This window comes from Hoplias malabaricus, chromosome X2 (genome assembly GCF_029633855.1).
Source record: "Hoplias malabaricus isolate fHopMal1 chromosome X2, fHopMal1.hap1, whole genome shotgun sequence".
NCBI lineage: Eukaryota > Metazoa > Chordata > Actinopteri > Characiformes > Erythrinidae > Hoplias > Hoplias malabaricus.
The window spans coordinates 41463201-41535289 of NC_089819.1; the positions used below are offsets into that span (position 1 = coordinate 41463201).

The following is a 72089-nucleotide window of genomic DNA, read 5'->3' on the forward strand; positions in this document are numbered from 1 at the left end:
TTAGAGATGGGTTTAATACAGCACCAAAAACGATTCCTTTATAGTTACGGTGACAAGCTTGTTACTGTCGAAGAACCCGTTTTGGTGCCGTATTGAACCCTTCTCTAAAAGGTGCTATACAGAACCATCTATAGCACATTCTCTATCAATCTGAAAAAACTTTCATAATGCACTGAACACTTTAATTATGCAAACGATTATTCAAATGTTCAGGGTTCTATAACGAACCATTTTCTTAACTAAAAAAACCCTTGTAGAACCATAATTTTTAAGTGTGTATATCTATCCCACAGCCATGCATTGTTTACCTGCATAATAGCTATATTGTCTCCAGTTATCCAGCTATATCTATCCCAGCTACCCCTGATACATCAAACCTCTACTACACTTACAACATATACATCTAATGCAACTAAACACATTTATCCCTAGTCTCTTTGTCTACTGTCCCATTCTCATCTTACCTGTCTACCTAACCTACATCTAATCCAGCCATCTATTCTCATCTACATCTACACCTAAGTCTACATTACATTACCAAAGTCACCAGCAACATGTCTATATCTGCCCACTCCATGAATATATACCCCACACAAGGTTATCTTCTAAGACCTCACCTGAGAATACACTTCAGTCTTTGCTTTAGGGAGAATTAAAGCCACAGTTCAGTAAAATATATAGTTAACCATGAATAACAGGGAGTTTGTTCCTCCTTTGCTGCATCTCTCTCTCTCTCTCTCTCTCTCTCTCTCTCTCTCTCTCTCTCTCTCTCTCTCTCTCTCTCTCTCCCTTGCTCCCCTGTAATGGAATGAGTGAGTGAGTGATTTAAGTGAGTGACTGAGTGACTAAGTGATAGAAGGGGGAGAGGGTGAGTCACTGGGACTCCTGCAGACCCAAAACGCGCTCGACTCAGACGGGACGATGACATCACACCCCGAGCCTCCACACGACCAGGGAACCTGTCGCTACGGTTATAACATCAGCCCCCCACACACACACACACACAAACACACACACACACGTACTACACATCATATTACAGACCAAGACTCCACCTACCTGTTACACCTCACACACACACACACACACCTCTCTCTCACACACACACACACACACACTCACTCACTGCAGCAGAACCCAACCTCCCACCCTCTCTCTCTCTTTCTTGGCGTATCTCTCTTTCTTTCTCTGTGAGAGCACGTGCAGTGAACAGTGACCTGCATCATGACGCATAGAACACATACACCACGATATAATGCATACCACAGCACGCACATACACACACACACACACACACACACACACTGACCTGCTTGCAGTGGCGATGGAGCTCCAGAGTCTCGTGCTGCTTTGGTCAGAGAGATTCCCCTTATAGTGAAGCAGAGACAGAGAGAGAGAGAGAGAGAGAGAGAGAGAGAGAGAGAGAGGAGGGGTAGTGTGTGTATAGGAGAGAGAGGAGCAAAGGGGGTGTGTGTATGAAGCAGAGAGAGAACGAGAGAGCGGGTCTAGAGAAGGGAGAGAAACACAAGGAATGATAAATGTTGGAGAGTGGAGAAAGAGAGAATGATAAGACTGTGTGCAGGGGAAAGAGAACAAAATAAGGACGGGAAAAGATACAGAGAGTTAGATTAATAGAGGGGGGAAGGGAGAAAATAAGGAAAACAGAAAAAGGAAGTAAAGTGGCAATAAATATGGAGAGAGAGAGAGATGGGCAGGCAGATTCATGCAGAAACAGGTGAGAGAGAGAAAGAGAGAGGGAAACAGAAATTAACAAATGTGTGTGTTAAAGAGGGATGGGATAAAGACCAGAGAGAAAGAAGGGAAGAAAGAGACGGAGAAAGGGAAGGTGATTTGTGGAAGCAAGAGCAAAAGAAGAAGAGATAAAGAAGTAGAGAGAGAGAGAGAGAGAGAGAGAGAGTATGCTGCTTTAGCAGGGATTCTCCTGCACTCCTCCACTCATCTGTTTATTCTCTTTACCCATCAATGTGTTGAATGAGCTATATCGCCTCCTGCAGGCGTCAGCGCGTCACTGCAACGTCACTCTACTGGCCACGCCTCTCCCATGTGACGTCACAACAGAAGAAACTGTGCGGAGGCATGAATGACTGAGAACACTACAGTCCTCGCTCAAGAGACAATTAAAGTGACAGTTCAGTAAAAAATGTTAATCATGAATAAGTAGGGAGTTTGTTCCTCATTTGCTGCAGAAACAAGCATAGTGATTATTGGAGTACAGAACAAGTAAAACAAACAACAATTAACAGGGAAAATACAGGAGGGAAAAAATGCACTAGACACTTTCCCAATTTAAGGAACACTATGTAGTGTTTCTACCTTAAAATTACAGCTTTTAAATAATTAATTATAATGTTCCATAGGGATCTGTAATAGGGAGAATAGAGTCTCTGTGGCTGCTACGCTGGGTCCACTGATGTTTTACTGGACTAAGAAACCAGACTAAGAAACCTCTGAATCATGGGGCAGAGGGCTCTCATAGGAAATGCATAACACTTTATGGCACACATTTCATGGGTGTTTACTTCGCTACAAGAAGTTATATTTTTTATGGCATTATGGCAGAGGGAGCAAGGAGGAGAAAGAGAGAGAGTGCTGTACAAAAGTAAATACTGGAGTGACTTTGCACAGTAGACAGGGCTGAAACAGACATGAGGGCACTTTTTGAAGAAGTAACTTGCATTGTAATTTCCTCATGTGTTGCGGTGTTAGTGATAAGTTGTGTTGACTAAAGTTTTCAAATCCAAGGCCAGGGCTTGTGGCTGCTAAATTTAGCTGGATTAGTACACCTTTAAGTGTTGGACATTGATTCTGATAAGTGCTTCTCTGTCAGTTTCCGTGTGGTTGAAATGGCTACAGTACCATCAAAGTTACACTTTATGGTTGTAATACAGTTCAGTGTATATTATGAGCAATATATGGGCTTTAGCATGCATTCAAAATTATTCTATTCTATTCCTGAGGCAGTGAGAGCGGTTTGTGACCAATTTGAATAACCCTCTGCTCAGAAGCTCTGTGTGTTTGTGTGTGTGCGTGTGTGTGTGTGTGTGTGTGTGTGTGTGTGTGCGTGTGAGGGAGAGAGTTTGTTAGCAGAAGCCCTGAGAGCCCATGGTGTGAATGTGAGTGAATAAGAGAGAGGAGGGATGTGTGTGTGAGACTCGATTTCACGACAGTACTTTAAACGTGAATTACACTCAGCAGCTGGTATGGGAGCTCAGGAGACAAAAAAAAAAAGCAAATTCTAACATTGTATTCCATAGTATTCTAGGGTTTAGATAAAGAGAAGGAATAAAAATGCAATAGATGGAAAAACTATGTTATACCTAAGGCTATAGGGAATAACAATAAACATTTGTTTTACAGATGCATACTTTTTAATTGTTATGTGGTGTTGTGTTGTCTGGGGATGTTGTGTGTTTTTATTTTGTATTAAATGTTTAGTGCACCTGGCTGCCAAACAAATTTCCCCTTGGGGACAATAAAGGAACTGAACCGGAATAAGGAAAAATGGGAAATAAAAAAAGTTAGGTTGCTGTGGTAGTGTTGATTAAAACAGAATTTAAAAACAGATGGTTGTGACAGGAAGCGGAGCTAATTCTCAAGGAGTTCAAACTGTTACAAGTTCTCAGGTTGAGTGGCAGACAGTTCCAGAAACAAAGTTCTGTGTTCACAAAGTTGTGTGAGACTGAATTTGTTTAATGAGGTTCTGTAGAAGGCAGGATGTAGGTTTTTGGAAGCTGATTTCAGACATACACTCTTAAAAATAAAGGTGCTACAAAGGGTTCTTTGAGTGCGGCCATAGAAGAACCACTTTTGGTTCCTTAAAGAACAATTTTTGCTGATACGTTTAAATGAGTAAAGAAACTTAAGAACTAATTTAGTTTTAATAGTTGAAATTACTTTGTAGCTTTCTTTATCAGAGAGTAAAATGTTGGTTTCATCAACAAATAAAAAAAAAACGAGTTCATTCTCATAGAACCAAACCAGTAAGGGTAGTGCTGGGCGATATGAGCACAAATCAATATCATGATTAATTGTACATTTTATCACGATTATAATTAATGAAATATTATCTTGTTTTTTCTATTGTTTTACCCTCATAGTTCAATGTTGCTTTTTTAATGTTCCTTTCTTGTTTTTTGAGCATTGTTCATATCTGGTGTGTGATTGTGCGTTGGTCATCGAAACAGTTATGAGTTGAAACAGTTTTTTTGTTTTTTTGTCCAAACAACAAACGTGATTTTCTTTGGTATGAACTGCTTGAGTCACTCGGTCATCCTCAGTGTTTAGGTTCTCCTCCATGTTGCTTACGTATGGCAGATAGGCATAGAATCACATCACTACAGTGTAGTAGTGTGGTTTAAAAGAGACAGTACATGAACACACATTGGGGACATAACATTCATTCATTCATTCATTCATTCATTGTCATTGATTCAGGTTTGTGATGGGTCTGTTTTACACATTTATATAATCGATATAGAGAAGATCATGTCAAATGTCGATTTTGATTAATTTTTTAGTATTTGCCCAGCCCTAAGTAAGGATCTCAATATTGACCTTTGAGGAACTCCACATCTAATAGTCTTTAGATTAAAGTTTCAATTTAACCATGTGACACACTACTTTCTGTTTAATAAATAACATCTGAACCAGTCTAAATGTGTGTTATGGATGCCATATTGATGATGTTACTGTAAAATACATTATGGTTAACTGCATGAAATGCTTTGGATAAATCTATGAAGGTTTCTGTGGATTTTATAAAGTGCCTTTGAATTTTTTTTCAACTTGATCATAGATATACCATATCTCTCTGAATCCATATTGATTTTGGTACAACAGATAGTTTTGTGTTGTTTTGTTCATTCATTCATTCATTCAATATCTGTAAGCGCTTATCCAGTTCAGGGTTGCGGTGGGTCCAGAGCCTACCTGGAATCATTGGGCGCAAGGCAGGAATACACCCTGGAGGGGGTGCCAGTCCTTCACAGGCCAACACAGACACACACACATTCACTCACACACTCACACCTACGGAAAATTTTGAGTCACCAATCCACCTACCAACGTGGACGGTGGGAGGAAACCGGAACACCCAGGGGAAACCCACGCAGACACTGGAAGAACACACCAACTCCTCACAGACAGTCACCCGGAACGGGAATTGAACCCACAACCTCCAGGCCTCTGGAGCTGTGTGACTGCGACACTACCTGCTGCGCCCTTGTTGTTTTGTTTGTTTGTTTTATATTTTGTGAGCCATGAGTTGGTTATAGACTCTTTTTTTTTTCAAAAGAGACAAAAATGCATAGAGAGATGCCTGTAATTGGAGAATATGTTTGAATAATCTGATTTGTGAAGTAGGATTTATTAATAAACCTAGGGTTACTAATTTTCTTTTTTAAGGCTTTCTTAAGCCAAGATTCCTGAGTTTGATTGATAGGACTGATATGGTAAAGAGAAAGTTATATATGAGAGACTTACAATGTTACAGCATTGCTGTGAGGATTTAGTAGTATTCAGCCACATAAACATTTATGAGGTTCATTATGGATTGGACTAGTTCTGGATCACAAATAAGAATCCAACTCATCCCAAAGGTACTAGATGGAGCTCCATCACTCCAGAGAACATTGTGCCACTGCTCCTCGGCCCAATACCAGGGAAATTTATACCCCTCTGGTGGACTGTCTGCATTAATCATAGCGACCTTAGGTGCAGCTGCTCCAGAGCATCCAAATTCAGTTCATGTTTTTCTAGCAAGATTATACACACTGTCCATAATGTGTGCATTAAAAAGTAGCTGAACTCAGTATATTCATAATAAGGTGTACTTACAGCCACTAGAGCTTGAAGTGTAGCTATTGTAGAAGCCAGGACCATAGCTAGCTCATAAAGTTCCACACTAGATGTTCAGGACCACAGACAGCTCCTCAGCAACTGGGCTGAACAACATTTAAAACCACTGCACTTCATTAAATCATCACCTGACACACTTTTTATTTGTTCATTGGGTAAACATATAGGTTGTTTCTCAACATTTGTTCTTGTTAAAGTATTCAGATTCTCATTCCTTGCAAAATAATAAGGATGCAGCTTTTCATGACTAGCCAAAATAAACAACCTGAAAATCCCATATTTCACTGTGGATTCACAAATTAGCTCTTGCAAGATGACTTCTGAAGAACATTCTTTTAGAAAACCCAAGTCAATTCTTCTCTGTATTGAGAAACAGCCATACAGTCGTTCATAAAACAACAAAGTGCACCTAGAGTTGTATAGAAAGGTCTGGGCTGGCAAACAGGTTTTTGTAAATGCAACAGGAAGCAAAGTTCTATCCATTGAAGTAAAATCAGTGTGTACCAGTTTTCAGGTTTCACTGTTTACACACTCAAACTGTTTAAGGGTTAGGATTAGCGTAAAAAAGTTTAAGTGTAAGGCTAATAGTACTAATGGTTATTTCAGGGTAAGTCTCTATACAATGAATCTAAGTCATTGTAATATCTCCAAAGTGCACTGATACAAACTCGCCTGTATGTCTGTGTGCATCAGTTTTAGGTTTTAGAGGTAGGATAAGGTTAGGCTGATTAGTTAGTGTTAGAGGTGTTGTAATATCACTTGTGGTTAAAGTTAAGGTAAGTCTCCACAAAATGAGTGTATGTCAGCATAATGTACCCACAGCATGTGAAAACAAACTTTGTGTGTACCAAGTTTCATTCAAATTGTAGGGACAATATTTTCTGTGTTTTTTCCCCCTGTTTTTCCACAAGCTGGTATCATCACAGAACGTATTCATATTTAGGGTGGATATAATATAAGAATAATAATAACAATCATAATAATAACATAATGTGTGTATGTGTGTATGTGTGTGTGTGTGTGTGTGAGAGAGAGAGAGAGAGAGAGAGAGAGAGAGAGAGAGAGAGAGAGAGAGAGGGAGAGAGATATTCCTGTGGGAATAAAACTTCAGTCACAGCTCAAATTCTCTCTATAATTAACTTCAATAAATTAAAGCACACAGCTGTCTGATACAAAACAATTCACAAATACAACTTCATCAACTCACTTTGATTCACAAGGTCATTATTCTGATCTTTAATTAAAGCTGAAGCTGCAATCTAAGTCCTATTTCCATATCAATTATATCAAGGTATCACTGTTTTAAAAGCCTTTATTTGGTTTAAATCTTCCTTCACAAAACATTAAGACTGATTCATTATAAAACTGATGGATAATTAGAAAATCATTTCTAGCAGAGAAATATTATTTCCATGCAGTGCCTTAAGTAATACAGTTCTTTAATAACGTACGCATCTTTTGTTTAATTTGTGTGTATGTGCTGTATCACAATGAAGACCACAGGTTCATGCTCTTTTATTTAATTTGGTTTGTAAGGAACACGACCACTAAGTTTTGAACTTGCTCTTATTTATGCATGGTGGGTGGGCACAGGTAGCTATGAGAAGTAACATTATATGGTAACATTAGTGCCATAACCCACATTTGGGTGCCATTCAAATGATATGTAGCATCTTTACCTGTCCATTTCATCTTGGAACAAGGAGGCCATCATGTTGGGTGATAGTACATATAGCGGGATTAGTTATAATTAATTATTATTAATTAACTACTATGCTTATTGATCCGCTGAAGGGTTCTTGGCTCCTAAATCAAATCTGACCAAAAAGTGAGAATTCCGTACAAGAAACGTACACAAAAATAAATAACCAAGGATTGGTTTTATCAACACTACTTAAATGTAAAAACAAATATTGAATATTGATTGTACAGGGTGGGCCATTTATATGAATACACCTTAATAAAATAGGAATGGTTGGTGATATTAACTTCCTGTTTGTGGCACATTAGTATATGGGAGGGGGGAAAATTTTCAAGATGGGTGGTGACCAATGATGACCAATCCACTTTCCAGGAAACATCTTAATCTAGGAATGCTTGGACCTGACACCCATAATGTGGTGGTGCACCATCTTGCTGGAAAAACTTAGGAAATGTGCCAGCTTCAGTGCATAAAAAAGGAAAAGACATCGTCATGTAGCAATTTCGCATATCCAGTCGCCTTGAGGTTTCCATTGATGAAGAATGGCCCCACTATCTTTGTACCCCATATACCACACCATACCATCAAGATGTGCAGCACCTGAAACTACGGATACTGGAAGCCTGTGCCAGCATTTCTCCTGCGGTGCTGCTATCAGTGTGTGAAGAGTGGGAGAAGAGGGTTGCATTGACAATCCAACACAATGGGCAGCACTTTGAACACATTTTATAAGTGGTCAGAAACTTGTAAATAACTAATGAAAAAGAATAAAGTTAAAACCAAGCACATCATTGTTTTTCTTGTGAAATTCCCAATAAGTTTGATGTGTCACATGACCCTCTTCCCATTGAAAAAACTAAAGTTGGATCCAAAATGGCCGACTTCAAAATGGCCACAATGGTCACCACCCATCTTGAAAAGTTTCCCCCCTCCCATATACTAATGTGCCACAAACAGGAAGTTAATATCACCAACCATTCCCATTTTATTAAGGTGTATCCATAAATGGCCCACCCTGTACATTCATATAATGAAATGGACTACAGCGATACATGAGGGAGGAGGGAGATTAATACATGAGAGAAGTTCTCTATGATAACTACCCTAAGTTCTAAAAGGGGACTGTAGTTCATCCCAGAAACACACTCAACACCAACCTCTGAGTTATGAAATGAACCAGTGACCCTACATTCCCTGGAGATGAGTGGAGACGATGCGAGCATAGGACTTCAAAGGCGGATGGCCAGAAAGCCCCACGTCTTCTTCTTCCCCTGGGCTTCACTTAGAGACACAGCCTCAGCAGACGACCATTCAGAGGGAGTTGGCGTTCTCTATCGCAGGATCTGATTCCTTGGGATGAGCCACGTGCATGCACATCTGTCCTTGGCTGCAGACTGGGCTTGAAGCTCTTGTTCCACAGCTTTCAAGGTTCAGAGGTCTGAGGTTTCTTTCATGCCCAGGGCATGGCGTCAAGTGTCACTGGATTAAACTAGAGCTTCCTATTTTCATTCATTGTCTGTAACCGGTTATCCAGTTCAGGGTGCCGGTGGGTTCGGAGCCTCCCCGGAATCATTGGGCGCAAGGCGGGAACACACCCTGGAGGTGGCGCCAGTCCTTCCCAGTGCGACACACACCCACACATTCACTCACACGCTCACACCTATGGACACTTTTGAGTTGCCAGTCCACCTACCAGTGGGAGGACCTATGGGAGGAAACCGGAGCACCCGGCAAAAAATCCCATGTGGACACGGGAAAAACACACTGAACTCCTCACAGACAGTCACCCGGAATGGGACTTGAACCCACAACCCCAGACCCCTGAGCTGTGTGACTGTTAAACAACCTGCTGCACCATCGTGCCACCCAGCTTCCTTATTTGCTAATATAAAAATAAAATTTCAGCTAGAATTTATATTGCCTTGAGGCAACGGCTCTAAACTTCTTTGAAGTAGATTCACCTTGGTGTGAATCTACTAATTCATATCTCTCACATCATTTCTGCAGTTTTCGTGTACCTTTAGTTTCCATTTCTACTCTCTCTCTATCTTCTCTGTTCTGTTCTTCACAGCACAGCATTGCTTTAAACTCTTTAAGTCGCCATTGCTTCAAACTGCTATTCTGTCCTTTTCCTTTGAAACAAGAAACTCTCTTTGCTCTTTGAACAAAAACTCTCACTAAAATGCTTCAGCACCAACGATTTAACCTGGGACTCAGGACCAATCAGGTCTTCAAGGCGTTAGGGAGGAAAATCTCATGTTCTAATTCTGATTGGACATTCTCAGAGGTCCTTTTAGACTACAATCTCCCTGAAGTGGTGACATCACATATAATGTATGGCATCTGACAAGACAAAGAACCAGCAGAATGGATCCTGTTGAATGAATCCAAGATGTTTGAATCATGCTTTTGCAATTATTACCATCCAGTTGCACTCATACAATCAAACCTTCACATGGGTTTCTACACAGACTTTAAGGCACCAAAAAGTTATCTGGATTCTGACTCCGGGTGAAGGGAGTGATTAAATAGGCCACTGAAAGTGACCAGGCTAAGTTCTAAAGTCCCAAAAGTCAAATTTTGTATGAAAGAAATCAAAGCACATTCATCTCATTTGTAGTGATTTTTTTCTCACCATACCAAAGCAGTTTGTTTTGCTATGTTTTCTTGGGCCCTGATAAATAGCACACAGACACACACACACAAACACACATCCTCAAACATAAACCTAAAGAAAAAAAATAAATGGTGTTCCTTAAACATTCACAATAGGGAATGTTGCCTTTCCTTCTGCTTGCGCTCCAGTCTGTTTGTATGCTAGAAACTGGTCAATATGTTTACAGAATACTGTCAGGAAATGAATAAAAATAAGAAAAAAAAAAAGTAGCTCAGTCAGATATGCTAGGCTTCCTCTCTCTCTCTCTGCTCATAGCAGAGAAATGGCAAAGAGCCCTCCAAACGTTGAAGAAATCATGAAAAATATGAAGGTATTGCTTTACTCTGTTTCTGATTATTTAGGTAGGATCTCACTCTAAATCTGGGATGAATGTAAACAGACAAAAAGACCTACAAAGCTAAATATCTCGAGTTACACACAAGTTTCTGTGGTAATTTAAACAGTGAATAAAAACTTACAGACACGTTAAACTTCAGCCACGAACAAATAATGTTTGTCAAACATATTGTTCCACCTCAAAAGACACAGAGCTTCTGATCTTTAAAGGCCAGTCTCTGTTTTACAAGGGAGTGGTCCATGTTTTGGAGATGCTATAACAAACATGAGACAATGAAAGTTGCAAATAATGCTTCTTCATTATGACAGTAATAAGTACGCCCTCCCTGGTGACGCTCAATTAGTCTGCTTTATGTTGACAGCTAAATGCTTTTTTTAGACAGGAAAATCTATACTTTAGGCTCAAATATGAGGATATGATTAAAATTGTCATTAACAACACAGATGTAATTAATCATGATAATTGAATCTCTTGACCCCCAACTAATTTATTAATCTTTTGTTACCACATCATGCTGATTATGGTGGGTCCAGATCCTGCCCAGAATCAATGGACACATGACAGGAACAAACATTAGTGGGGGAACTATTTCTAGTTAGTAAAATTATTCATTCATTCATTCATTCATTCATTCATTTATATTCTGTAACTGTTTCATCCTGAGCAGGGTCATAGCAGGTTCCAAACCAGAATCATTGTTAGGAAAGACAACCTGGACAGTGTGCAGGTTATTAAAGGACATGCCAACACCCGGAGGACACACCAAACTTTTCAGTCAGTCAGTCACTCGAGGGAGAGATTGAGCCCAGGACCCGAGATCCCGACGCTATGATGCAGCAACACAATCTGCAGTGCCACTTAGTATAATTATCTTTATTGTTTACATTGTTTACTTCATTATAGGAATCCTGCAGTTAGCTGTTGCAGGTAGCACAGGCTTAAGTTACACAAAAATGATCATCATGGGCAGCCTGTATACAGGAAATTTCTGTACTGTGAAATTAATATGACTTTTTGGAGAGAGACGTTTTTATACGAGTAACCAAATGATGAGTTTTTAAAATCAGAAACTGTAATATGATTACATGTATTTTTGCAGTAATGTGTTATTTTCTACTGCAGCTTATAGCATAGACCACACAAAAATGCTGAAAAAGAGAAACATAACAGCTACAATCTAAAGCCCACAGCAGTTGAGATGTGTGAGTGTGTGTTTGTGTGTGTGTGTGTGTGTGTGTGTGTGTGTGTGTGTGTGTCAAACACAGCCAGAAGAGCAATTTTGACTTGAGAGAAAGCGACAACCTTGAAGAATTCAAGGCAAAATGTTAAAGCCGAACAAAAGCCCAGGGCTTAGTTGGGAGAGCAGAAAAACAAAAAAACTTAAAACACACATACACACACATAGATATACACACACATCTATAAACCCATCCTTCCTCTGTTTATTCTAATGTTTCACACATTATACTCACTGAGAGAGTGTAACACAAAAGCAACAGTGCCATCTGATGGAAATCTGTATATTTACTTACTGTAAATACAGTATATTTACAGGATATTGTGGGCATCTAGTGAAAATGTGGGTACAGCAAATGTACAAAGGTTTAGGAAGAAGTTTAAATGAAAATGGTCAGGTGTTATATAAAATATAAGCTTTGATTAAATCTGTATATATTTGTCAGTCCCTGCATGTTGGTTTTCGCTTTATGAAAAATGATGCACCTCTTTCAGAAACTCCACCCGTTCTTAGAGAAACACACCTTATTTACAGAAACTAACATGCCTCCTTCGTTCAAACGCCCCACCTCCTTCGAAAGAAACTTCTTCTCAGTGAAACTCCTCCTCTCTCTCTCTGTAGTGATGGATGGCCGTGGGTTACTGGTTATCACTATTGGATTGCACCGTAGAGAGGGAAAAGAACTCTCACACACACAGTGTGTGTGTGTGTGTGTGAGAGAGAGAGAGAGAGAGAGAGAGAGAGAGAGAGAGAGAGAGAGAGTGCGTGCTCAGGTTCGTATGGAGCCCCATCGCTCATGTGTTAAACAATAACTGTAACCGAAAATGTAAGGTAATAAATCACTCAATTAGGTCCCTCCCGTGGATATTTCAGCAGCCAATCAGATTTCATCATCACTCTCCGGGGTTTATGCATGGAGGAAGAGGTCCAGAGGTTTTTACTCTCGGTTCAGAGCCCAAAGTACTTAGCAGTATAATCCAACCAGTGTTTTGGAGTTGTAGGAACTTGTAGGATAGATCTAGAAGTAAAAACTTTTTGAAGTGGTTCACCTTGTCTTTAGCTTACATATTATTATCAATGCCATGAAGCACACGCTTGTAATTGTTAATTTTATGTATGAAAGTGATTTATTATGTTAAATCAATAACTTACTATACCTGTACACAACAGGACCACAAGTCTGGGACATTTCTGAGAACACAGAGTCACTGGTGTACAGTTTAAACTGAGCATGATAAATTTAGGCTCATGTGAAGCTGCTCCAGAACATCACCTTTAATTTTAGGCATGTTTATACAGATAATACAGCTGACTGTCAGCATCTACACCTTGCAGCTTAAAGTAACTATATAAAGTCATTACAAGGGGTGTCTGCAAACTTTTGAATATATACTGTAGGTATAGTGAAATAAACTGTTCTATGGCTTTGTTCATGTCTTGTATCTTTTACTTCATTCACAGGTAAATTTAATACTACAGACGTATGCATTTGGGTTCTCCTTTGGGTGTGGGTTTCTTCTTTTTCAGAAGTGATGCACAGAAAGATAGATTAACTTTTGCAGAGATTCTTCAGTCTGCTAAACAGGAATGTGTGAGTGAGTTAAGCTTGTCCAATCTCATAACAGAAGTTGAAGTTTTCCACTTCATGGTACCTACTCTGCTTGGCTACTCTGCTTTTTTTTTTTTTTTTCCTATAGGCACATTTGGCACCTGGAACTGGAAACCAGGTACTTTTTTAGTACCTACTCACTCAGAGTTCCAAACAAAACAAGTGGGGTTTAAACTGTGACTTGTTAACCTTGTGGAGTGCTGAATCCCCAGACAGACTTGTCAACCACAAGGAAATGCAGACATCCAACAAAAACTAGACTTTTGTCAAATCTCCAAACTACACAACTGATCACATCTGCTTTTATTCATTTATTCATTATCTGTAACCACTTATCCAATTCAGGGTCGTGGTGGGTCCAGAGCCTACCTGGAATCATTGGGCACAAGGCGGGGAATACACCCTGGAGGGGGCACCAGTCCTTCACAGGGCAACACAGACACACACACACACACATTCACTCACACACTCACACCTACAATGTGTGTTTTTGGACTGTGGGAGGAAACCGGAGCACCCGGAGGAAACCCACGCGGACAACACACCAACTCCTCACAGACAGTCACCCGAAGCGGGAATCGAACCCACAACCTCCAGGCCCCTGGAGCTGTGTGACTGCGACACTACCTGCTGTGCCACCGTGCCGCCCCATCTGCTTTTATCCGACTCATAACAGCAGCTCATAAAATAATTTGGTAGACTTTTAAAGTTATAATAATCCAGGGAGAGCTGGGACTGCAGATCTGTCTGAACTCATGTGAGGCTATTCAGTCCCTAAAATAATATGCAAATACATGTTGAATAAATAAAATGTAACCTTACTGCCACTGTTTTTGTGGTTTCCATGTTTGTTCATGTTAGAGATGGTGTTTTGTGACTTCATTGGCTACATTTTAGGGTAAGCCGTGGTCATGGAAAGTCAAGTAGAGTCAAGTAGTGTAAAACCTTGATTTCAGGGCATCCTGAATGTGTGAAATATGCACATTAGAACTGGAGCTTGAGTGTGTATGTGGGCGACACATACAATACATACATGATGCCGAATTGACAGGATCGTCAATATTAGGTATCATGCTTATCGGCTTTATGTTAAATATGGACAGCTGCAGTCAAGTGAGATATGCCAAGGCCCAGGGAGCTGCTCTGAGAAAGGACGGTGCAGTTTAGGCCAGTTTTCCCTCTTCCTGGACGCAGAGAGCCCTGTGGACCGCTGGGTCCCTGCCGGCTACAGACAGTGGGTACAGGCTGAGGAGCAGCAGGTGGAGAGTGGAACTAACTCTCCTGTGGTCCATGGCACACTCTGCAAATTAATTGCTTCCCTTTTGTGAGCAGCTCTCTTCTCTTCCTCTGCCAAGAATTGCTTCCATGCCAGAAAGAGACAAATAGACATAGGGGTGTCTAGACTCAAAAAAGCATCACCCAAATTTGACATTGTAGGTTAAACCTCACTATGTATTCATATATTTATGCATGGCTATAGATTCAGGTCCCTGGAGTTTTATAGGATCTTGGGAAGAAGACCCACTGCCACTAAAATAAGGCTAATGTACATAGCTTTATGGTGATGGATTATAATACATGACATTATTACACTGGTTTGTACTGAACTTGGGCAGCATGGTTGTGCAGCAGGTAGTGTTGCAGTCACACAGCTCCAGGGACCTGGAGGTTGTGAGTTTGAGTCCTGCTCCGGGTGACTGTCTGTGAAGAGTTTGGTGTGTTCTCACTGTGTCCATGTGGGTTTCCTCCCACATGGAAAAGTGGTTACAGATAATGAATGAATATACTGAACTTGTGATTTATATTTATTTATATATAATGATATAATGAGATATGCTGTACTGGCTGTACATTATTATGTTGTTTAAAAGCCTGAGATGACATGTTTATAAGTAACCTAGACCTGGCCTTTATACACAATCTTGGTTTGTTGATGCGGAGATCATTATAAGTCATTTATAAATAATGCTGATGGCTAATTTTAGCGTTTAGCCAGCTGTTTCATAACAATACAATAACTTAAGCTTGCTAAAAGGCAATTTAAATCTTTTCAGTATTACATTATTACTAATAAACTTTAGCATATCATGCACAAAGATGTTCAGTGGAGAAAGTGGAGGAGCTCACTTCCTGACTCTTGAATATCGAGTATGACTAGCAATTTTATTACTAAATTACTAACTCTACAGACCACATACAGTCTAAAATGTTTTTGCTGTTGAACAATTACTAGTACCAATAGTATGCACCATCAAGCATTACTGTGAATATAATAACTCAGATAACATAATTTAAAATTAATTTACTGTTTAAGAAAGAACAGGCTCACTAGAATGTGTTCAGACTGTATACAGCCTGTAGTTTGTTTCTCTTCTTCAGATTTCTTTTGTTCTACAGAGAGAAGAGGATGTCTGTGTTCCTAGGACATTGCTTGTTGTGTTTGGTTTGTTTAGATGCCTTTGTATTCATACTTAAAATGACCCATAACAGAGTTTGTTTAGAAATTAACCAAGACCCACCTAGATCCACTTGTTCATTCGCACTTACTCTGATGAACAAACCAAGCTGACAGGTCTGAATACAACCTTGCAGTCCATGTCTCTGCTGTTAAAGGACCTCTTACCCTCTGCAGTTTTCCAGCGTATCCATACTGGATTGGACCAAATCAGACCAGACACCCCCCCCCCCCCCCCCCAAAAAAAATAAATAAATAAATAAAATATTTTCGCTCTGATTGGTTGGCTGTGATTGGACTAGAGTTGTTTGAGTCAGCTTTCAGGTCACAGTTAACTGGGCCATGACACTGGCTACACAAGCAGCTGGATTAAACCCAGCCAGCAAAAAGTTTGCTTTTAGCCTGAAACAGAATCAGAGGTCTACCCATGCCAGGAAAACACATACCACCAGGTAAATATGGAGGAAAGTTCTGTACACACAAATGTGTCTGAAATCAAAATAAACATAAAAATACTGTCCCAAAAATTACTTGAGGTTCACTACAGAATATGAGCTTTTTAAACAACTGAAGCAGACATATTATGAAATAAATAAACTTTATGAGTGCATTTGCACATTAATTTGGGGATCTGGAGCTTCAAACATTCAACAAAGTGTGAAACAAGACTTCCTCACTCCTTTAGGATGAAGTATAAAAAGTAGAGGACAAAAAAAAGAGAGAGAGGCAGTAAAAGCTGGAGCCCTGAGTCTAGATTCAGCAGCAGATGAAATATGTTTTAATTTGTGCCTCGCTGGAGGGTGAGGTGGTAACTCAAAGGGGGCCATGCACCAATACAATCTTTCTCTCTCTCTCTCTCTCTCTCTCTCTCTCTCTCTCTCTCTCTGTCTTGTTTCCTCTCCCCCCTCTCTCTCTCTCTCTCTCTCTGTCTTGTTTCCTCTCCCCTCTCTCTCTCTCTCTCTTGTTTTCTCTCCCCTCTCTCTCTCTCTCTCTCTCTCTCTCTCTCTCTCTCTCTCTCTCTCTCAATCTCTCTCTCATTCCCTTTCCCTCCATGACAGACCCTGGCACTCTAGCCATGTTTCCATGGTAACAGCAGCAAGGCTAGAAGAGGCCAAAACTATTGCAGAAGAAAACCTGGAGTCAAACCCTCCATATCCAGCTGTTAAGTGATTGAGGGATCACTTGAAATGGCAAGAAAAAATAAACAAATATATGAACAAATGCACAATCCTGTTCACATTACTTTATTACAGTGTGTACATCTTCATATCTGTAATGACAATGAGACAACACAGCATCATTCTCCCCCCTGAGTAAACAGCCCTGCTCAGAACAAGAGGTTTAATGCACCCGTTCTTTTAAAAAATAATGAACCACAGTTCAACATGTGTCCTCAGCTCTGGTTTTTAGCCAATTCCACTTGGTTCTCTTTCCTCTCCATCCTAGTTTTTGCCATTTTTTACAAGTACACTTATTTCACTGTAGTTTTTGTGTTTGTGTTACTCTGTTTACTGGGTTTACTGCGTATTTAACAGAAAGGACTACAACTGATAGTGATTGTCATGAGCTGTAGCTCTAAAGGACACTGTCACACAAAAGAGCCCGATGAAGAAACTCATGAATACAGCAGAAACATGCAGAATCCTTCTGGAATACTGGCAAACTCTGTGGAATATATTAGAATTCATCAGTATCCAAGAGAACTGTGAGGCATCCTGTGAAATACTGCAGAACTGTGAGGAACTCTGCAGAAACCTCAGCAATCCAGGGGAATACTGCAGAACCCAGCACTAACCAGCAGAACCCTGTGGAATTCAGCTGAAACTGGTGGAACCCTACAGTAAATGAGCTGGCAGGAAAGAATGCATACATGAAAGAGGAGCAGAGTTAGCCATGCAGGTAAAATAAAATAAAAAAATGAATGAGCAGAGGGCACTGGAGATGACACCCAAATTAATTTTAATTCCAGAAACAAATGTTTCAGTTGTGAGTCAACACAGGACAATTTCATTTATTAATATATCACCCATTACATTCACACAGCTATGCTCATTCCCTATGTTCTTCACCCTGGATCATAACAATATTCATACTGCTAGGTTAATTCACACATACTCATCCTGGAACATGACCATGATACCTTTTCTGAGTTTCAAAATCTCCAAAGAACCTTTACTTTCGCTCCGAGGTCCTTTAACTTCCAGTTACAACATTAACATTAACTCCAACATTACTTTTACTTTCATTCTTAGAACCATTCCTTAGCTATAAAAATGTCCTAGTTTTACAAATCAGTATTTATTTATTTATTTATTTTACTCCATATGCGTTACGTTGCTTGGCATAATGCTACTTTGCCATAATGAAAAAATCTAGAGGGTGGTATGGTGCCGCAGCAGGCAGTGTTGCTGTCACACATCTCCCGGGGGTTTGAGCCCCACTCCAGGTGACTCTCTGTGAGTTTGGTGTGTTCTCCCCGTGTCTGGATGGGTTTCCTCCGGGTGGTCCGGTTTTCTCCCACAGTCCAACAACACAAGTTGGTAGGTAAATTGGCAAACATTAAAAATAATATTAATAGTAAGAATAGATCATTTGCTGTATTTTATTTAAAAAATAGTTACATAAATAGATACAAAATGGCTCCAAATCCATACACACACCCACACCCAGACACACACAAATGAGGGACCAGGATGGCACACACTTCTGATGGACCTCTAAAGACACACTCTTCTGTTATAAGCATATTTAGGATATGGGGCTATTGGTGAAACCATTGGGCACTTTTATTCACACATTCCTGATAAAGGTATTTCTTTCTTGTCCAGTAGTGCTACTAATTGGGAATAATCAGAAAATGTGTACGCTATAACACTATAATAAAACACTATAATAGAGTTAAGCATGGGCACAACACAATAATTGGTATAAACATTAAAAAGCAATAGCGAGCTGCCACATTCCTGAGGGGACCTACACCTTGTTGAATCCACTGCAAAATAAAAATAATGAATCAATAAACATTACTTTTGGATACGTTTTATATTTTGTATCAATCTAAATGACTAAAAGTATGACATGTAAGAACCTCCACAGTGCATCACACGCATCTGGTAATGTGGCAGATATACGCCACTGACAACCACATGAATAGGCTTCTTGTAGTTATATATCCAGCACTTTACAAGATATTCTTGCTTCAATGTGGATGTTTTATGTGTCTTATAGGAAACAAATTATTGTACATCAAGCTAAATGACAGTAGCAAGACAACAAGCCTCTCAGTAGGAGATAAAATGCTAGACATATTCTTGTGAAGCCATTTAATAAAAATAATTATACAATTGATTGCAGTTGATTGGGTTGATACAGCAGTTACTTGTAATGTGCAACACAAAGAGTAGAGAGAGCAGTCTTCTCCACTACAGCAGTGTGTAAGGGCTAATCCTCTCCTAGCCACTAACCTAAGGTCAGTGAGGCTTTTAACCTCATTGTGGATAAGATCATTCTCTAAATAACTCAATGTAAATGTAAAATACAGCAGCAGCTTTAAGGCAGAGGTTATATCCCCCACAAAACTGGTTTTAAATTACTGAGCTGGAAGTGGCAGACCAGAATTCACTTCCCTGCCCATTCTCCGCTCATTTGACTTATTAGAGACACACGGATGAAAGGATTTCACTCTTCTGCCTTCAGGAGGGTTTGATTTGGTGTAAAGGATGGAGAGAATTCACCCTCGGCCATGTGGATAATGAGCAAGGGAAGAGTAAGTGTGTGTGAAGGGAAGCAATTTCCACAGAGATTCACTTCCACCACCATTAGTCAGTGGCTTAAAAACGAAGAAGGATCAGCATACCGCTGTACATTGTCCAAATATGTAGGAACACTTCTTCTAATGAAGGATTTCCAGTACTTTAAGCTACACCCATTGTGGACAATTTGTATAATTCCAATAGAAAGGAATGACATGAAATGGAACACTACAAGCTGCTTCTGTAAAGCTGCAGTCACACTAAATGTTAATCAGTGATATTTTTGCAAGTTAAATCCTATTATTTAATGAAATTCACTGCAGTGAGCGCTCTGATGTTGCAGACTTACAGAGTGAAAAATTTCATTAGCAAAACTCAGCATCAAGTTCATGTTTTGTGCAGTCTGACATGCAAATTGGCACCTATAGTTCTGCTGCTATGATCTTGGTGATCTGATAATCTGATTTTAGGTCATAGCAGTACTATAGATATAAAATCGAGGATTATATATATATATATATATATGAAATGTAGTTAGCATCTAACCAGAAGTGCAATATATAACATTATTTACATAATTTACATAAAGTGCAGTTGTGAAATGACATTATGATTATGGATTGTGATTAAAGTGCAGTTGTGATATGACATTGTGATTATGGAAGTTAAAGTAACCATATATACATATTGAAATATAAAACATGTAAACAAAGTAACATTGTGTAGGTGATGCATTAAGTACTGAGGGATACATTAAATAAAACTTTACAGAAGGTGCAATGTAATGATTGTGCAATGTTTGTTTAAAGTGCCTGAATAGTGTTCATCAGGATAACAGCCTCAGGAAAAAAACTGTTACGAAACATGTTAGTGCGGGAACGGAGGCTCCTGTAATGTCTGCCAGATGGTAAAAGGCTGAAAAGTCGATGACTTGGGTGTGTGACGTCCTTGACGATGTTTCTTGCCCTGCCCAGGCAGCGTTTATGGTAGATGTCCTCGATGGTAGGTTATTCGGTGCCTATGATGCGCTGTGCTGTTTTTACCACCCGCTGGAGAGCTTTGCGGTCTGCAGCACAGCAACTGCCGTACCATACAGAGATGCAGTTGGTAAGTATGCTCTCGATGGTACAGCGGTAAAAGTTCACTAGTATCCTGGGAGACAAGTGAGCTTTCTTCAGACTCCGAAGAAAATAGAGGCGCTACTGCTGCTTTTTGATGAGGACGGAGGAGTTCAAGGATCAGGTGAGATCATTGGAAATGTGGAGACCAAGGAACTTGAAACTGGACACCTGATCCACTGCAGATCTGTTGATGTAAATGGGGGTGTGAGCTTGGTTCCTAGTCCGTCTGAAGTCCATGATGATCTCCTTTGTTTTGAGTGTGTTTAGTACCAGGTTATTGTTGTGGCACCACAAGGACAGATGCTGTACTTCATCCCGGTAGGCTGTTTCATTATTATCTGTAATCAAGCCTATCACCGTGGTGTCATCTGCGAATTTGACTATGGTGTTTGAACCATAGGCAGGTACACAGTCATGGGTGAAGAGAGAGTACAGAATCGGGCTCAGAACACAACCTTGTGGAACACCAGTGCTCAAGGTGATGGTTGATGAGTGAAGGTTGCCTAATTTAACAGATTGGGGTCTGTTAGACAGGAAGTCTAAAATCCAGTAGCAGAGTGATGTGCTGATACCCATTTGAGTTCAGTTGAGTTGAGTTGGTTGAGTTTGAGTTGGTTGAGTTTGGATATCAGCATAGACGGAATCACTGTGTTGAATGCAGAACTAAAATCAATGAACAGCATTCTCACATATGAGTTCTGACAGTCCAGGTGGGTTAGTGCAGTGTGTAGTGCTGTTGAGATAGCGTCCTCGGTGGATCTGTTGCTACGATAGGCAAAGTGGTGTGGGTCCAGCATAGCAGGCAGGCAGGAGTTCAAGTGGGAAAAAACTAGTCTTTCAAAGCACTTGGAAATTATTGGGGTGAGTGCAACAGGTCGAAAGTCATTTAACTCTGAAGCAGTAGAGTGCTTAGGCACAGGCACAATGGTGGCAGACTTAAAGATGGATGGTACAGCTGCCTGGGCAAGTGAATTCTCAGTGATTCTGAGTATGATTCTTCTTCATTTGATAGCTCTCCATTGTTTGGTTGCCATTCCACACACAGAGCATCTGAATTTAAACAACCCAGAGAGAACAGCATTTCCCCATGATCGTCGATGGCAAAGCTGCTAAATAAAACAGTTTTTTTCTGTTGCCTTCAGAGCAGTGCAAACTGCAAATGTGTATTGTGGAATTGAGTTCTCTGGAGTAATAATACCTTGGTGTTTCTGATCCAGAACTAATCCTCTAACAATAGTACATGACCTCACTAATACTATCAAATGTTACAGATGATAATTCTTTATAATTCATGGTTGCTGACTGATCCTATTCTGTTTGCTCCACAGATAAGATCTTGAAGAGTTCCCTGTCAGCGAATCATTACGATATATATTTTTGTATGTAGTGCTGCCCTCTTGTGGTTTAGATAATTATTGGCGCCTCCATAAGTTCATATCAATATAAACAGTTACCAACAATGAATGAATGCATGAATGAATAATGTGCCACAAGTATTGTTGCTGCCACAAAGCTCCAGTCACCTGGGATCCTATGTTCAGTCCTTTGCCAAACACCTCACTGCCAAAAATGTCCAAAGGTATTTGTGAGCGATGCCCTGCGATGGATTACTGCCCTGTCCCAATGTGTTCCTGCTTTGCACCCAGTGATTCTGGGCAGGCTCTGTTTCTATTGCAAACCTGAACATGATGAAGCTGGGTCTGAAAGTGAATTAATAATGGGCATATCCCTTTAAAATGAAGGTGGATATTGTTTGATGTATAAAATAGATGAATACCAATTAATTTAGTATTACTGTTATGTTATGGTGCTCTAGTGTCTAATTTCTTATGTTTTGGACTGTTTGGCAGTCACTGTTTGGTCAAATTTATACTTTTGTCTTCATTTTTTATGTGAAAATCTATGAGACATCATCTACAGAACATCTAACATTTAATACCAAATTACTGTTTATTTACTGAAATTATAGCATGTTTTTGATATTTTTCTATTCTAATACCAAAACCATAACAAACAACATGGAACATGTACATTAAAAAATACCATATTTTAGTTGATTCCGACTTATTTTCTCCTTGAAAATCAACACTTTTACACATCACCATAGAGCAGGATATATCAGAGTTTCTCAGGTCTTAGATGAAGCAGTGATGGTCATCTGTAGAGAATATAAATTCAGAGAAGCAACTGGCAGGCTTTAAGGGGAAGGTCAAAAATAGCAGGTCATGTACCAATCAATAACCGTCCAGTTCCACTGGAGTCAATTAACTCTGAAAGATGGGCAACATTAAAGTGAACTGCACAGACACAAGAACATGAACAGCATCAGAAACCGCCAAAATAAAGTATTCAGCAGTTTCACGGTATATAAATAATTAATTTTTAAAAATTATCTAAATTCGTTTTAGTTTGGGTAACATTTCTCATTTAGAGATTGTTGCAAGAATATTATATGCTCATGAAGCAGGTGCACATGAGCCCAGTGTCACTATGTCCAGTGCCAAGAGTCCAACAAGAGTATAAAGGCCCCAGCATTTTACTGTGTACAGTGGAACTGTATTTTCTGAACTGATAGAGCTCCTGCTAATACTGCAGGCAGCAGGGTTGTGCTACAGGGAGTGTTGTTGCCAGACAGCTCCAGGTTCGTTGGTCCTGGGTTCAACCTTGCCTAGAGTCACTGTTTGTGAGGAGTTTGTTGTGTGCATGGGTGCTCTGGGTGCTCTAGTTTCCTCCCACACCCCAAAAATGTTAGAAGGCAAAATTGTCCACAAGCTCGAATGTGGGTGTGACAGACTGACTGCCTGTCTAGGGTGTTTCCTGCCTTCTCCTATATCCTGTATGCCCAATACCTGATATATAGTGAGGATTCTGGCATGGACTGACTGCCATCACATCATCAAGGTGGATGCTGCACTTTGTGTGTCTATACACTGAAGATCACTGGATTAGCAACACCTACCTTATATCTTCACTCTTTGCCCATTTTATTAGCTCCACTGACCATACAAGAGCACTATAATTTTCCAGTTCACCTTTCTCTTCAGTGGTCAGGAGGCCCCACATGACCACAGCAAAGCAGGTATGATTTGGGTGGTGGATCATTCTCAGTGCTGCAGTGAAACTAACTTGGAAGTGGTGTGTTAGTGTGTGTTGTGCTGGTACAAGTGGATCAGACACAGCTGTGCTGCTTAAGTTTTAACCACTGTGTCCACTCTGTTAGACACACCTACCTTGTTGGTCCACCTTGTAGATGAAAAGTCAGAGACAGTAGCTCATCTGTTGCTGCACAGTTTGGGTTAAGATGAATGGTTTTCTAGTTCTTAATCAGCGGAAACAGGACACTGGACTACTGTCTGTAATAGTAGAACTACAAAGTCCTGCTGTATTTTGCATCTGATAAAATAGGCAAAGTACGTGTTCTTAATTCAGTGATCATTCAGTGCATAGATGTAGGAGTATGTGTAAGGAATAATCCAACATCACTGCCTGATCTCATTTAAATGAATGTTGCAGTGTTCCAATGTTTAGTGTAGAGTGCAGAGCCAAGGGGCTGAATTCTTGATTAATAACCTTCATTAAAGAAAAAAAAAAAATCAAAGCCTGTGGCACGTTTATTACAATACTGTCTCCATAAATGTTCAGCATTAAAGCTGAACTGGTGAAAAGCTGAATTCTCAGTCGCAAATTTTTAAGTGCTTTCAGTTTGGGATCAGAAGGCAGGACACACAAGAAAAGCAAAAATAAACATTTTCACAAAATGTACAAAATCACTTTACAGAATCATCTCTAATAAAGTTCAAGCTCAAATCAGGAGAAAAGAATACGGTAAACAAGAGCATAAGATCTACCTGTGAGATTAATACTGCTGTTATTTTGTGGTTTACATTTATTTAACTTATTTTACTGTTCCCAGGAACTGGGTTGTTAAGTGCAGGGATGGTGGGGTACTGTATCAGGAATTGTGAGTTTCTCCCTCAGGAAATGGGGGGTCCCTCTGTAGTAACTGTGTGGTTCTCCCTATGAAAATGTGGGGTTCTAGTTTTAAAAGTGTGTGCTTCCTTCTCAGGAAATTTTTTTTGTTTGTTTTTATTATCATCAGAAACTGTCATTCTACTTCATTCTCATTCAGTAACAAAGTAGTCCGACTTCTAAATTTGTATAGGTCTCCTTTAGTAACTGTGTGGTTCTGCTTCAGGAATGATGTAAAAAATACAGAAACATATAATAAAATCATTTTGCTCCCTAAAAAAATCATGTTTTTTGAGTGTGAAGAAACATTTAAAGAAACATCAAATAATGTAGAGGTGCTTTAACAAAGTAAGGGTTCTTTCTAGAACCTCTACATTATTTGGATGTTAAAACTTACAGAGCCATCCACTTAAATATTCATGACAGAACCAAAGAATCAGATATGGAATCTTCAGATATGAAAGTGTAGCTCCCAGCAAAGTCCCTTAACAGATTCTTTTTGAATATTAGCATTTTCAGGGTTTTGTTCGGGTTTTTTTTTTTTAACCATAGAACCCATGTATTTGCCCTTGGGGTTCCACAAGCATTTGTTTGGTTAATTTTGAACATCTAATTTTTAGGAGTGGAATGGACACCAGCTGGTTAAAGGGTACAGCAGACAGTGGACAGTCCTAAACCTGGAAAAACAAAAACATGCCATTCACACACACACACACACACACACACACACACACACACAGATTAGCCATAAGATAATGAACACTTCTTTTTTCTACAATATCCATTGCCTCAGTTCCGCTGATCTTATGTATTTGCAGTCCTGTCATTACCAAATGTAGTCTAAATGTTGCTCTGCAAACTTTTTTTATTCTTCATTGATCAGTTCCATCACATTGCAGGTATTATTTGGGTGGTAAAGGAGGTAGTAATAATTTTATGCGTAATTGCGGTGTGTGTGAGTAGGTGTGTGTGTGAGAGAGCTTTACCTTGAAGGATCTTCATTTGTACTGAATGCTCCCTTTACCTCCACACTGTTCATTTTATTTTCAAATATCCCATAACTCAAAGTAACCTACAAAAATAAATACAGCATATTATACATCGTGTTTATATATGTAACCAATTGCAGACTCTAATTCATCGATTGCTCTGCATACTTTGTTTGGCCCTTAAAGGACCACCACAGAGTTGAAGGATCTGAGAGATGGATCATTCTCAGCTCTACAGAAACACTGATGTGGTGGTGGTGTGTTAGTTTGTGTTACACTGGTAAGAGTGGATCAGACACAGCAATGCTAGTGGAGTTTTAAACACGGTACCAAGTCACTGTAAACACTATTAGACACATTGTGTTAGTCCACTTTTATAGATGTAAGGTCAGAGTATACTTGTACCAGTCTAACATACACTAACACACCACCACATCAGTGACATTATATGCATAGCATCATTGTCATTATCTTCTCTTTGCTACACCAAAATACAGTTAATTCTCACTAGTCTGGTGTCTCATTTGTCTGTAAATATAGCCTCACTTGTTTGTAGTCTCAGTTGCATTTTATCTCAGTTGTCTCATTTGTCCCCATCTTAAATTTCTTAACTGTATACAGTCTCACCTCACAGTTTTGTCTATCTCATGTGTATAGTGATGCAGCCTTACCTGTGTGAGTATATCTCCATGTGAGAGCAGTAGCAGGTTCTCCAGGTGGGAGTGGAACAATTTGCTGTGTATCATTGAGATGCCCAGACGCTTCTCCACGATGAAACCAACCACACAGTCATCCGGCAGTCGTATTACGCTGGAGGTGTGTTCAAACATTTGACCACTGTTTAAGTAAACAATAACAATAGAACACATTTAATTCACATTTTATCATATAACAGTTCAGCAAGCCTGAGGCAACTGGCTGCTAAGTATTTTTCAGGTATTTCCCTTATATCAGCTCAACACTGTTTGAGGAGAACTTTAACTGTCCAGTTCTGTTTTATTAGCTATAAAAACATACATGGCCTCTACTGTAGATAGAAGGTTTAGTCACATAGTTTGTGCTGGAGGGCGGCACGGTGGCGCAGCAAGTAGTGTCGCAGTCACACAGCTTCAGGGACCTGGAGGTTGTGGGTTTGAGTCCCGCTCCAGGTGACTGTCTGTGAGGAGTTTGGTATGTTCTCCCCGTGTCTGCGTGGGTTTCCTCCAGGTGCTCCGGTTTCCTCCCACGGTCCAAAAACACACGTTGGTAGGTTGATTGGTGATTCAAAAGTGACTGTGAGTGTGTGTGTGTGTGTGTGTGTTGCCCTGTGAAGGACTGGCGCCCCCCCTGCCTTGCGCCCAATGATTCCAGGTAGGCTCTGGACCACCCGTGACCCTGAATTGGATAAGCGGTTACAGATAATGAATGGATGGAAGTCTCTCTGGCCTATACAAGGTTTACATGTCACACTTGGTGCGCTTGGAATCAGGAGCAAGCAGGCACTAAAGAAACTACCCTGCTCTAGGTACCAGATTAAATAGATTAAATCCTAATTAAATAGCAAAAAAGCTGAGTTGAGTATAAGGTTAAATTACTTTTTGCTGCCACTGTGGTGGTAACCTCAAGGGTACATTTTGTACATGTACGTTCAGTTAGGGAACATAATTGTACCATATTCTATATTAATTGTAGATTTAAGCATTGTGATGATTTCATATGCCCAATTCATCTCTAAGATTTATGTTATGTTTTTATATTTTACACAGTTCTCTAATGGACGTTTACAAATACTCACCTCTCTTTCTGGAGTCTAAAATATAATGTAACTTTAGGAAACAAAACTGGACTTAATTGTACTTTAAAAGGTAAATTTACACTATTTGTACCTTTAGTGACCAATAATGTACCTCTACAGTACCTTTTTTCTGAGAGTGTACAGTAGGTTTCCTCCAGTGGAAAAATGCCGTAAGAGATCTCTGCATTGTATAGCATTGTCCTGAGTGATAAATGAAATTGAGGGCCACACATCCAAATTACAGATAACTATGGCATCACTTGGGTTCAAACTCACAACTCCTGGTGATAGGGAAACTCTTAGAATACCTGTTTATGAAAGGTATGGATATTCATATAGTAAAAATAGTTCAAATATCTCACCTGGCCCAAGGAGCCATCTTCTTAGTGAGTCTCCTGTTGAGACAGAACCCTGCTCCTCCTGTAGCGAACCAGAAACTCACTTCACGCTGTGGAGACAAACACAAACTGGCTAAAACTCACATTGGTTTTATCAGAGGAGAACAATATTTTTGCTTTAATGTTTAAGGCAAATAAATGTTTCAGACACCTAATCTTATTTCTTCTAAAAGGAGCCTGTTCCTCTTTAACACAGTATGTCTCTTCTATTGTAGAAGAGCTATATGCTAGATCTTGCAACATTGCTGTGCAAATTTGATGGCAAGCATTAGTGAGTTCAGATACTGTTGTATGATTAGTTCTGGATCACAAATATCAATTATCTTATCTCAGATGTATTAGATGGCACTCCATTTTTCCAGAGAGAACAGTTCCACTGTTTCATGTTGCAGCGCTGGATTATTTTATATCCCTATGATGGGCTCCTAGCATTCAGAATGATGACCTTTTTGGCTCTGCAAAATGGGCAGGGCAAAGTTCAGCCCATAGTACTGGAGATGTAAATAACCCATGAACTACCTTAAAAAATAAATAAATAAATAAATAAAAAACACAGCAAATGATGTATAACAACTAATCTAACCTCCTGATTGACAGTGCATTTTATGATTATCCAGCTTTTTTATAATCAGCTTGAACTTTACAGTACAAAATTTCATGTTGACACATTGTTACCATGTTTCCTTCATTTTGGAATTACAGTAATGCTGTACAAAGCCCTGCCACATCAAGGCACCATGGCCAAAGCAGCAACACTACTAATCATGGAAGTGAATTTGCATGTCAAAGTTCACTAAACATGAACCCAGGGTGCTGTTTCATTTGTGAAATGTATTTAGCCGGATGTCCCTTTGCAGGACTCTCAAGTCTTGAATTAGCGACCTATCAGGCAATCAGAAAACAGGATTTCTTGTTACCGGGTGAGGTCTGAAATAGGTTTCAGCTGCAAGCACGCATGCGCAGCAAACGTAACATATGCTCTGAGTGCGGGCACAAGTTGTGGACAAGCTGAAGGTGCAAGAGAACCGTCGGGATCTATATATTGTCACTCCAAGCAAACTTGAAAACTTCAGAGCCCTGTCCCTTTGTGACAAATTATAATCTAATGAATGGGATTTTGCTTGCATAGTTTTGATGGCAAAAATCTAGTGTGAGAGCAGCTTAAGACATGATTTCTTAAAATATAATTGTTGATTTAATGGTGGTGACATTCTGATTGGTTCCGGTTGAATAAACGCTGGCGCATTTTTAGCTTTGTTTTGTTTGGTTGAAACATTTTAGTGTTTTACCTTTTTTTCGCCTAAGCTATGGACTGTCATTGCTTTATTGACTGGATTCATAAACACTATAGTACAATCCAGCGAATATTGTATAAAACCGAAGCTCCTTAGATTTTACCTTGCCTTTTGGACTTTAAATTTGATCCATCTAACACAAGCGTCAGCGGCTGTTCCACTTTGTTGTCACTTGGTCAGCTGCTCCACTTTCTCAAGCTAATTTCCTGTACACTGAATTAGAGTGGTGGTTCCCCGTTTTGGTAACGTGCTTTTACGAGGTTATCGGAAAGCTATGAGGTTTTTATACGCGCTGCTTATCCTGGTCTGGGTTATTGGACGTATTCCAGGGCTTTAACCCTGTGACGGTCTTCCATTTTTAAACCGGGAAATGATTCAGTATTTAATGCCGGTTTTTGACTGTCAAGAAGTATTCTACTTTTGAAGTCCTTCTTTGCATCGTGGAACTGCCTTGTACTGTGTTCTTGTGTATCGGCCCCCAAGTTCAACAGGGATTTTTTTACAAGACTTCTCTTTAACAGTTAACTTGCCTAGTACTGATAAAACCTAGATTCTTGGAGATTTTAATTTCCTTGTTTGCTGCCATACCAAACCTTTAGACAGAATTTCTGCATCTTATTAACTAGTTTAACTTCTTAGTCTGTTATGGGCTCTACACATGAGCATGGGCATACTCTTGATCTGGTAATTTTATTTTGATTGTGTGTAATGTTGATAAACCAGATGTATGCTTGTCTGACCACAAGCCTGTTTTGTTTTATGTGAACATCCCACACTCACTTTCAAAGCACACTCCATCTGCACATTTTTTTTCATACTATAACACAGCAGTCAGCCAGTCAGTTTTCAGCTGACCTTGCATCCGTAGCTAATTCTGTTGAAAATCCTCCTAAAGACACTACCACAGATGATTTGATCAACCTTTTTAATCGCACATGTGGCAGAATTCTGAACATGATTGCTCCTTTTAAACCTAGAAAGCACGCACTGTTAACTCAGCCCTGGTTTAATAATGATATTTAATGGTTGTTTCAGTGTTGCTGCACTGAAACTATGGAACAATCTTCCATTGTTCATAAAGTCCTCTCCCACATTAGAAATTAAGACAAATTTAAAAAATCATTTATTTGCCTTGGCATCAGAGATAGTGTGGTCCTGATTAATATTTTAACTATTTTATTTATTTAAATTATGCCCTTTATTAATTCTATTTTTAGAATAGGAAATCTCACCATGTCTAAATTTATAATTTATTCTTAAGTTGGTTTTCTTACTTTACAGCACTTTGGCTGACACTTGTCTTTGTGCTATATAAATAAAGATGTCTTAACTGTTTTCACATTAATTCTAATATAAGATGCTGCATCCTTTTGTATCAATGCAAGAATGAAAGAATTTGAGAATTTTTTTACTAATTAGTCCAAGCAAGTAACACAGGTCGGAAAGCATCATTAAATCTGGACACACACAAATCTGTGGCCTAAGAGAACTCTACAAGGTTGAAGCAATCACAGAGAAAGTGAGCAATGGAGAGATGGGTAATGATAGACCGTGTGAAATACTCACGGTTCTGTTTCCCTCTAGAATTTCCTGCGCTCTCATTGGTCGATCCAGACTGGGTTTGCCGACATAAACATCAGCATCCAGAGGGAAAGAGGAGAGAAGATTTACCAGTGGCTTTGGGTTCAGATAGTTATCATCATCCACGTGACACAGCCATCTGTATTTTTACATAAAAACATTTGTTTTTAGAAAATAACTATAGAGCTGTAATGTCTAATAAGAGTCAAAATGCATGAAAAAGCTAGTTTTATTTTATATTGTATATTCATATTTTGCTACCACTGCAACATTAAGTAAACTATTTTCCTATTATAATGGAAAATACAATATTATTATACAAATAATGTATTAGTTAAGAAGGTTAGTGTAGTGAACCAAATTAATGCTGTAGTAAACTACAGGATTCTATATCAGATTAGTGATATATTAAATTATAATAATGTTTAGTAAAAAAGATTTTCACAGTAGTCTGTAATAAAGTAACAGTGCTGTAGTAAACTAAAGTTCCAGTAAACCATATTAGCACTTTAGTAAACAAGTCTAAGGTTGTAGTAAAACTTAATGCTGTGGTAAACAACACTAAGACGTAAACCAGATTAGAACAATATTTACGTAAACCAGATTAGTGCTGTACAAGACTAAATTAATATTGTAGTAAACCACAATTGTTGAACTAGATTAAGATTGTAGTAAATGTAGTAAATAACACAACAAGTCAAAGTTTTTAATAAACTAATTTAAATAATTAATGCTGTAGTAAAATAGATTAAGGTTGTAGTAAAATATATATTCTCTGGTCAGCTAGTTTAATATTGCAGCAAATCAGTGCTGTATTAAACCAGATTTCTACTACAGAACACAGGATATAGAGATAAGTTAATCACATAATTGCAATTAATGAAGTAGATTAGCGTCATAGAATATTATGGTTGTAGTAAAGTGGTTTAGTGTCTTAGTAGATTATATTAGCAATTTAATTAAGTGATTTGCACTGTAAAGCGTAATAAAACTTGAGTAAACTTGATTAGCTTTAAATGTAATTAAAATGGTTAGATTTACTCTTTGTTGGAGGCCATGAAGTGGTGAAACTCAGCAGCCATCTTACAGGACAGAGCCTGATGACTGTGTTCAGGAGAGCAACCAGTAACAATGATGTTAAACCCTACACACACACATACACACAAACACAAAACCAATAATTAATAATAAATTGTGATCCATGTCCCTAAATAGAAACTAATGACTAACTTCAGCTCCAGCTTATCTGAATGAGTGATGAAGTACTATGAAAGTCCTATGAAAACAACGTGTGTTTAAAGTTAGGTTAGAGTTAGACTAGTCTCAGCCACAGACGCTCCGCCTACAAGTTGACAAAGAGTCTGATATTTATAGCGTGTTAATCTGACCATACTGTCATGATTCAGTCAGTTGCATTCTGATTGAATCTCTGTATCCGTGTATATGCACTTCCACATGGGTCCTTTTGCATGTCAGTCAGATTTCTTTTCCTGCAGTAGTAGGTTTTCGTAGTAGTTTTAGGCCATGCTAAGTGAGGAAAAGTACCATGCAAGACTAGGCTTAGACAGGTAACGGTCTTAGTTAAGAGTCAACATAAGGAAGGAAATGAAATATCCCCAAAAATACTTCCAGGGTGTGTCCCCGCCTTGCGTCCCGTGATTCTGGGTAGGCTCCAGACCCACCATGACCCTCAATGAATAAGCGGTTACAGACAATGAATGAACACATGGAAGCACATTTGTGCATTTATCTTACCTCTAGAGCTAATGTCCTCATCTGGAGTGTCCGTGAAGATATAGGTCTGTGTAAACAAAATATTGCATGAATAAATACAGAAATACTACTTAATTTATGCATCTTACAATTATTTAGAAAATAGATCAGTGTGAGTGGCCCTCTCTTTGGGAGATGGTGAGTTTGAATCCCAGGGATGTCAAAAGGCTTGTTCGACTTAAGCAGGTGCTGCAGAGTGATGACAACAGAGCTTAATCCTCATTGGTTAGAAATTCCACTGACAACTTGTGTATAACGTGTTTAGTTTCATTCTACAATGTAAATCTACATTATCTTTTTTTTACAAAAAACACTGTATAATTCCTTGTTCTTGCTTAGCAAGTTTATATACTTTATAATTTTAATTATGATGTATTTTATGTCATGAAATGCCATTGAGATGTGCCAGAGCTCACAAGAGCCGCAGGTGGCTGTGCATTTTAACGTCTGTACTCTAACCTATCTTCCCAAATGCAACCAGCTACTTTTGCTGACCACCAAGTTGAGGCGCAGTTCATCTTGAAGGAGCCTACAGTTATCCATAATGAGGGGCGGGGAGAATGATCTGGTTTGGAACAGAGAAATTAAACTTTGTGTGTGAAAGATCATGTATGAGTCAAATTTCAACACTTTTGTTCCACTTCCTGTCTCTGTACACTTCCTCTCACTGAAGAACTTCCTGATACTGTTTTCATACACATTGCTGCTTCCTGTTGCCACAAATGAGAGACTCACTAGTGTATTAGTAATAGAACTGGTACTATTACCTTCACTGTACAACAATAAAAATACACCTATCAACATAAAAATACATTTTTTGTGTGTGCAGTGCTAGGGATGTTTTTTCAGCTGTAAAGAGCTGCTCAGTGTCGTTTCTCTTTGATGAACAGTGTTAGTTTCTTAGTTTTTCATTGTACAGAGCTGCAGATTTTCCTCTGGGTAGTGGATAGAAAATAGGTATTAAATAATATATTCAGTTTTAGTCTTTAGCATCACTCTAAATGGAAACAGTGAGTGCAAATTAGGGGTGGGTTGTTAATGACAGCACTGAGACTACATGATCTTCCCAACACCTCCATTATCTGTCCAGGCTCCAACAGTGTCCAACCAATCTAACCATCCTTCTCATATTGAGTGGGGGACATTCTTCAGCACCTCAGGCTAAACTGTATACTATTCAGAGATAAGAGTTAACACTATGGCTGAAATAAAACACACACAGAGTGTGTGGAACAATTGTCCAGACTAGACTAGAAGAGAGATAATACCCTGTGGACACCTACTCACCCTGCATATCTTCTAAAGTGAAGGGTTTTAATCAGGGGGTTGTTCCTTTTTACTGCAGTGGGACTCTATTTTTTTAAGAAAGGCTTTACACTAGATTCAGGAACATTGGTGTGAGGAGTTGATGGCATTCAACCATGCGTGTTTAGGTACTGATGTTAAGTGATTATTTCTGGATCACAAATGCCACTTCATATCATCTAAAATATATTTGTGCTGAGATGTTTTAAACACCTTTAGCTTAAACTTTCTAATAAGCATGCTGATCTTAGGCTCATGTACAGCCTTTTCAGAAGGTCAAAGTCATGCACAGATATACACATAAAATAAAATTTTGATGTATGGTCTATCTAAAGTTAAATGCTTAAAGGACATATTGACGCCTATGTAAATTTAAGTTGTACATGTGCATTTTACATTTCATGACCTAACCCCAAAGATTTATAGAGAATAAACTCAGATATTCACATGGTCCTTGGTCCTGGAGATCCATGTGTCCAGTAGGAGCGAGAGGCGGTTGCTGTGGAAACGGCCCGTGGTCTTCACAGCAATGAAAACATCATGTTGTCTAAGAGGTTCTCTATGCTTGTTCTCCTCCTTCGGACTGAAGACAGAATATATCCGCAGTTGCAGGAAAATGATGAAAACAAGGACGGACACAAGCGCCAAAGGAAAAGCACGGAACAACCTCCTCATGGTCATCATAACAACAAGGGGTCCGATCACATCTTTAATGGCCTCAAGTCTTTTTAACTAGAACAATGCATGCTGCGCCAGGGCATCATGAATATCAGGGTCTGAAACACCCAACGAGATGAAATGCCCAAGAGATCTCCATGCAAATGGTACCAGGATTGGGTTAAAGTTACTGCTGTAAGGTATCAGAGGGAAGAGATATAGTTAGAGAGCTAGAGATAATGTTACATAGCTGAAATGTTACAGTTAAGTCTACAAATGCTACTGGTAAAAAATAGTTGTGTTATAGCTACAGATAGAGCTACATAGTTAAACCATTAAACAATATTCATAGAGGTAAAGTTCTAAATGTTTTAGTAAAATATAGGTTTCAAGCACAAAATATGACCACTGAAGCTATACTGTTAAGACTTTTAAATACTGTAGTTTAGATTATAGTTGGTAATGTTAACACTGCAGTTTGAACTTTGGTTGATATAGCAAGAGTTTAATAGTTAAAGTTATAGTTTTTTAGTTTAATAGTACTGTCAAATCGGCAAGTGATTTAAAGTTGTATAGCTAAAGATAGTTATGGCTATCACTACAGTCAGAGTTACATATTAACATTATTGGTGCTATAGCTTAGTTGAAATTTTAAATGTAATAGCTGGTACAGTTAGTATTGTAAACAATATAATTATATATTATATATTTACTATATATTGTTAAAGGTATATGCACATAACTAAAGCCATATGGTCAAATAAATATTTAAATATATGTAGTTAAATGTGTTAAAGAGCACATACCGATTGTTTCAGGCTGATGTAGCGTGACTCCTCACACTTCCTCTGTTCACTACAGCAGCTCAAACAGTTTCAGAGCATTTCCTCATTCAGTCTCTCAGTCAGCAGTTTGAACAGTAGCAGAGCTATGGATAAGAGTGGAATAAATGGCGATAATCCATACCTTTTGCAGAAGGATCATGTAATGATACTAAAAACGCAAAAAGTAAAGTAGCTTAAAAATGGCAAAAATACAAAAACAAATTCTGGACTGCTGAGAACAGCAGAAGGACTAAAATACAATACTAAAAAGTGTGTATGTGCTGGATGAGGGAGGGCCAAAATGCACCACACAAACCCTCAGACACATACACACACACACACCATTGGACAGATGCTCTCGCACACTCACACACACACACATACACACACAGTTTCCTCTGGCTGTTAATCCTGAACAGGTTTCCCTCTGCACTTGCACAATCCCACTTAGAGAGGCTTCAGTTTACACACTGGTGATTATTATGGAGTGTAAATCTGTAAATCTGTGGCTGAAATATTTTTTAAGGAAACAATTTATTACATCATTAAATGAGAAGAAAATTCCACAATGTCAGAGTAGCACATGGGAGGCTGTAGAGCCCTCTAGCCCATACTTGGCATTGGGTATGGTATGTTCTTTTTCATTCAATATTTTTCCATAAGAGTATACACATTGCACACTTTGGAATTTACAGTAAATAGTTGTACTCTTCAGTGACTCTACTTGGCCCAACCACCAAATGAAGGGTATTAGTGATCATTTAAGAAGTCCACATTTTCTATGATGATGTAGGCATGCAGTTAGTGACATGCAATTCACCCACAGTCAGGTTTCCAGAAATAGTTGGGATATTTTGTAAAATGCAATTAAAAATAAAGAATTAGTTAATCCACTTGAACATTTCACTGACCAGTTTTATTATGTTTAGATTTGGTGCTTAAAAAAAGTCCAAAAAAAGTTGGGATCAAAGTATATTTATCATTGTGTTACTATCAATTTTTGTTTGATTAACCTTTTTAATCAATTGGGACCAGAGGATACTAATTGGTTTGCAAGAAAATTCTTGCCAATTCTTGTTTGAAACGGGACAAAAAAAAATTTGGGCTATATTTATAGCATGGCAGTTTTCTTGAAATGCCATCTGAGGACTCAAAGACATTCAGCTGTGATTTTCAACCTTGCCTAACGTGGAGTGATTTTTCACTGGGATTGATTCTTCTCTCAAAATTATGTACATTAATGGTGAAAGACGATTTATTGTCAAGTTGCATTGAGAATTTTTCTTTTTTTTTCAATTTTCTTAAGAGATTTGGCAGAGAGGTGAGGTTTTGAATAAGCGTACGTAGGATGTTCATTTTACACATTTTATATCAACCTGTTTATAGTGTTTCAAAAGAGTGTTGCTTACATATATTGTATAGTATTTTTAAATTTAAAATTATTTTAAAGTGGTTGTGTGTATCATATTCTTCACATTTGATATTTACAATATACAAACAAGTTTTGTCCAGTTTACAAACAAGTAAATATTTTCTTTGAACTTTTGTCCGTTAAGTAAAACTTCTTTAAATAAATAAATAAAGCAAATCACAGGTAAATATTTTTATTGCCTTTTACAAACATGTCGTGGTAATTGACAACATTAGGGGTAAACAAGCAAGTTTATTTTTTTCTGTAAGCTATGACTTTAAGACACAGTTTGATTATGTAACGCTCAGATTTGGGTACTAAAGGGGACAACTGACAGCATCAGCAAGGGAGAACACCTTTGTTTGTTTGTGGTTTCTCAGAGTTCTCCCCTTTCCTCCATTCATCTCTTTCTCTTGGTGCCCAGCTGCCTCCTTTTCTCCTTGCTCCCTTGCTCATGCTCCCTCGAGTAAACACTCGGCATCGCTTTACCATCACATGAAAAGAGTCTTTAACACAGTGTCCACACTGTTTACACAAAGGCTCCAGTTCTGGAGGGTAGCAGTCCACAATGATCCACACAAAACAGTATCAGTACAGCGCCCCCTAGTGCTGGGATCAGTATCATAATTTAGAATAGTATCATTTATTAAAAATTAAGGTAATAAAAATTAACATCCACACTGGGTCGTGTCTTGCACAAAGGCTCCAGGGCAAAGTGGTCTGCTGAGGAACAATATCAACACAGTACAGACAGTGGTTCAGAATGAGTGTAAATACTGTAAAATAGTATAATAATATTTATCAGGAATATTATGGTTAGACAATTTATATCCATAACCTCAAGCAGATTTTTTGGGGGAAAATGTCAGTATAGTTCCACTATAGACAAGGCTGGTATTTTTAATATTTAAACCCAGTAAGTGTGTTGCAGTCATAATTTAGACACTAGGAATCTCTATTTAAAATAAATAAATAAATTAAATGTTTGGAAGAAGATTCTAAGATGTTTTGCTAAAATAACATACTTATTGAGTTTAACGTGGAGCTTCGTTTTTGTAGTGTGTTAATCCATCCGTCCAGAGCAAGGGATTAAGTGTCTGAAATGTGGGAAAACCCGAGGGGGGAGAGCGAGAGAGAGAGAGAGAGAGAGAGAGAGAGAGAGAGAGAGAGAGAGAGAGAGAGAGAGAGAGTTAGGAGGTTCCGGTTTGGCTTAAAAACCCAACAATCCCCCCTCTATCAGAACTCTCCATCTAAAACCTGGATCTGAGCTTATATCACATAACACAGACCACACAGACTTTACACACACTATACTTTGTAAACATTATACATGTAGTGTATAAACATTGTGTACACATATAGTAACCACTACCCCTAGTAACATACACACTGTAAACACTATTACAAACTGTGTTCTGTCCTGATATTTTGTTCTCTGTACTACATTATTTGTTTCCTTCTCTCCTTTTTTACTATTCACTTATTAATGCTGATTTGTGGCATTAGGGGTGCCCCAGCTATGAAGGCTGGGATAACTGCAATTAGTCGACTCCGGAGCAAACACTTTCTGTATCTTTATATTTATTTGTTTATTTTATTATTATTATTCTCTGTGTATTTGTTTGAGCTCAACCCTGAAACCAGTTTCCATACTGCTGTATATGAACAACTGAGAACAACTAATTATGGTTAGTGCGTATTTTTCTGCTATATCTTGCAATTATGCTGAATAAATATGATCATATAATCATCACATAAGCATTAACATCTTGCCATGTGTGTTTTGCTGTGCTGGTCTGGCAGCTTGGTTGGTGTTTTTGCAAATGTATTTATGTACAACCAGGGGCAGCGCTAGAAATCTTGGACTCCATGAAAAATTACAATTTTACAAATAGTTATGAGCAACTATTGCTAGGCTACTTAATATGGAGTTCATTCAATTCAAATGTTCATGTGTTGAGAGAACTTGCATGCATCACAGTGTCAGTATGGACGTATAACAGATTCTGTGTTATGCACATCATGGATTCTCCGGCAAACATCATCAGTAATCAAGACAAAACAGTTATTAGGATGAAAATTATGTAGGCTAATATTTTATCTTAGCCTAGTAATTTATCACACAAGTTCAGCTTTCTAGCACCTGTACATTTGAGATCCTTTGAAAATACGGTTTGTGAGTTATGTTTGGGACTAGGGAGGGTTTTGTCTCCCATAGAGTTCAATGTGATTCAGAGCGTGCAAAGTTTGTCAAAAATTTGTTCTGTGATTAACTCGTCATGACAAAATCAATTATTGCTCAAACTGCAGCTCGATCCCCAGAGTGTCCTTGTCACTACGGTTTGCTTAGTTAAAAATTTTGAGCTATAAGCATTTGTTTGGAGGGTGTACCCCTTGTAGGAATTCATTGAATTCTGAATATCTCAGTCCTTCAGCTGTGTGTGCGTGTGTGTGAGAGAGAGAAATGGAGGGGGGGGGGGTCATTTGTAAGGTGGAAATCCAAATAACGTTGTTGTTTTTAATGTGGACATCTTAATAAAATCATGGGTTACTTAAAGTGGAATTTTTAAAAAGGTGGCAATCAAAATGTATTGGTGGTCTTTTTAAGGTTTTAAAGGTTATTTGAAGTGATCATTTATTTGAGGTGGGATTCTAATTTTGTCAGTCAAAGTATATTGGCGGTCTCTTTAAACTGGTGGTATTTTAAAGGTAGTATTGGATAGATTGTTCTATAAATTTAAAGTCAAAGCCATTAAGCAGCATATAAGCTAATGTTGCAATGATGCTAGCAATGCATGACAAGCCAAATTCACAAGTTCTTGAACTTTCACTCTGTAGTTGTAAATTGTTATCTTGATAATCCAACCAGGTTAATACGAAATGTATCTAATTTTTATAACCGGACTTTATAGTTCACCTCACCACCACCATCAGTCCTGCCAAGTGACGGCTCAAGTATGTACCTGCGTGGTAACTGACAGCTGAGCTGATCATTCCCGAAGCCATGCACATTTCATTTTCATGCTCTGCCAGAATCAGACTGTATGATTTAGTAAAAAGAGAGAGTGGTGAAATGACTAATTAAATAATTCGAAAAATTCTTATAGAAAATCACAACCATGTTTAATTTGCTTATTTTAACAGGTGAAATTATATGTTCTATTTCAAAAGCCTACACAAAGGCAATACTATTAAAATTATATTTATTTCCCTCAAAAGGCTCCCTGTCAGTGCCAGGCCCTTAGAATCTTCCAAACTTATCTCTCTGCCCCCCTCACCCAGCGGCGCCACTGTGTACAGACTTGATGTTTACCCATAGACACCTGAGGTCATGACAACACTTAATATCTTACACACTCATAAATACTGAGTGTTTTGTAAAACTGCAGCTCCCTTTTAGAAATAAGAATTATGACAGAGAAATTCCCTGAATTAATCTTCCCTCCTCATTTTCATGCATCTCTGTAGTTCATTTTATAATCTGAATATATTATTAACATTAAATATTTGATGCTACATTTGCTACACAGCTGTGCTAAACCAATCTTTGACTATTTGTGTGTGTGTGTGTGTGTGCTATTTTTGTGCAGAAGTACGATTCAATATTGAATTTCTTTTTTTAGTTTTAGTGTTAAGATCTTGTGTAATAGACAGATCAGTGCTCTCTGTTTATCTGACCATTAGCCGTTTTTTTGTTAAATGCAAAAATCTGGTAGTCCTCTTTCAATCTATTCATTTTCCCTCTTGCTTTATTAATCTCTATTATATCACCCTGTTTAAACATTAAAGCACTGTGCTCTTTGAAACGAATATATAATGCCTTTGCAGAGTTCAAAGATCAGCAGTTCACTGTGGTCAGCTGGGTGCACAGTAAATAAATGTGGTTTTACAGGACTGTTTTTTCAGCAGAGCAGAGCTAAACCTGGGCTACGAAACAATTAACTTTTCTTAATCATGGCTCAACAGGAGTACAAAAAACTGACTGATAAACTCTTCATGTACAAAGGAATGGTTTATAATGTAGATGACAGACTTAATCAGAGCCTCGAGTACCTGGACAGTTTGCTGGATTTTAAGATCAAGGACGATGATTTGTTTGTTGTCACTTTCCCTAAATCTGGTAAGTGAGGTCTCTGGGTTTTGTTAAAATCCTTAGTTAATTAAATTTCTAATAATAAATCCACAGATCAAGTTGATTTAATTCCAAATTTTAAGACTGAGTCATATCATAGATAAAACATAATTTATGGTGTTTCAGCATGTATCAACTATCCTGTATTTTATTATTTATATAAGCAATTTAACTGCAATGTTTTTCATATTGTTGTATAAAAGCTACAAAAGGCTTTCTTACGTTTTTGAGACACTGTCTCCTAGCACTCTATATAACATGCACAAGGCATTTATTTGTTTGATTGTTTGTTTGTTTGTTTGTGGGGTACCTGTGTTCCAATTCACAGTCTAAAAATAATGCTTGAGGGAAATATGTTCTTTACAAATCAATTGATTAAATAAATAGAGAATATAAAACATAGGAAATCACTTCTTCCCTCAAACATTCAATGATAAAATGTAGATATCCATGTAGATATGAAAAGGAGGGCGGCACGGTGGTGCAGCAGGTAGTGTCGCAGTCACACAGCTCCAGGGACCTGGAGGTCGTGGGTTCGATTCCTGTGACTGTCTGTGAGGAGTTGGTGTGTTATACCCGTGTCTGTGTGAGTTTCCTCCGGGTGCTCCGGTTACCTCTCACAGTCCAAAAACACACATTGGTAGGTGGATTGGCAACTCAAAAGTGACCGTGAGTGTGTGTGTTGCCCTGTGAAGGACTGGCACCTCCTCCAGGGTGTATTCCAGCGTTGTGCCCAATGATTCCAGGTAGGCTCTAGACCCACTGTGACCCTGAAATGGCTGTTACAGATAATGGATGGATATGAAAAAGCTTAAATATTAAGCACAAATGAACATTACCAAGACTATGACCTATGTGCTGCTATTTTAATTACACATCTTGATCTCTACACCACTTTACACTGATGTATCTGTCTGAGATAATTGCTCTCTTATAATCTTATGTAATACCACAGGGTGATTTATTGAGAACAAGATGACTTGCAAATTGTAAATGAGAAATTAATTCAGATTACTGTTGTATGATGAAAAATAAGGGATATAGACCTTATTATTATTATTAGTTTTATTATTAATAGATCCCATATTTCTTATTGATACTGTAATCCTTGATTTTAGATATGAAGTGTGTTCAAGGACTCAAACAAACCTTCTGTTATAGTGTAAAAGCTAAACGTTATACTGTAATATAATTGTTGGCAAATATGTGCCTCTTGTACTGAAAAAAAATACTACTATTTGGCACCCAAAGCATGCTTCTGAGCTAAAAATGTACTTTTAGGAATGTAGGAATCATGTCATCCTTTCATTTCTGTATTCATTTGTCCTGTTTCTCCTTAGGTACCGTATGGACGCAGAGGATTATAACTCTCCTGTACGAGAATGATTTCCCAGAATTGAAGGATGAGCTGATACCCAAACAAATGCCTTGGCTAGAGTTTAGGAAGATAGAACAAGATTATAACATCCGCCGGTCTCCAAGACTGTTCTGCTCCCACCTTCACCAGCACCTGATACCCCTCGGCCTACAAGGGAAAGGCAAGGTGAGCAATGGAATTCATTTGAGTTATTAAAATTATGGTCAGTGAGTGTTCAAGGTCAATCAACAGGGTCAACGTTACAATGCATTGCATGAGAAAATAAGTCAGCTAAAAATCTCCAATAAATACATTAGTCATGATGAAAAAAGGATTATCATGAAACAGTAAGTACATTGGGAGGGTGTTAATAAAGTGGCCAGTGAGTGAAATTAGAAGTGGAGTGTTTCTAATATAGTGGCTAGTGAGTAGATGTAGAAAGGGGTGTTTCTCATAAAGTGGTCTGTGGGTGTAAGCAGAAGGGGTTGTTGCTATTAAAGTGGGTAGTGAGTGGAAGTAGAAAGGGGGTCGTTTCTAATAAAGTATTAGGTGACACATTCACAAACACTGATGGATTATAATTTTTTTTTTCAGATCATCTACGTGACACGGAACCCAAAAGACATCATGGTTTCATATTTCCATTTCTCTCAGATTATGACGAGATTTGACACTTGGGAGACATACAACGGGATGATTGAGAAATTCTTCACTGGAGAGAGTCAGTCATTTTATATATATATATATATCATTTGTGTGTTGCATTCAAACCCAGAAGTAACCCAACCTACTCCCTCTGTGTTTTAGTCATGTTACATTAAGTCACATATCAGCTGCTCACAGGTCATTCTAGTCATATTCTCTATTTAAGGTCTGTCGTGTTGTCTGTGTCTTGTAGTACTTTGCCATTGTTAGTCTTAGTGTTCATGGTTTTTGCCTGTAGTTTAGTTTAGAGTTTATTTTTCAGCATTTGCTTTCACATCCATGTTATCCCACATTGTCTGAGAATCAGCTTATTTCAGTTTTTGTACAAACAGTAAAAATCTATGAAAGATGCAACATAGCCTAAAGCCTAAAGTAGTACATTTTAAAAATCAAAACTCATAAATTGGAGCCCACTATTATCTATTTATATATTTAGTTATCTATAGTGTGGTGTGGTATTAGAGGCTAATTATACTGTTGTAAGTTTTCTGTTTATTTCCTGTTCAGTGTTGGGTGGCTGCTGGTTTGATCATGTTAATGGATGGTACAACAACAGAGACAAATACAACATTCTGTTTCTCAGCTACGAGGAAATGATCAAGGTCAGAATCCCCTCACACAGTTTCAATTATTTAATTTTCATTCACTTTCATAAATCTGTTGTTTTTTTGTCTTTGAATTTTGGAAACTGATCTAAGATTTTTTATAGATTTCATTTCCAGTCAAAACATCCATTAAGTCTAATTTGTTACTTTGTCATGAGACATTTGTGAAATCAGAAAATAATCCCCTTGTGTAGGGATCTGGAATGCCATAATTCAAACAATGAATTCAAAACAATTGTGTCCAATAGGAAATGAGCTGAGGAACATGCCTATTTGACAGTCCTCAAATTGGGGCTTAATGCATAAATTCAGATTTGAGCAAACCCAAAACTGCAAGAACAACTCAACAATACAGGTCTGAAAGGACGTGGTGCTGTCAAGTAATAGACACAAAAGAACATTGAACACCAAAAATGGAAGGCAGTAATGTGTTTGTGCACTTCATGCAATATATAACTGTGCTTCTGTCAGTTCGATCTGCTCTCAGTGGTTTCCTTGTCATGAAACAGTTGAAACAAATTTTAACTTGTGTCTAGTCTGTTTCAATTTTCAGTCTTTTTCTCTTGTACACGTCTCCCGGATTTTCTCAGTTTGATTGTCTTGTGTTTTCTTTTCCAGAAATTGTGGCATTTTATGTATCCTGGTCTACAACCATGTTTTTTTCTTTGTTCTCAGTTTAGCAACAGAAGCATGTTTATGGATCTAAACTTTAGCTTCTGCAACACTTCCTGTATTTTACATAATATTACACAGTTACCCTATTATATTCAAATTTATATGCACTAAGGCATGAGTCTGTCATAGAGATACAGTAGAAATGAAACCAAAACACTCAGTGAAAGTTCCATGCGCTCATATTACACTCAATTTGACCATATGGAGCTCTGATGAACAAGAGCAAATGTTTAAAACCAATTAGTCTGAGATTGACTGGAAGGAGAAAATGAAATGTTGATTGTGATGTTGATTGTGTCACAGCTATAATTCAAACTGTCTGTGTTTACTGTGTTTCAGGACCTGAGGGCAGCAGTGGTGAAGATTTGTCAGTTTGTGGGAAAGACTCTTTCAGATGCAGCTCTGGACAGCGTGGTGGAGAGAGCCAGCTTCAATTACATGAAACAAGACCCAAAAGCAAATTATGAGTTCATGTCAAGTACCGACAAGGTTCCAGGGAAGGGTGCCTTCCTCAGAAAAGGTAAACATTTCAGAATTACAAGCGGAACATTCATTATTTAAGCAAAAACATATATGATACTAAATTCTAAAACTGAAATCCAGTGTGGTAAGCCTCATTTCAAAATGAATTACAGTGTTCATTTTGTTATTTTATTATGTATTATTTCATTACTGAAGATTTATACAAAAAACTTTATGATAACTGTCCCCCTCCCCTCCCTTATTTAATGTATATATTTTGTTTAAGATGAAAATAAATGACATTCTCTACAGAAAACAATCTTAAATATGGAATTTTGTTCAGTTTTTATCTAGAATGGCACTGTGGCACTGTAGTGTTTCACACATCAAAATGTATGAGCATTAATACATTACAAATTAATACATAATGTAAATGCATTACTGATGCCCTGTGATGGACTGGCACCAGGGTGTATTTCTTGTATTGTCTTGTACTCAATGATTCCGGATAGGCTCCGGACACCCCACAACCTGGAACAAGATGAAAAAGTTACAGAAAATTAATCAATGAATCTATTTGTTTAACATACATTTCAAAATATATTAGATGTCTTTTGCAAAGGTAATTTTTTTGTATTCCCCCCCCCAAAATGTTACATATAATTTTAGCAAAAGAATACTGCCAGTATTTTGAACTGAAAAATAATAATGAATGCATTGTTTATTTGTTCTATGAAAATAATATATATATCATATATATATATATTATGCTGTAAATTTAGTTGATGTGCTATTTTTATAATGTCATATATTGTTGTTGTGTTGTTGTAGGGACAGTGGGTGACTGGAAAAACTATCTGACTGTAGCACAGAATGAATACTTCAACCAAGTATATCAGGAAAAAATGAAGGATATTCCTCTGGAGATTGTGTGGGATATCACTAAACAGAAGAACTGAAAAATAACAAACAATATTCACTCTGCAATAGTAAACACCCCTCTGGTGTACTGTGGGTGTCTGACTGCTGTGCTACTCATCATTAGACACTGAGCTCTACTGAAATTACAAAACTATTTGCTGCATTAAAACACCTATTGATCTGTCTCTATTTGTTGGTTTTCTACGTGAAAATAACTGAATAATAAATACTATACAGAGAAAACATTATATATTTTAACAAATTGATAGTTAACACTTGACTATAACAAGTGTTATAGTCACACATCTCCAGGGACCTGGAGGTTGTGGGTTCTAGTCCTGCTCCAGGTGACTGTCTGTGAGGAGTTTGGTGTGTTCTCCGTGATATTTCGGGGTTTTTTGCCGATAACAATTCTTGACGATATGAACAAAACACTGAAAAAAATTTTTTATAATTTCAAGAATGCACTAAAGCAATAAAATAAATGTTATATTAATATTAATAATATTAAATTAAATATTTAATATATATTAATAGTATTAAGAGCTTTCATTTTTTAAAAAGTTTTATTTTATTACAAATTCAACAGTTTTAAATTTTCAAATATAAAGAAGTGACAAAAGAAATAAGTAAACATTGTTTATATTGTAAATAATATATAAACAGCAAAAAGGTAAATAAGAAAACAAACACTGAATATTTGCTGTGCTGAGTCATTATGCGAACAAGTAAGAAGATCACGATTATCAAGATAGGTGTTTTGTTTTTTGTTTTTTTAAATATGACGATATCATCACGAACGATACGGTATGGCACAACCCTAGTCTGTGGTACTTGTAATACTCGTGATATAGCTCGCAATCACTTGTAATACTGTGTTAGGGCTTGAAGGTCATGCACATTCAGAAGTGTTTTCTGGCCTTGTCCTACATAGACTGAGATATCTTCAGTTTCCCTGAATCTTTTCACAATAACATTTATGAAGTTTGCCGTTAGCAAATTCATGACTAGGACTGAAATGACTAATTCTAGGATACAGACACCATGTTGAAAACACTGAGTTCAGGTGTTTAATCCATGGCCAGTATTAACAGTTATAGGAAGCTATAGTTTTAAGACTTTAAATATTGTAGTTAAAATTACTGTTGGAAATGTCAGGACTAAACACTTTGAGTTACTCTCATATAGCTAGAGGTTTATAGATGCATTGCTGTGTTATATGTAAATTTAGATAGCTAAATATAGTTCAGTTTATAATCACTACAGTCAGAGCTACCTATTAACATTATTGGTGCTACAGCTCAGTGAAAACTTTTAATGTAAAAGCTGCTACAGTTAATGCTATAAGCACTATAATTAAATGTTTTAATGTATAAAAAATAAATAAATATATATATAAGTAAAGCAATGTGCTTAAATAGAGAGTTAAAGGTATATGTATTTAAAAGTATTAAAGAGCACATACCCATTGCTACAGGCTGGTGTAGCATGACACCTCACACTTCAATACAGCAACGCAAACAGTTTCAGAGCATTTCTTCATTCAGCCCCTTAGTCAGCAAACTGAACAGCAGAACTTAGTGGAACAAATAGAGATAATTGAAGAAGGATCAGGAAGGATCAGGTAACAATACAAAAAGCAGTGAAGGTAGCTTAAAAATGTCAAAATGACAACAATATGTGTCTAAAAGTTTCTGGCCTACTGAGCACTGCAGAAAAAATTCTCAGAACCTTTATATTTGGCCTAAAATAAAGCATGTGTGTGTCTGCTTGTATGGGGCATTTTGCACTCCCTCATCTCCTCACACACACACATACATCTGTAAATCTGTTGCTGAAACATTTTTTAGAAAACAATTAATTACATTACATTAAATTAAAATATTCCACTATTTAAAATGATACTTGGGTGCTGTACAGCCCTCTACCCCATACTTGGCATTAGGTATGGTGATGTTGTGCCCCAGCTGTGTACTATTTCACGCAATATTTTTCTATAGGGAGTATACATATTGTCCACACTGGACCTTACAGTAATTGTTTGTTATCTTCAGTGAGTGTACTCCCCCAAACACAAACTAAAATATGTAGTGGAGATGAACAGGTTATTAATTTTTAATAAAAATAAATGATACTTTTTGGGACTTAATATGCCAAAAGTTATCTTATGCTGAAAGACCTATCTTCGCTCAGAGACATCCCCAAGAGATAACACCCAGAGAAGAGTCGGAAACTCTGGACCTTTTTATGGTCTCCTCTGTAATGCAAAGACACACAGACTCAACCTTGAGGTCTTCTCATACATCTTGGAAGACATTCCTTAATTCGTAAAGTTTATCTGGTGAACAAGTTGCCTATGGGTACAACTGTGTGAAATTAATTCCATTTAGACAATCAAAACGGGTCGAATTAATTTACATGTGTTTAAAGTCACTTTTTTATATGAACTTATAGGAACCAAGGTAGCCACATACTCTGTTATTTGGTTAAAAATGAAGTAAAACATGGTTTGTCTGAATGATATTACTTTGTGTTCACATATAAGCTCTAATATTGCAAAAGTATGACTCAGAATTATGGGGTAGTCATTCAACAGGGCTCATCTTAAAGTCTTTGTCTTATCAAGTGTCATAAATTTTATGTGATGTCACTACAAAAAGATACATGAAAATGCCAATCAGGGGCAAGAGATGGGCCAATCCCCAATCCCTGAGGACCAATCAGGTATTCAAACTGGGTTTTCTAAATTCTGGTTAAAAACCAGAAGGAGAGACCTGCGTGGATGTGTCTCTCACAAGGCAGCAGATCAGCAATGACGGAGAATCCCCACAGAGAACTTCAGAACGCCACCAGCTCTGAGGACCAGGACCCCACCCGATATTCTGTGGGCCCTCCAGTGAGGCCCTGGGACCCGCCCAGGCCCAAAGACGCCAACGGGGGTCTTGTGACCGCCCTAGGAAGCACACCAGGGTGTAAAACGCGAGGAGAAAAAAATAAAAATAAAAAAATAAAAAAGCAAAGCAAAGGGTGAGCCCCATGTCCCCTCTGCTCTGCTGTTGCCCTCTTAAGAGGAGGAGCAACTCTGGACTAAGTAGCCATGTGATGGGCGGGCTGCATGCTCTCATTGGCCAAGGCAGATTCCAATAGAATGAGGGGAAAACGGGGCACTTTGAATTTGTAAACATTCCAATATGTTGCCTTTAGTACATGTATAACAACGTATAAACATAGTATGTTTTCAGTAGTATTAGTGTGAGCTTTGTTAATAGTAAAATACTATATATTTGAGCAACACAGGAAATGTCAATGTATTTTAACTGATTTATTTACAACAACAGTATATAAATACAAATGGCTAATTTATTTACAAAAAGGTCACATCCTATATATTTAAGTACAGTATTGGTATGTACATATGTAGGTTAACAGTCATTTGTTTCTATAGTGCAGAATATGAAATAAGTAAGAAGTCTGAATTATATACTGGATTGTGGATCAATTTGTAATGAATGTAATAAATCTTGACCATAGCAGTACAGTAGTATTGTATATTAACTATAAAAGTCATTGAGAGCAAATACTGCTGACTACCATGATAGATTGTCTATATGGATGTACTTCTGTTATAAATATCAGTGTCCATGTGAAAAAAAAGTCAGTGGTCCCCCTGCTCCTCTTGCTCAAGTTGTGGTCTTTGAATGGCTGGTCTTAAAGTAACCTTGAAGGAGCTGCTCCCTGTGCTTCGGCTGGTAAGAGACACGTTGCTTGTCGACATCCGGCAGACGGTTCCAGAGAGCAACGATGTCGGCAACCTGCTTCTCAGAAAGACAGGCTTCATCGCGCAAGTCCACCAGGAACCTGGCCAGCCTCACCACACACTCGTAGCCTGGCGCTCCACCCGTCCCTCTGAAAACCTGACAAGATGAAGACATTCAGGTTAATTGTGCTCCCATCTCCATTTATGGTTAAATGCTCAGATAGTGTAAAACACAAAAGCACTTACTTCTGGAGCTTGAAAGGGGAGGACTGGGTCTACGGAAGCATCTTCAGATTCACCTTCTGAATGGACTCACCTAATGACAGAGGGCCAACAGTGGGGTCATTGTCCTCCACTCCGACAGAGGACTCAGAGAGAGAGAGCTTCATCAAATCCTGCGTCCTCCCATTCGGACAGGTCATCAGCTGCATCTGGGTCCCGGCTGATATCGACCCTCAGCTCCTTGCACTGCTGGGAGAAGAGGTACTCGATGCCAATCAGCTCACCTGAAACAAATAATCACACAGCTGAGTGAAAATAGTTTGGCTTTATGGTTATAGCACAATGAGTCACGTTCAAAAATGTTACCTGTATACTCTGGGCTTGGTGTAATCCTCAACCAGTTTACAGCCCAGCATCTCCTCACTGAGCTGGTTGAGGGCATGCTGCAGGTGGCCAGTATAACACTGCAGCACCTGCTCCGACTGGTTCACAGCTGATGCAGCGTGGTCCTCGTTCCACCTCACCAGCCCTTCCAGGAGGTATGCCTGGAAGTTCTCTGCATTGGCAGAACTGCCTGAAGGACAAATAAAACATATTTAAAAATCACTCCACCATGAACTCACATGCACACAATCAAAGTTCAGAAGAAGGGGGAGGAGAGAGGGGAAAAAAAAAACCCTCACCAGGAATGAAATGATGGTGAAGGTGGAATGACTCCAGGGATGTGGAACCACATGCACAGTGGTACATGGGAAGAACGACCCCTCCTTTGGTCACCTGCCCCGTCCAAGGATCTTGGATGCAATCGAGGTGTTGCTGTTGTGTCCCAAATGACATTCATCCGTTCCTTGTCCAACAGGGGGACGCCCATCGTGTCCTTGATGTCTTTAAAAGCTACCAGCAGCTGATCTATGAGCTCCTTGGTTGCTCGTGCCCCACGTGTGTGCCTTAGCGCTCAGCTTGGCGTTGAGCTCGTTGTCTGTCAAGTGAGCGATGCCCTGCTTCCCTTTTAGCTCTGACAGAACAGCCTCTCGCAGACGAGCCACGTCCCCAGCATCCCACTAGAAAACGCAGGCAGACAGCTTTGCCATGAAGATGCCGTAGAGCTGGTGACTGTCTGTGGTGACTCCCACAGCAAATCTTCATTTGCCACGCGTCCAGTCTGATAAGCTCCTCCCACTCGTGGAACATGTCAACCACTCTCAATCCCCCTGTTTTAGTGCAGCAGTCCCTGTACACGTACAGGAGCTTGGGCAGAGGGACTCCAGCGTCTTGGTAGCGCCCCATTAGCCCCACTGCCATGGGCAACAGCCCGTCTCCCTCGTGGGTTGTGAGTACAGACATGAGGACCTGTCCAAACTTATTTCCCACGCTGGTGACCCAGGCTGCTGTCCCAGCGGCATCTCCAGCCAGTTTCTTTGTCACCTTGAACAAAAACACAAACAGTGTACTGCGTCCACCCTAGTGCTTGGCTATATTTTAACACTCACACAAAATGTATTTAAAAAAAAAAATTATATATATATATTTTACCTTTTTTTGAACCCATCTTTAAGACTTTTCAACCCATCGTTCCAGAGACCTGGAACTTCTTACACACAGCAAGGTAGCGCATTGTGTTGGTCATCCAGGTCTCGCTGTACTGCTCTTTAAGCTCTTTTAAGGTACAGCGCAGTGGTGCTGTTGCCAAGGGATCGCTCGCGCATCAGCCGGACCACTTTCACGTCACAGGACAACCTGTTAAACACATACACAAACATGGTTTACACATGTGTCACTGTAGCGAGTGCTTGAAGAATAACTGCTGTGTGCATACCTGTACGTGAGAATGGCTGGAAACAACGCACGGTGTGCAGGATCTAGCTGCTCCAAGACATCCCGCGACCATCCCGCCACCTTCTTGTGACAGCGGCGACACTCGAAGTACTCCGTGGCCAAGTAGTAATCAAATCAAATTTATTTATATAGCGCTTTTCACAACTGATGTTGTCACAAAGCAGCTTCATAGAATTCCAGTAAGACAAAGATTTGACATGAAATGTAAAAAACACTTTGAATGATATGTAAAACCTGAGCAAGCCAGGGGCAACAGTGGCAAGGAAAAACTCCTCCAGCTGAGGAAGAAACCTTAGGAGGAACCAAGGCTCACAAGGGGTGACCCATACTCCTCTGGTCAATCTACTGGTAATAATAGTTAGTAGTCCATGAGAACTTCAGTGTAGGGGCAGCTTCAAGGCACAAGGCAAGGTTGCTGGAGCGTGGGCAGCTGATCTGAAGCGTGGAGGAGGATCTCGACAGTCATCCATCAGTGTCCAGACGGACAGGTGGGCAGTCGCTTACTCGGAAGGATGTAAAGGGATGGAATTTTGAACTTTTTTGTGTTTGTAAAGTAGAAAATATGAAAATTTCCAGAGTGTGGCTAATGACTCCGGCAGATCTGACTATGACAGCTTTAACTAAAAGGAGAGAACCAGAAGGACAGACACGGGAGCATCCTGAAACACTGGCATCCATCCGCTCCAACGTCAACAAACCTGAGTGATCGCGAGAAGTGACATGACGACAGCACCAGCGTCTCAGTTTACTATAATTCCCTGTGTCCATGGACCCCCCGGATCTGCCGCCTTTATCTATGGGGGAGCATTAGCTACCAAAAGAAACTAAACAAATTAGTTTTTAGCCTAGATTTGAAGATTGTGACTGTGTCTGAGTCCAGAACATTTTCTGGAAGATCATTCCAGAGTTCGGGGGCTTTATAAGAAAAGGCTCTTCCCCAAGCTGAGGCCTTCTGAATTCTGGGAACAATTAAAAATCCAGTATTCTGTGATCTGAGTAAACGTGGAGGCTCATAATAGGAAATTGCATCTTGAAGGTATTCAGGAGCAAGCCCATGTAGAGCTGTATATGTTAATAATAAAATTTTGTAGTCAATGCGGAATTTAACAGGCAGCCAATGAAGTGATGAAAGAACTGGGCTGATATGTTCAAATTTTCTAGTTTTAGTGAAGACCCTAGCTGCAGCATTTTGAACTAGTTGAAGTTTACTTAAATTGCTGCTGGTGCATCCTGACAGTAGTGCATTACAGTAGTCAAGCCTTGAAGTAATAAAGGCATGTACTAATGTTTCTACATCCTGAAGGGATAAGGCATTTCTAATCTTAGCAATACTGCGAAGATGTAAAAAAGCTGTCCTAGTGATACTGCCCATGTGTTGATCAAATAATAAATCCGCGTCAATTATGACAAAGATTTTTTGCTGCTGAACCAGGATTAACTGGAAAGTCAGCTAGATTTAAAATTAAATCTGATAATTTATTTCTTGCCACTTTTGGACCCAAAAGCAGGACCTCTGTTTTGTTGCTGTTTAGAAGGAGGAAGTTACGCAACATCCAGCCTTTCACGTCTTTTACACAGTCCTCTATTTTCTTTAATCTGTGTTTTTCCCCATCGGGCTTGACTGAAATATACAATTGCGTGTCGTCTGCGTAACAGTGAAAGTTAATGTCATGGTTTCTTACAACTGTGCCTAGCGGTAACATGTATAATGTAAACAATAATGGTCCTGTATAATAAATAATTTAATCCTGTGGCTTGAGTTTGTTGTCCAATATTCTCAATTTTATTATTAAAAAAGGCCATAAAATCTTTACTGGTGAGAGTTGCTGGAATTAGTTCTTCGGAACCTGCTTGATTTTTTGTAATTCTAGAAAACACACTAAACAGTGCTCTTTGATTATTTTTATTATTGGAGTTCAGCGAGGCCAGATATGCTGAGCGAGCTTTAGTGAGGGCATTTCTATACTCTATAAGGCTGACCTTCCAGGCAGAATGGAACACTTCCAGCTTGGTTGATTGCCATTTCTGCTCTAGTTTCCGTAATGGTTGTTTTAAAGTACTGTAGGTTGTTTTTTTATTATACCATGGTGCGAGCTTTTTCTGTCTTATACTTATGTTTAAGTGGTGCTACCTTTTCTAAAGTAGATCGACAGGTATTTTCTATGTAATCAGTTAGTACATCTAGGTCCATTGGGTCTGATGGAGTTGGAACTGGGGTTGATAGTTCTGGGAGGTTTTCTATAAATTGTAGGGGGTAGATGGTTTTATTATACGCCTTGTAGAATAGCGAGGGTTCTTACATATATATTACGGCTAAGACGTAGCTCATATGAAATTAGGTAATGGTCGGAGATTGCTGAGGATTGCGGTAAGATATTAATTTTGTCAATGTTATGACCTAGTGTCAGAACTAAGTCTAAAGTGTGACTGCAGTAGTGTGTAGGCCCTGTTACATTTTGAGTAATACCAATATTGTCTAAGATTGAGGTAAATGCATTTTAGTGGGACACTTCCCTTCTCAAAATGGATATTGAAATCTCCTACAATTATAACTTTGATTCCACACCGCTAGGTTTGTAGCAAAAATCGCTGAATTCTTTCAGAAATTCTAAGTAAGGCCCTGGTGGTCTGTAAATGTTGCATAATAAAAATGCGTCCTTTTTTGTGACCGGATTTGTAATAGTGGAGAGAACCTCGAAAGAAGAGAAGGTGTCACATTGTTTAAGATTAATTTCTTGGGTATTTTGGTAAATTACACATACTCCACCTCCTTTGCCCGATACCCTTGGGCTATGTGCATAATTATAGCCTAGGGGGGTGGCTTCATTTAGTGCTGAATATTCATTTGGTCTAACCCACATTTCCGTGAGGCAGAAAACATTGAATTTATGATCACTCATAATATCATTTACGATGAGTGCTTTTGAGTTTAGTGATCTTATGTTGAGAATTTTAGTTCTGAGGTGTTGCTGCTAGGTGTTGTGTATGATTTATTATTGATTAAGTTGCTGAAACAGGCTGATTTTGTTTTTCTACTTTTACATTTTAGTTCAGGGGAAAGACAGTCTCAATACAGTTGAACCTGGGTGACGCCTCAAGACGCAGACGGTCGGTTTAGCCTGTCTGTCTGCGGCCTGGTCCTGGCTCTGGATTGTAAGCAGCTGTCTACACTACTCTGCTGACTAACTAAAAGACTATGTGCTATGCTGCAAGAAAGTAAGGCAGCACCCTCCCACGTGGGGTGGATATCATCCCTACCTATAAGACCAGGTTTGCCCTCGAAATGTAACCAATTGTCTATAAAGCCCACTTGATTTTTGGAACACCACTTGGACATCCAGCAGTTTAACGCCGAAAGTCTGCTGTAAGCTTCAGCGCCACGCCACATTGGTATGGGACCAGAGCAGATTACGGCATCGGGCATAGTCTGGGCCAGTTTAATCACCTCTGTAATATTACCCTTAGTTACCGCAGACTGCCGCAGACGAATATCATGGGCCCCTTAATGAATGACTTCCCTCGAATATCTCCTATTAGCCAACAGTCTAAGGTTGCCACTAATATCCGGCGCTCTGGCTCCCGATAAACAGCTAACTGTTACTGCCGGCGCCCCTAAAGGAGTAGCCAATTTCACGTGTCGAACAATAGAGTCTCCAATAACCAGAGCACTCTTAACATGCTCCTCAGCAGGTGCTTCACTGAGCAAACCTGTTTGACACGCGAATCGGAGGGGCGTGGTGGGCCAGCTTTGGCCTCAGCATTAGCATCAGCCTTAGCTTTCCGGCTATGATGCCGAGACGCGAGACGTCACCCATTCAGCCCGCTGTGAGGGCCGGAGTCGAGGGGGTGCTAACACTCCCTAAGGCACCCGGAGTTGCTAACGCTGAATCTCACCGTTTATCCCTTGACAATAATAAGCTCCGGATGCGCACTTCTAGCTGGTCCACTTTATCCACCAGAGAGCTAACTAGGTGACACTTAGTACAAACACAACCACTATCATTGTCGCTAGAGGTGGAAAAGGGGGTTAAACTAAACATGCCACACTCTGAGCAGGCAAAACAGCCAGTAGTAGCCATGGAATTGCAGGTACTTACTGCTTTTAGTTGATTTTAGTAACTTACAACAAGAACGATACTCCAGGGTCCGGTGGCAGTTTTAGTGCCTCTGTAATAAATGTTCCTGCGGAGACAATCTAAAAGATAGATATATGGATGGTTAGTAGGTTATAAAAACAGATATAAATACAGAAATAACAGTAGAAAGGAGTAAACAGGAAAACCCGAGGGATCAAAACAGCTTCTTCCAAACAGGTACAGGAACAGCCAAACGGGTTGCCAGATCAGTCAGGTGGTTAGTACCAGCTGTCCAAGTCGAGCAGCCTCCTGATTGTCTTGTACAAGCCGCACGACGTCAGGCGATGAGCAGCGCAAAGGCACTCTGGCTGCTGGCACAACAGTCTGACTTCCCCAGATACGGTAGGGCATCCAAAGGCAGAAGGGCCAGGTGAAGAAGGCAGCAGGGGAAGCCGGAGGCTGGTCATTAAGGACATTACACAGAGGAGGATACCACCACATCCGGAGTTGCTCGGTTAGAACAGCTCTCCCTGCACCATCCCTCTTAAACATGGCATGGCTGATCCACTCATGCTGCTCCTTAGGAAGATGTTGTTTCCAGCTCACTGGAAGCACAGGACCTTACAGAAGACATGACTGTCAGTATGTGTTCACAAGTACATTGTTATAAACATAAATCACCAAGCAAAACAATTCGAAGTGACCTGACCTCAGGAGACACACAGGGTGCCTCCCTCTTCTGAGTAGCTTTCCTCGGCAAACGACTTGGGGTCACTGGGGGGAGGTGTCATTGCAGCACTCTGGCTCACATGGACTGGAAAGGTCATCAGGACAGGTGATTGAGGGGCTGATGGAAGAGAAGCAAAAAGTGAGCAGACTGTCAAAAAACACCAGTTGTAGAAGTGTTTTTAAATGCGACGTTAATTAAAAGTGTAAATAAATGTGAAGTGTGGATGACTGAGTGAAGAAATAAATGTCAGGTGTTAAAGAATCCCAGTCAAAGCACAGTGATTAAATATTGCATACTACTACTCTAGCAAAGCAACAGGGCAGATAGGACGTGCACAGTAACAAACTAAATCTCCAGAACTACAAAGCAGAGCAATGTTTGATGAGCCACGACACTTACCGTGACCCCCTTGAGCATCACCTTTTGAGGTCTAATTAATACATGACATACAAAAAATTTCACATTAACCATGTGTTTCAAATATATTGTTAATTACACAAAAGCATCAGAGTTCAGAGAGGACAAACCTGATGTCTCCATCACCACTGCAGATGCCAGCACTTCCTCGTCACCAGGCAAGCTCTCTCTTGCTACCTGGGCTACTTCAGGTGTGGGTTGAAGGGTGACCTCACCGTCTGCCTCAAAGCAAAACCTGTCGTGAATCCATTCTGTAAAAACAATATTTTAAGACAAAAATAAAAAGATCAGACCAACATTCAGACCCAGAGATCATCAAATACAAAACAGTTGAGGGGCAGGGGGCTGAGGTGTTAAAATTCACAGCTGGTCTAAATAATTATATTTAAGCATAAGTACTACATCAGAGTGATCCAATAAGCAATCAACTGAAAGCCCTATTTAACATAACACATAACATGCTGACAATGGTGAATGGCTCCCGCTTAATGGGTCCATAATAGCTTGTTAATCATAACAATAGCAAGACAAGGCAACATAAATTCAGACATTTAATAGGCACACTGCAGAAAGAAAAAAAATGAGCATTACGTTGTATTAAACTAAAATTAATTTGGTAAACTGATCCAAGACATGATTACACACAGTGAAGAGGTTTAAAAAAGTCAGCATTAATGGAAATGGTCTCTTTAATACAACAAGTAGTTAGTGTTTTGTACACCTAATACATTCAATATTTTAATACTATACACCTAACAGTAATATAACTGACCATTTTAATACTAAACAACTAATGTTGCTTATAATAGAATATGTTACCACTAAACAACAACAAAAACAACTCAGGTATTATATTTATAATGGAGTATTTTAATGCGGAACAATAACTTGTGTTTTGAACACCTAATATATATTTTAATACTGTACACCTATTACATATAATAGAGTTTTTTAATACTAAACAACTAATGTTTTTGTACACATAATGCTTGTAATAGAATATTTTATCACTAAACAGCAACATCTTATGGGTCTTGTACACCTAACACAAAGTGCATATTTTATCACTAAGCAACAACAAATACAACTCAGATGTTTTACCCACGTTATAATAGTACTGAACTAATATTTTAACATCTGAGATTCCAAGAAATATAATTTAATCATGTAAACACAAACGTTTAACAAACCTACAACAAAAACTAACGTTACCAGAACACATTCCCTACAACTAACACTTACAGTTTTAATATATATTACAAAATTGGTGCAATTTAACTGAAAAAAAGCAGATTATAAAGATAATAGTGTTTACACAAGCTGTTTACTGAACGCTGGGCTTTATACAACGACACACGCAACAACAACGCTACTACCATAATCTTTAAACTCAAATCGTGAGGTTTTACTAAACTCTAAGCAATGAATGAGACCTAACACGTACCTTTCAATCGTTGTCTGTTCGCTGTAGAACTGAGAAAAGGAGAACGAAACGTTAGTACATCCCACTGTTTCAATTACGCACTCTATTTGCGTCTCCTGGCCAATCATTGCGCAGAAATTGAAACAATTGAAACAGGTCGAGTTGAAACAGGCCAATGAGAGGCATTAGAGAGGCGGGAATTGTGAAACACTTAAAGGCTAAGCACCAGCTCTATGAAAGTGTCAAACAAATAAATACAGTGGAATTTGAGTTCCTAACTTGTGTTTGTTGATAGTCAGAAAACATGTTATTTCTCACTAATTCAAGGAATAAGGTTTAAAAGACCGTTGGTCCCCCCAACGTTGTTCGGAAACTAATAGGAGTCTTGCATGTGACGTAGATGGTGGACAACAACTCTAGAAGTTGCACTTAATTTAATGCAAAATGACGAAAATGTGTGTTGTTTTTGGCTGCAATAGTTAAATGTACAGTGGGACATCTGTGCACAAATGGCCCAAAGATCCCAAAAAATCCAGAAAATGGACTAAATTTGTCAACTTTAAACGGGCACTTTGGAAAGGACCATCCGCTCACTCCGTTATCTGTAGCTCATTTCACTGGCGCTTTTCCAACAATATGGGCATGTAAGGAAACCAACGAAAGGTGTTCAAGAGCCTCTGTAACATGGAGGTAAACAGGGTGAGTACACTTACTTGGCCTGTTTTAGTTGGTGTTAGTTAACGTTAGCTTGACTTGCTAAACTCGGTGGCTCAGATTATACTCGGCTACGTAGTTGCATTACGGAGGTTTATAGTGTCGGATGAATTCGATCACATTTACAAGAATAACGGTACCTCTAAATTTGAGTATAGCTTATTGCTAGGCTATTGTCATGAATAATGTTGATCATTTAGCTAGATACTGTCATAACGGTGTTTTACCGCAGCGTTGCTCAGCTGTTTTCCACCAGTGACGTCACGGTTGCGTTCAAGAATTTCTGTAGCGAGCTCGGGTTTTTCCGTCAGTTTAATAAAATTGTCAGTTTAAAGCAAATTAAGCATGCTATTTTCCTTTTTAATTCATACTTATATATGTCAGTAAATCCATATATGTCATAAGTCAATCCATGAGTCACAGGGGTTGACATGGTTGATCATGTCCAATATAGTATGGAACGCCGTTGGTCTCTAAACGGGTTGGATTCTCCGTGTTAACACGTAGCGTATAATTTCGTGTTAACACGCTAAGGTATTTACGTGTTAACACATTAAGTTTGTGTATTAAGCGTATCATGATTCTTTACTGCCAACTACTGGTGTATTGCGTTATTGCTGAAACAACATAAAGCCTTAACTTACCAAATAACGGAAACATTCCAGTGTTTAATGTTCATGAGATTTTGCATAACCATTATACATATTTAAATATAATACATTATATTGTTGAACATATATATAAACCCCTCACTTCAACCACAACAGATTTTACTGCTGAAAAAAGCAGTTTTTTAATTCAGATTTTTTGGTTCAATTCTATTTTGAAGGAGATTTAACCTCTCAAGTTTTTAATGTATATATAAAAGTAGATACACATAATTAAATAAAACATGAGTAAATTAATGTAACTTTAAACATATTATGCATGTTTACAGAAAGAGGAGGATCTGGAAATTTCACTATGGGTTTGTATTGGCACCGTATTTTTTAGCAGCATGCTATTAAAAGAATGCACATAATTTATCAATGTGAATGAATTATGCCTCAGTATGTCTTACACACATACAGTGTGAGAGAATAGTGATGCTTGTTTGATATAAAACTATGAAAAGCTTTAGAGCATGTTATAAATTAAGTTATATAATAATAATAATATGCATGTTTATAAATTTTAAGGTATTAAACACCAGATTATTTTATTGTGAAAAATAAACTTCCAGTTGCTATGGGGATCATCTTACTAGTACTGCTGTCTTCACACTGCTCACGTAGGGCTCAACGTAGCCATAGGTCAGCGCTTAGCTCACTATGTTATGAATAATTCAGATGAAACGTAGGGACTACGTTCACAGAAGATTTATGTTTCGTGTCAGCTACAGTGTGTGGTGTAAATCCTATCATGAATATGTAAATACGCCGGGATTTGAGGCCTCCCATTGGCGAAAACCTTAAAAAGCGTGTAAACGTGTTATTTTTGGTCACGTTATCGCGACAAAATTGTACGTGTTAACACGCAAAATTTTAATAACGTGTTAACGCGCATGTGTTCACACGTATAGAGCCCAACAGCGTTCTGGCTTTTTATCCACATGGAGGTGAATACACACATAATCGTTATCATCATCGTTCATGCTATCACCCATCACACCCATCCCTGTTCACTGTTACCTGCTACTGGCATATTTCGATCTAATGGCTGCAACAACAACATTTAAAATGTTTATTTATTAAAATAAATATAGAACCCATCTCAGTTACCTCCATCGTGTATATGTATAATATTGTACCTTAGTGAGAAATGTTCTATTTTATTACACTCAGCATGTAGACAGGCTATTTACTTTGATGCAGTTTATTATATAAAGTTTATGCACTTTATTAACACGTTTTCCAGTGTCTGCAGTCATCTTTCTCTTTATTCTAAAACTGACACAAAGACATTATTTGAACTATATTTCCAAAACATCTCAAGTCTGCCTTCTTTGTACTAATTGCTTTCTCATTGATGATTGGTTAAAATAGCTAAATTTCAGATTTTTTAACCATCATTTTAAGTAATTTTGTCTTTTGAAAAACTGCCAATAAGTATATATTTTTGCCAATAGGTAAAGATATTTTTACATAGATTTATACAAAAAAAAAACAACCCTCAGCTACTTGTAAAAAAGACATTTTTAGTAAAATAATCTTATCAGGACATTTTTTCTTGTTTTAAGTCACATTTTTTTCTTGACAAGTAAGTATGACTCAAGATAAAATAATATTTTTGAGCAATTTCTACTTATTAAGAAGGCTTAAAATCAAGGTTTTTTTCTCCATCTGAGTCAATGGATCAACATAGTTCACACTATCACCCACCTGTTAGCACCTAGTAGTGGCTTAATGTACATAACAAAAGATGGTATAATGGGATGCAAATTACTCAAGCACTGCCATTTGGCAGTCTCTGTTAGAAGAAGGGGTCATGTGAAAATCCTGGTAATTCTAGTGGGAAGCCCGCGCCGAAAAGCATCGCGTGTCAGCGACATACTTCCAGCTATCTCCAGTCCATCTCCAGGGATACATAAGGTCACATCGTATCATTTCTTTCATAACTCAGGAGTGGTGCTGAATGCTTGCTGGAATAAACAATAGTACTGTTAGAATTTAGGGTAATTATCATAGAGAAATTTCCTCATATATTAATCTCCCTCATGTATCGCTGTAATCGATTTCATTATATGAATGTATAATCGATATTTAAATAATAATAAACCAGTTGTGTGATCAAACCAATCCTTGGTTATTTGTATGTGCACTTTTCTTGTACAGATTTATTGCTTTTAGTTCAGATTCAATTTCGGAGCCAAGAACCTACAGCAGGTCAATGAACATAATTCATTAATAATAATTAATTCTAGCTAATTCTGCTGTATAATATGTAAAGTCATCCAACATGATGACCTACATGTCCAAGCTAAAATGGGACAGGGAAAGACACTACATAATATTTAATGACTCCCCAACATGGAGCTCAACAAAATGAATTAAATAATTAATTATTCATCAAATAATTATTAATTATCATTGACTCCTCTATGTAGTATTTATGCCACCGCAACGTGGGGCATAATTATTCCACTATAAATACAAATACAAAAAAAGGAAATGTAAACATATTTTGTAAACTGCAGTATAAACATGAATCTGTGATTAGTTAATTCTCTTGAACATTTCACTCACCAACTTTATTATATTTAGCAAAATGTAAATCAAATTTAGAATTTGATTCATAAAACACAATCTGAAAAAAGCTGGGACCAAGGCATGTTCATCACTTTTTTGTTTGTTTTAATTTAATTATTTATTATTACACATTCATGGTTGTTATTTTCTGTTTCTATATACACCTTCTTATAATATAGATATAGTATATCTACAGATATAAGAATAATGGCTGGCAAAACTGTTCCATAAGTTTCCTTAATAAATTCAAGTCCATGTTGTTATATTTGTTACAGTAACATTACAGTTTTTCTTGCTACCATCTGAGGCCATGTACATTCAGCAATGATTTCCAGCCTTGCCCTGCATGGACTGAGATTTCTCTGGATTTCTCTGAATCTTCTGATGATATTATGTAAATTAAATGATGAAAGACCTGAACTCTTTGCAGGCTGCGTTGAGAAATGTTCTTTTTAAATATTTCATGAGATTTGTCACAAACAGGTGAGCCACAATCCTTTTTAACTGAGGCTATGTTGGATGCTCCTTTTACACCTTTTTTATTCACCTGCTTGGTGGAATGTCTCAAAATGTTGTAATATGAAAATTCTATACGATTTTCACTCTAATTTTGAACCTGCCACAACTAGTTTGAAGTGGATTCCATGTATTTAATTTTCCACTTGTATTTACAAAATACAGTCAAATTCACAATAACACAATTTATATTTGTTGCAGCTTTTTCGTCTAAAATTGTAGACTATGGAGAAATGTATATGTAAAAGTAATAAATGTAACTCATATACTGAGTTTAGTGTGGAATTTGTTTAGTTGGTGTTAATCTGTTCATCCAGAAAACGAGACCTGAGGGGCCTTGGTGTTCACCCGTAGATATTTGAGGTCATAACAAAACTTAAAATTTTACACACGTTTATACAAACTCAGTATTTTGTAAGATCCATTAGCTTCTATTTGTAAGATAATAAAGGGTACGTAATACGAGAGATAAATCCACAATATTCCACTAATAATTAATCCACTCAAACGACCACTAGATGGCAGCATATCACGTTTTCCGTCTGCACAAGAGTCATTCTATGGAAACGTCAATTTTGGTGTCTATAACTTTTAGAAATAAATAACATTCAAAATATTAGGATTACATTTTATTTATTATTAAAATTAAACACTAAGCTGTTTTTAAACTTCGCCTTCTTGAGCCATTTATTAAGTGATATATTCGTTTTTTAATCAGTTAATCCAAGCACCACGTCAATCTACATTTTTACCTGCAATAGTTTGTGAATAACTATGAAATATATTATTTAAATATATTATATAAAAAATTAAATATTTCTCATTGTAAATATAAACAGAATGCAAACAGGCAAATAATTTAATTGAATACAGGACACGTAAAATTTTAAATGTTGGAACAGAGAAATATTACTTTTTTTTTTTTTTAAAGATGTAAGCCCCTTTTAAATTTGAACGTGGACGGTTTGTTCATTAGGGCAATGCGGTGATACACTGCCAAAAGGAAAAGGGAGGACTTTTTTTCTTTCACACAGTAAAAACTCATGGTTATGTATTAACCAAGCTCTGCCAGATAAAATGCAGCGAGTCAGACGCCATGGGCCCTCTTTCAGCTGTCATTAACGCCCCTGTTCAAATATAAAGCTGCTCCAATAATCAGCTTCACTGGCCTGTGCTTCACCGTCAGAGACCGGTTTATAAAGTTCGTGTTTCTGGGCTCTGGGCTTGAAGTCAGTAACGAGAGCACAACAGATAAAAATGACGGCTAATTACAGTTATAAAAGCGGCTTGTATATAACAGTTAGGCTTGTATATAACAGAGGAGGTATATGTGAAGTTCCGTAGTGTGTAGTTTGGGACACAGTCTCACTCTTTAACATTAATGTTAATCAAATGCTATTCCACATTATTATAACTGCAGTGTTTTCCTGCCTTATCTACTTGAGAATCAGCTTATAGCTATCTAAAATTATGGGTATCGGGTGAGCTTTGACTCAGTGTTCTTCCCCAATATCAACCTCACTCCTCTGCCTTTGTTCATTTTTGCACAGATTGAAACGTGAGAAACTGAAGCACAGTTTAATTAGGCCACTTTTCTGTATTTTTGAGTGTTTGAACATTGATGTTAATGTTGTATCTGGTGATATAAAGTTAAGCTACTGATTTACTGAAAGAAGTTGGTGTTACTTCAATAAATTCGAAAAATGTAAACTTGCATGTATATTTTATTATTTTTTGGGGCAATATGGGACATGTGGGGCGCAGACATTCCCCTTCGTCTGAGGTGGGAAATGATAGAAAAAGTTAGAGAACCACTAGTTTATGGCCCCAGTTCATTATTGATTCAAAGTAGAGGCAAAATAACTTTATTAAAAGAGACCTTTATAATGAACTCCTGGATAAAGCTCTCCACAAATACTGTACAGTATGTAGATAAAGAGAAACCTTTATGAATCTGATGGTTACTGGTGGTATTTCTATATGAGGTGACCACAGAAATAAAACTATTCAAAGTTACCTAACACTCAAGTTAGATTCCTGATTAATTTGTACAGTGCAATGTGCCAGTTGGATAGATGACTAGCTCTTAATTTACCCACTGAACAAGTAACTGGCATTTATCGCAACAATTGCCCTCCTGAAAGATTTGGCAGGAACCACCAATGGTTGTTAGTAGGGCTGCAACTAACGATTATTTAGGTAATCGATTAATCTGTTGATTTTTTTTTTCAATTATTCGATTATTAATCGGATAAAAAGGAAAACAAGCCAAATTTGATTTTGAATAAACCAAACTGTCTTTGTACAAAAGTTGTTTCCAACAACTCACATAAAAATTACAAAAAATACAAAAAAGTACAAAAAAAAAAAAAAAAAAGTATAACAGCAGAATCAATGTAAAGAAACTTGAATAGGATTTTCTTAAACAAAATCCCATTCAAGTATTGAATTTTCAGATGGTGAACAGTTTAAATGTCTTTTTAAAGTTAATAATTATTGATCTAAAATGCAGACAAATTGAAATTACATAAATGGATATTGGGAGATGCTGCCATGTGCTAAGAATAAAAGGGAAATTCAGCTAACACATATGATCAGATATTGTTAAGATATTTAAGATTTTAGAGAAATAATGTTGTAATTGTATAAGGAACACACAACCTACCGTTATTAAAAATTAGTGCTTACATGAAGAGTTAATCCGACAGTTACATTAATTTTATATTTATCAATATTTAATAACACAACAGTGTATGTAATGTAAATATACACTTATAGTGTAATATACACTTGGCTGTGATACTCAAACACTAACATACAATGGCAGAGTCAGAAAAGACCTTGAAAAAGGCTTTAAGTGTATTATTTAAAAACTTGGTCCCAGTGATTCCGGTTAGGCTCTGGACCCACCACGACCCTGAACTGGATAAGCGGTTACAGATAATGAAACCTTTGACCTTTGATTGCATACCTGAACACTTTGGTATGCAGCACAGAGATGATGATGTTTTTGTTAGCAAAAGTTAAAGATTTAAAGGCATAGTTTACGATTGCAATAAAAAAACACATTTTATAAAATTCAGAAGATGTTTACTTACTATTGTTACTTACCAGCTCTCCAGTCTGTTGCATGCTCGAAACTGGTCTAATCTGTTCCCAAATCCCACTATCTCTAAATAAGTAAATAAACAACCTCAGTCTGGTATAATAGACTTTCACTGGAGATTTTTTAGACAAAAGAGAGAACTCCAAACACGGAAAAGTATGAATCAAAATGAGTATTGCTCTATTCTTGCTTCATAGGTGGGTAATATTTAATTATTTTTGCTGTTTTGAATCACTTCAAATGTCTCCAAACTTAGATGATGATTAACTACATTAAGGAAAGTGCTACAAGGCTAAACAGCTCAAGATACAGGTGAGTTTCAGTGAATAAGAACATTCATCAAAAGTCAAGTCAAGAGAGTTTTATTGTCAATTCTGCATATTTACAGGACATACAAAGGATTGAAATTACTTTACTCTCCAAGATGCAGTAACATTTATCAAAAAATAGACTAAATTCAACTAAGCTAAGTATATAAATATATGAAAGTGAACAAACAGAAGACAAGTGCAGGACAAACGATACCAGCAGCTCACTGATAGACATACATGAGTCAATGGGACACTGACTGAAGACAATAACCTGATTTGGAGGTAGGATAATGGATGTACAGGGCAGTGAAAAACAATAGTGCAAAAAAAAATTGTAATAGAAGGAGGTAGGATACTGGATGTACAGGGCAGAGTAAACAGTAGTGCAAAATAATCGTAATAGGAGGAGGTAGGATACTGGACGTACAAGGCAGAGTAGACAGTAGTGCAAGATAATCGTATAATGACTAAGTAAAGTGAACAAGTGCATACCTATTGAAAAAGTCACAGGTAGGTCTGATGAGGAGCTTAAGTGACAGTAAGGCAAGGCAAGGCAAGTTTATTTATAGAGCAACTTTCATACAGAAGCAATTCAAAGTGCTTTACAGAAAAAGAAACAATTAAATTAAAAGCCAGAATAAAATCATAAATGTCCAATAAGACAATTAGATAAAGAGTAAGAGTAAAATGATTAAAACAATTTAAAATGACAATAAAAGAAAAGAAATAAAATGTCGTTACAGAAAAGTGCAGAATATTTTAAACTGAGCTGTAAGCCTGCTCAAACAGGAGTGTTTTAAGTCTTGATTTAAAAGTGTCTAAAGTCGGGGCTCTTCTAATATTCTCAATCAGCTGGTTCCATTTAAAAGCAGCATAGTAGCTAAACGCTGCCTCTCCATGTTTAGTTTTGACCTGAGGCAGGACTAACTGACTAGTTCCTAAAGATCTGAGAGCTCTGCTCAGCTCATATCTCTGTAGCAGATCTGATAAATACGCTGGTCCTACCCCATTTAGACATTTATAGACCAGTAATAACACCTTAAAATCTATTCTGTAACAGACTGGTATCCAGTGTAAGGATTTGAGGATGGGGTAATGTGATCTCTTCTTTTGCTCCTAGTGAGAACTCATTTTGAATCAGCTGAAGCTGTTTAATGGTCTTTTTTGGAAGTCCAGCTAAGAGACCATTACAGTAATCAATCCTGCTAGAAATAAAGGCATGGATAAGTTTCTCCAAGTCTGGATTAGTCAGAAAATCTCTAATCTTACTGATGTTCTTAAGATGGTAAAATGCTGATCTAGTAACCGCTTTAATATGACTACTAAAACTGAGATCTGAGTCCATTAATACACCAAGGTTGCGAGCCAGTTCTTTAGACTTGAGGGCTCTCGAGTCCAGATACGTAGCGAATCTTTGTCTCTCAGTGCTATTCCCAAATAGTATAATCTCAGTTTTATCTTTATTCAGCTGCAGAAAATTGTGTCCCATCCAGTTTGTGATGTGTTCATGGCACTTGCTTAATGAGTCAACTGGGCCAGAGTCGTTTGGGGACAGGGCCATGTAAATCTGAGTATCATCTGCATAGCTGTGATAGGACAGCCCATAGTCCTGTAGAATCTGGCCAAGAGGAAGCATATATAAATTAAATAAAAGTGGACCAAGAATAGAGCCCTGGGGGACACCACAGGTTACTGGCATGTTCTCTGAAATATTATTTTCTATTTCTACAAAGTAGGTCCTGCCTTCCAGGTAAGAAACAAATCACTTCAGGACTGTTCCTGAGAGTCCAACACAGTTTGCGAGTCTATCTATAAGAATCTTACGGTCAATGGTATCAAAGGCAGCACTAATGTCAAGAAGTAATAGAAGAGATACCTTTCCAGCCTCTGTATTTAAGCGAATGTCATTAATTACCTTGATTAGAGCAGTCTCAGTGCTGTGATTAGACCGGATTGGAATTTGTCTAGGCTACTGTTAATGGACAAGAAACTAGTGATTTGCCTGAACACTTTTTTCTCAATGATTTTGCCAATGAACGGTAAATTAGAAATTGGCCTGTAGTTACTTATCAGAGATGATTCTAAATTTTTCTTTTTTTAGAAGAGGCTTTACAACTGCAGTTTTTAGTGAGCTCGGAAAGACCCCTGACATGAGTGAGGTGTTTACAATGTGGAGTATGTCTGGTGCTATAGTGTGAAAAACACACTTTAAAAAATTGCTTGGTAGTGTGTCCAGACTAGAAGGGGATGATTTGAGATGATTAACTGTGTTGATTAAAATGTTATTATCAACAGTACTGAATTCTTGACATTTTAACTAAGGAGTTTTTATGAGGTGATAGAGAGGGTACAGACTCATTGTTGAATATAGATGTACTAATCACTTATGTGATTCACATATTCTGGATTTTAGTGTTAAAAAAGAATGCAAACTCATTACATCTCTCAGTTGATACTAATTCAGGTTCCATTGGTATGGGTGAGTTAGTAAGTCTGTCGACCACGGTGAAGAGGATTTTGCTGTTGTTAAAATTATTGTTAATGATGCTAGAGAAATAGGATTGTCGTGTTTTGCATATTGTTGCATTGTATTCACGTAGCTTATCTTTGTAGATTTCTTTGTGAATATGAAGACTTGTTTTACACCATCTGCATTCTGCCTTGTGACATTCCCTCTTTTGGATTTGAACAACAGAAGCATTTCTCCATGGTACTTTCTGTTTGCAAGACATAGCCTTCATTTTAACTGACGCAATCTCATCCATAACACTGGCAATTTTTGTATTAAAACTATTCAGCAAATCATCAACAGAGTTGGATTGTTCACATGGTGTAGTGCACATTTTACTCATGAAAAGTGTAGCTGTGCAGTCCTTTATAATCCTGACACAAACTCTTCTGTCTCTGATGACTGGTGAGGCCCACATATCAAAGAACACACAGTAGTGATCTGACAATGCGACGTCCTTCACAGTCACTGATATGTTGAGACTCTTTGAGATAACAATATCCAGCGTGTGACCATGACAATGTGTACTCCCTGTAACATGCTGTGAAAGGCCAAAGGAGTCCAATATGGTGTGTAGTTCCTTGGCAAAACAGTCCTTGGGATTGTCAATATGTATGTTAAAGTCACCAGCAATAACAAAATGGTCAAAGTCAGTAGAAATAAAAGACAGCATCTCTGTAAATTCATCAATAAAATTAGCACTGTACTTCGGAGGCCTGTAGACAGTTACTAGTAATATCTGTGGTGTCCCTTTCAGAACTACACAGAGATTCTCAAATGTTATGAAGTCACCAAATGATAACTGCTTGCACTGAAAAGAACCATGGAACAGAGCAGCTAGACCTGAAAATCTGGAGGAGCCTACTCCAATAAAACAGTTGCAGCACTACATTAATTTAGCCAAGTCTCAGTTAAAAGTATAAAATCAAGCCCATGTGCTGTAATAAAATCATTAATTAAGTGTGATTTGTTTGTGAGAGATCTGATATTTAGAAGAGCTAACTTAGTATCTCGTGCACTTTGCCACAGAATCTCTGTCTCACATTTTACATGCTATAAATTGGCTACATTCACAGAATCTGACCTGAACTCCCTGTTCTTTCTCTAATAAGTACTGGAATGGGAGAGATTACAGGCAACAAAGGTCCAAGCCAGGACCTGAAAAACATCACTTTTCCTCGCCCTTATCAGCTGACGAAGCTCCTGAGCCTATACTGCTGGCGATGGGGCCATGAGCGAAGCTGCCTTTCCGGGGATCGAGGAGCTATTCTCTTCCGTTGAGGTGCTCTAGGTGGTGATGGAGCGAGATTTTTCTTAGGGGACAGTCTGGGGGACTGCAGTGGGGAAGTGGCAGTAGATGAGGGTGGAGTAGAAGCTGTGGTGGTTCTTCTTTGCACCTGAGGGCTGGCTGGCTGAAACCAGCTTCTCCATGGCTGCTGGGAGGTTCAGGTGGGGTGATGTGTGGGGGGGAGAGGACATGGAGGATTCCTCCTGGGGTTTTGGTGTCTCTGGCAGCTGATAGAGTTGGTCATTGCCACTCATGTCCAGTGTCTTCTGCTCTCTCAGGTCGTCCTCAGTGGAGAGAGGATGTTCTGGCTGTGACATGGTGTCATCAGCTTGTACAGGAGAGTTCCTGGATGTTGATGCTGATTCGCCACCACCAAGAGAAGTAGATAGATTGCACACTGAGAAAATTAGATTGTCCGTCAGAAGTTTAACACCCCTCTTGTTCGTGTGTAGTCCATCTCTCCTAAAAAGTTCTCTGTTCCCAAAAAACAAGTTAAAGTTGTCAATGAAGTTCAGTCCATTTGACCTGCAGCTGTTCTGTAGCAAGGTGTTTAATCCCAGTAACCTTGAGAACATATTGGTGCCTCCTGCAGGTAGAGGTCCACTGATGAAAAATTGTATATTGAACTTACTGAGTGTGTTAAGGAGGTCATTAAAGTCTCTTTTTAAAACTTCAGACTCCTGCTTGACAGTGTCATTCTTTCCGACGTGTACAATAATCCTCTTCACATTCGTGTACTCAGCCAGTACAGCTAGAAGCTTTGCAGTAAGTTCAGGGACAGTGATGTTTGGCTCACATCTCACTATGAGTTTTGGGTTTGTTACCCCATTAACAGTGTCATCTCCAAGGATCAGGGTGTCTGCAGTAGGTTTGTTAGGGTTTTGTGACCGGCTGACACTTCTGGCACTTTCTGTGCTATGTTCACTGCGTTTGTTATTCTCACGAAGGGCATGCAGTGGTTCAAATCTGTTTTTTAGCTGAAGTGAAAAAGACCGATATTCTGGTCTGGTTCTGTGCTGTGCTCTCCCAGCAGCAGTGTTAGGTTTAGCAGCTGAATTTCCTGGACCAGCTGTGGTACCAGGAGTAGAAGACAAGACTACAAAGCACGGCTCTTGGGTCTAGCTTCAATCTGCACCCATTGCCCGTCTCTAGCTGTACTCACGGCAGTGTTGCCATCCACTCGATCCTCTGGTCTGGATCTGTGTCTCTCCACTGTCCACTGCTCTGTTAGGTCCTCAGGCCGCTGTCTGCTGCCCGTACTCCCACTCACTGTTACTCCTTGCACAGCTCTAACATGCCAGTCCTTAAACTCTGATAGCATGTTCCGAAAATCCCTTTCCAAGCTGGTATTCTCTGTAGAAGTCCATAGCAATTCTGACAGCACATGTGTTGAACAAAATAATGAGGCATTTCACAAGTTTCTTCTACTGTAGCCTGATGAAAATGTCCTGGTTATTGGAACAGTCCTGGTTCCTAGAACAATTGCACTATTTTAAAAAGTATCAAAAGCAGAAGATATCCAGTTCAGCATTCTCACAACCTGATGGATGCAGCTATCCCTCAGTCTGCTGGTCCTAGCCCTGAGACTACGCAGTCCCTGCCCTGATGGCAGCAGGCTGAAGAAGCTGTGTAGCGGGTGGGTGGGATCACCTGGCAGGCAGAGGGCTTTTCGTAGGAGATGGGAGCTGCATAAGTCCTGAAGGCAATGGAGAGAGGTACCAATGATCTTCTCAGCAGTTCTCACAATACGCTGGAGGGTTCTGCGGCAGGATGCTGTCCAGGCCCCGTACCACGCAGTGAAACAGCTAGTCAGGATACTCTCGATGGCCCCACTGTAGAAGGTGATCATGATGGGGGTGGGAGCTCTTGCTCTTCTTAGCTTGGGAAGAAAGTAGAGCCGTTGGTGAGTCTTCTTGGCCAGTGATGCTGTGTTGATGGTCCAGGAGAGGTCCTCTGTGACATGCACACACAGGAACTTGATGCTGCTCACCCTCTCCACAGCAGCCCCGTTGATGGATAGAGGGGCATGTTGTGTGTTGGTTCTCCTGAAGTCCACAACATTCTCCTTGGTCTTCTCAGTGTTCAGAGAGAGAATGTTGTGTTTGCACCAAGAGGCCAGCCGGCTCACCTGGCTCCTGTAGTGTGACTCATCGTTGTTGCTGATGAGGGCCTACCACAGTTGTGTCATCTGCAAACTTGATGAAGAGGTTGGAGGTGTGTGGTGAAGAGCAGTCTGAGAGCAGTGTGTTAGCAGAATGAACAGAAGGGGGCTCAGCACACATCCTTGGGGAGCCCCCGTGTTCAGAGTGATGGTTCTGGATGAGTTACTGCCAACCCGTATTGCCTGTGGTCTTCCA

At 38.6% G+C, this 72089-nt stretch overlaps 2 protein-coding genes and 1 long non-coding RNA gene across 4 annotated transcripts; 1 reads left to right on the top strand and 2 right to left on the bottom strand.

Moving 5' to 3' along the window:
- Positions 1-24349: 24349 nt before the first annotated feature.
- LOC136676749 (beta-1,3-N-acetylglucosaminyltransferase manic fringe-like) lies at positions 24350-35582 on the bottom strand. 2 transcript variants are annotated; one of them, XM_066653954.1, is made up of 9 exons: positions 35315-35582; positions 34299-34698; positions 32529-32574; positions 31815-31917; positions 30759-30912; positions 27862-27947; positions 26397-26562; positions 25723-25808; positions 24350-25413 (listed from the first exon to the last, which is right to left on the bottom strand). In XM_066653954.1, the coding sequence occupies exons 2-9, from the start codon at positions 34533-34535 to the stop codon at positions 25353-25355; spliced, it is 939 nt and encodes a 312-aa protein (XP_066510051.1). In that variant the 5' UTR covers positions 34536-34698; positions 35315-35582; the 3' UTR covers positions 24350-25352. The 2 variants fall into 2 exon arrangements, with proteins under 2 accessions (XP_066510051.1, XP_066510050.1); XM_066653953.1 differs by having other exon boundaries at positions 34299-34701.
- Positions 35583-40662: 5080 nt separating this feature from the next.
- Positions 40663-45803, top strand: LOC136677233 (amine sulfotransferase-like). The gene is made up of 6 exons (XM_066654706.1): positions 40663-40863; positions 42216-42418; positions 42827-42953; positions 43445-43539; positions 44557-44737; positions 45511-45803. Exons 1-6 carry the CDS (start codon positions 40698-40700, stop codon positions 45636-45638), a joined length of 900 nt encoding a protein of 299 aa, XP_066510803.1. The 5' UTR covers positions 40663-40697; the 3' UTR covers positions 45639-45803.
- Positions 45804-55230: 9427 nt separating this feature from the next.
- Positions 55231-58849, bottom strand: LOC136676218 (uncharacterized). Its single transcript, XR_010796261.1, has 5 exons — positions 58775-58849; positions 58083-58111; positions 56749-56889; positions 56201-56338; positions 55231-56111 (listed from the first exon to the last, which is right to left on the bottom strand). It is a non-coding gene; the product is annotated as an uncharacterized lncRNA (long non-coding RNA).
- Positions 58850-72089: the final 13240 nt, after the last annotated feature.

Coding starts and splice junctions, on each gene's coding strand:
- LOC136676749 (XM_066653954.1), bottom strand. CDS start 34,535: ATGATGACCATGAGGAGGTTGTTCCGTGCTTTTCCTTTGGCGCTTGTG. Junction 32,575..34,298: donor TCTCCAGGACCAAGGACCAT/GTGAATATCTGA, acceptor TTGTTTACACAG/ACCTATATCTTCACGGACAC. Junction 25,809..26,396: donor ATGGAGATATACTCACACAG/GTAAGGCTGCAT, acceptor TTATTTTTGTAG/GTTACTTTGAGTTATGGGAT.
- LOC136677233 (XM_066654706.1), top strand. CDS start 40,698: ATGGCTCAACAGGAGTACAAAAAACTGACTGATAAACTCTTCATGTAC. Junction 42,419..42,826: donor GCCTACAAGGGAAAGGCAAG/GTGAGCAATGGA, acceptor TTTTTTTTTCAG/ATCATCTACGTGACACGGAA. Junction 44,738..45,510: donor GGGTGCCTTCCTCAGAAAAG/GTAAACATTTCA, acceptor GTGTTGTTGTAG/GGACAGTGGGTGACTGGAAA.